The sequence below is a fragment of the Rutidosis leptorrhynchoides genome, chromosome 9, assembly GCF_046630445.1.
Source record: "Rutidosis leptorrhynchoides isolate AG116_Rl617_1_P2 chromosome 9, CSIRO_AGI_Rlap_v1, whole genome shotgun sequence".
Taxonomy (NCBI): domain Eukaryota; kingdom Viridiplantae; phylum Streptophyta; class Magnoliopsida; order Asterales; family Asteraceae; genus Rutidosis; species Rutidosis leptorrhynchoides.
The window spans coordinates 310918551-310990639 of record NC_092341.1 but is presented as its reverse complement, the minus strand read 5'-3'; the positions used below and the strand labels follow the sequence as shown (position 1 = coordinate 310990639).

The window sequence follows — 72089 nt, the reverse complement described above, 5'->3', positions numbered from 1 at the left end:
AATGTATTACAAAACCCCTGATGATTTTCTTCACACCTATGACATGGCTGTTTTTGGTTTTTGTTGCCGTTGTTGTTATTGAGGTTGTTGTTGGGATTGTTATTGTTGTTGAAACGGTTGTTGTAGTTGTTGTTGTTGTTGGGATGTTTGTTGTAGTTATTGTTAGGATTGCGGTTATTGTTGCGATTTTTGTTGCGGTTGTTGGGATAGTTGTTGCGATTGTGGTTGTACTTGTTATTGTTGTTGTACTGGTGACTCTTGTCACCATTTTCCTCTCACTTCCTCTTGAGTTGTTTCGTGTTGGCTTCTTCAGCCGCCTGCTCTTTAATTCTTCCCTCAATCTGATTTATGAGTTTATCAGCCATTCGACTTGCCTTCTGTATAGAAGCGGGCTCGTGTGAACTCACATCTTCTTGAATCCTTACTGGTAACCCTTTTACAAATGCGTCGATCTTCTCTTCTTCATGTTCGAATGCTCCCGGACACAATAGGCACAACTCTGTGAATCATCGTTCATATGTGGTAACGTCGAACCCTTGTGTTCGTAACTCTCTAAGTTCTGCCTTGAGTTTATTGACTTCGTTTCTAGGACGGTACTGCTCGTTCATCAATTGCTTGAATGCCAACCACGGTAGTGCGTAAGCAGCATTTCGTCCTACCTGTTCAAGATAGGTGTTCCACCACGTTAACGCAGTACCTGTGAAGGTATGCGTAGCGTACTTAACATTGTCTTCTTCAGTACACTTACTTATGGCAAACACCGATTCGACTTTCTCGGTCCACCATTTCAATCCAATTGGTCCTTCGGTTCCATCAAATTCCAAAGGTTTGCAGGCAGTGAATTCTTTGTAGGAGCATCCTACACGATTTCTTTGCGCCGTTAGCTGCATTGCTAGATTCAGAGTTATTGTAGGTATGTAGCGCAGCCTGTACTGCTGCTATGTTTGCAGCAAGAAAGGTACGAAATTCCTCTTCGTTCATATTCATGATGTGTCGAGTAGTCGGTGCCATTTCCTTCAAAATAGCCAACTGAATCGAGCTAATCATACAGAATATTAAGAGTAGTCAATAGTATTTCGTAGCATAATATGAACTCATTTATAAAAGCTTTTTCTTCATATTAGCGTTTTATAAGTTTAAATCCGGATACTACCTACCCTACCCGTTAAGTTCATACTTAGTAGCTAATATACAATTCAACTACTACAATTCCATCTGAAAAACTGATTATAATAATATATCACATACAAATATTCTTCAAACTTACAACTTCGCTATATTACATATAACATGAAATATAGTACACTATAATACATGACAGTTTTGAAGATAAATCTAGTTAATACGCAAGTTGTTCAGCAAAGGAAATAAAGACACGTAATTCATAAGTCTAGAAACAAGTCATGCATTCTGGTTTTACTAAGATGACTTCCCATCCTTGGTCTTGTGGAAAATAACCGTTATGACCATTGGCTAGGCAGCATGTTGTAATGTCGTCAAAAGGACGAGGGTTTCGTAATGTCCAACAGCCCCGTAATAATCTAAAAACCTTGTTTCTCTCCCCAACAACTGAATCCGTCACTTGTGGGAAGGTCTTATTTAAAAGCTGCAATCCGATGTTCTTTTTCTCACTTTGGTAAGAAGCGAACATCACTAACCCGTAAGCATAACATGCTTCTTTATGTTGCATGTTAGAAGCTCTTTCTAATTCACGAAATCCTATGTTGGGATATGTTGAGTCAAAATAGGTTCTTAACCCGTAGCGTAAAATTGCATTTGGGTTCTCTGCATTTAATGCTTTAAAGAAAACACGGCTTAACTTACGGTCTCCCCAATGTGTTATACCCCACCTATCAAAGGAAAGCCTTTTATAAACTAAGGCATTTCTGGAAAGTCTTTTAAATGTTTGATAAGTTAATTTTGCCATAACTAAATGTGCTGATGAATTCTGACCGACTCTAGACAAGATTTCCTCAATCATATCCTCTGGTAGGTCTTCTAAAATATTCGGTTGTCTACCCTTAACGTCCATTTTTGTTTTTATACTGTAAAATAGACAAGGATTAGATTCGTAAAAGATAATTAACAAACAATACAAGCAATTTTTACATAGAACATAAAAGTACAAGCACACTACAATACATATAATACACAACAAGATTACAACCCTCTAATCTGAATCACCGGTTTCTTCTTCTTCGGACTTGGTTCGTTTTCCTAATTTTCTAGGAATATATGGTGTTCCTCTAATACGAGCCGTCATTTTCCACAATGGTTTAGAAAAACCTGGTGGTTTAGAGGTTTCCGGGTCATTGTTACATTTTAGGAAATACGGATGTTGCCGATACATATAAAGTTCATCGGGGTTGGAATCGGGTTTCTCTATTTTTATACCTTTTCCCTTATTATTTTTTTTCGCTTTATTAAATTGGGTCGAGGTAATTTCTATAACATCATCGGAATCCTCATCGGGATCCGATTCATCGGAAAATTGGTAATCTTCCCAATATTTTGCTTCCTCGGCGGAAACACCATTGACCATTATTAACTTTGGTCCGTTGGTTGAGGATTTTCTTTTATTTAATCGATTTACTATAGGTATCAATATTTCTTCCTCCGGAACCTTTTCTTCTTCTGGTTCCTCCTCTTCCGATTCCTCCTCTTCTGGTTCCTCTTCTTCCGGATCCTCCTCTTTCGGTTCCTCCTCTTCCGGTTCCTCTTCGGGAATTTGTGAATCTTCCCAAAATATATTCGACTCTTCATTATTATTAGGTGAATCAATGGGATTTGTACTAGAGGTAGACATCTATCACACAATATCAAACACGTTAAGAGGTTAATATATCACAAAATATTTACATGTTAATAATATATAGTTTCTAACAAAAGTGTTAAGCAATCGTTTTTTTAAAGAAAACACGGTCGAGGTCCAGACTCACTAATGTATCCTAACAAACTCGATAAGACACACTAATGCAAATTTATGTTCTCTAAGACCAACGCTCTGATACCAACTAAAATGTCCAGTTCATATTGATTATAAACGTTCCATATTAATTGATTTCGTCGCGAGGTTTTGACCTCTATATGAGACGTTTTTCAAAGACTGCATTCATTTTTAAAACAACCATAACCTTTATTTTATCTATAAAGGTTTAAAAAGTATTACGTAGATTATCAACTAATGATAATCTAAAATATACCATTTACACACGACCATTACATAATGGTTTACAATAAGAATATATTACATCAAAAATAAGTTTCTTGAATGCAGTTTTTACATAATATCATACATGCATGGACTCCAAATCTTGTCCTTATTTTAGTATGCAATAGCGGAAGCTCTTAATAATCACCTGAGAATAAACATGCTTAAAACGTCAACAAAAATGTTGGTGAGTTATAGGTTTAACCTATATATTATCAAATCATAATAATAGACCACAAGATTTCATATTTCAATATACATCCCATACATAGAGATAAAAATCATTCATATGTTGAACACCTTATAACCGACATTAACAAGATGCATATAAGAATATCCCCTATCATTCCGGGAAATCCTTCGGACATGATAAAAATGAATTCGAGGTACTAAAGCATCTGGTACTTTGGATGGGGTTTGTTAGGCCCAATAGACCTATCTTTAGGATTCGCGTCAATTAGTAGATCGGTTTACTAATTCTTAGGTTACCAAGCAAAAGGGGCATATTCGGCTTCTATCATTCACCCATATAATGTAGTTTCAATTACTTGTGTCTATTTCGTAAAACATTTATAAAACTGCATGTATTCTCATCCCAAAATATTAGATTTTAAAAGTGAGACTATAACTCACTTTCACAGATTTTTACTTCGTCGGGAAGTAAGACTTGACCACTGGTCGATTCACGAACCTATAACAAATATGTACATATATATCAAAGTATGTTCAAAATATATTTACAACATTTTTAATACGTTTTAATGTTTTAAGTTTATTAAGTCAGTTGTCCTCGTTAGTAACCTACAACTAGTTGTTCACAATTAGATGCACAGAAATAAATCGATATATATTATCTTGAATCAATCCACGACCCAGTGTATACACGTCTCAAGCTAGATCACAACTCAAAGTATATATATTTTGTAATCAACCTCAACCCTGTATAGCTAACTCCAACATTACTGCATATAGAGTGTCTATGGTTGTTCCAAATAATATATATACATGGGTCGATATGATATGTCAAAACATTTGCATACGTGTCTATGGTAATCCAAGATTACATAATATATTAGAATACATGTATAATACAATATAAGTTAGCTAGGATATGATTTGTATAGAATTGTTACAATATTTCCCGTAGCTACAACAATCAAAAAATATTCAATCTTGTTTTACCCATAACTTCTTCGTTTTAAATCCGATTTGAGTGAACTAAATTGCTATGGTTTCATATTGAACTCTATTTTATGAATCTAAACATAAAAAGTATAGGTTTATATTCGGAAATATAAGTTACAAGTCATTTTTGTAAAGGTAGTCATTTCAGTCGAAAGAACGACGTCTAGATGACCATTTTGGAAAACATACTTCCACTTTGAGTTTAACCATGACTTTTGGATATAGTTTCATGTTCATAAGAAAAATCATTTTTCCCAGAATAACAACTTTTAAATCAAAGTTTATCATAGTTTTTAATTAACTAACCCAAAACAGCCCGCGGTGTTACTACGACGGCGTATATCCGGTTTTACGGTGTTTTTCGTGTTTTCAGGTTTTAAATCATTAAGTTAGCATATCATATAGATATAGAACATGTGTTTAGTTGATTTTAAATGTCAAGTTAGAAGGATTAACTTTTGTTTGCGAACAATTTTAGAATTAACTAAACTATGTTCTAGTGATTACGTGTTCAAATCTTCGAATAAGATAGTTTTATATGTATGAATTGAATGATGTTATGAACATCATTACTATCTCAAGTTTAGTAGGTAAACCTACTAGAAGTGACAAGAAATGATCTAGCTTCAAAGGATCTTGGATGGCTTGAAAGTTCTTGAAGTAGAATCATGACACGAAAACAAGTTCAAGTAAGATTATCACTCGAATTAAGATAATTATAGTTATAGGAATTGAATCAAAGTTTATATATGAGTATTACCTTGATTTAGAATGATATCTTACTGCAAATAACAAGGATTTCTTGAGGTTGGATAATCACTTTACAAGATTGGAAGTGAGCTAGTAAACTTGGAAGTATTCTTGATTTTATGAAACTAGAACTTGTAGAATTTATGAAGAACACTTAGAACTTGAAGATGGAACTTGAGAGAGATCAATTAGATGAAGAAAATTGAAGAATGAAAGTGTTTGTAGGTGTTTTTGGTCGTTGGTATATGGATTAGATATAAAGGATATGTAATTTTGTTTTCATGTAAATAAGTCATGAATGATTACTAATATTTTTGTAATTTTATGAGATATTTCATGCTAGTTGCCAAATGATGGTTCACACATGTGTTAGGTGACTCAAATGGGCTGCTAAGAGCTGATCATTAGAGTGTATATACCAATAGTACATACGTCTAAAAGCTGTGTATTGTACGAGTACGAATACGGGTGCATACGAGTAGAATTGTTGATGAAATTGAACGAGGATGTAATTGTAAGCATTTTTGTTAAGTAGAAGTATTTTGATAAGTGTCTTGAAGTCTTTCAAAAGTGTATGAATAAATATTAAAACACTACATGTATATACATTTTAACTGGGTCGTTAAGTCATCGTTAGTCGTTACATGTAAATGTTGTTTTGAAACCTTTAAGTTAACGATTTTGTTAAATGTTGTTAACCCAATGTTTATTATATCTAATGAGATGTTAAATTATTATATTATCATGATATTATGATATATTAATATATCTTAATATGATATATATACATTTAAATGTCGTTACAATGATAATCGTTACATATATGCCTCGTTTCGAAATTCTTAAGTTAGTAGTCTTGTTTTACATATGTAGTTCATTGTTAATATACATAATGACATGTTTACTTATTATTTATCATGATTAAACATAGTGTAACAATATCTTAATATGATTCATATGTAATTAGTAAGACGTTGTTATAACGATAATCGTTATATATATCGTTTCGAGTTTCTTAATTCAATAAACACAATTTTATGTATATAACACATTGTTAAAATACCTAATGAGATACTTACTTATCATAATATCATGTTAACTATATATATAATCATATATATGTCATCATATAGTTTTTACAAGTTTTAACGTTCGGGAATCACCGGTCAACTTGGGTGGTCAATTGTCTATATGAAACCTATTTCAATTAATCAAGTCTTAACAAGTTTGATTGCTTAACATGTTGGAAACACTTAATCATGTAATTATCAATTTCATTTAATATATATAAACATGGAAAAGTTTGGGTCACTACACGATTAACACATCATCGTAACAAACACAACAAAGTTCAAAACACGATTAACACATCATCGTAACATAAACATAACAATGATCTGGTTTAGCTATTTACATAGAGATATTCATACTAATTATTTGGTTAATATATACTCGTATATTTCTTATAACTTTGGATGTGCTGTGATTTATTTCTTATATATAGTAATTTATTATGTATCATATAATAACTTCATGTTTTTCATTAAAGTAAATATAACATCGTTCTAGAACGTGAACCAGTTATAATTAGTATGTCATACTCGCTACAATAAAAATGATACACATACATCTTGTGAGGATGAACTAAATAAAAAGCGTTTCAAAATATGAATGCAAACGAGTTTCAGAAAAAAGAATATTGATAAATCATAGTACACTACTTTACTATTTGTAACGATTGATTGTTTCTAATAGATATCTTTTTTCTTTTTTACTCTTAAAAGTTAAAAGGTTAGTCTACCTTGAAAGCTATAAGGTCCATAAGTCATACTAAACTATAAATATAAATATATTAATAATAAATGCATTTTATTTCGGATAACGGATTATCCGAATATCCGAAAAATTTGAAAAATTGATCCGATATCCGAATCCGAAAATTCGGATATCCGATTTTTGGATATCCAAAAATTGGAATATCTGAATTTCGGATAGTTTCAGATCAGATTTTCGGATAATTCGGATTGCGGATTTGGATATTATGCCCACCCCTACTACAAATAGCGACCAAAAAGAAAATGGAAGGACATGAGATTAGGAATCATCTAATAACAAACCACGACTCATACCAACTTAAATTGAAACAAGACCATATGGCCCCAACCTCGAACAACCTTATTACATCCACTAAAATGCATTCTTTCATCCCCGTGATCCGATTAAGTCTTCTTTTGCCTTTGCTTCCTAACTTTGCACGGGACTGTAGGCGGATCATTTGAATTAATCAAACTAGCCTTAATCGATTCGCCTTCCATCTTGCACATGATTTCATCAAATGCTTTGAACGCCTCAAAAATCATTGGCATCTTTCCTTTTGACTTATCAATCTCCGATGTTACATCAAACAGCGACGTTGTTTCAACGGGATCCCCTTGCCCACCCTTACTAGACGATTCCACAACCGTTGGTAACTTACTACTAGCCTTTATTAGGCATGGTGGCCATTTAAGAATTCAAGAAAACTGGTAAATGATGAGGCAAACAATGTGTAAAGATCCTAAGATCTACACCATCAGCTCTGATACCATGTTCAAAGTAATAAATTTGATTTTGTATTGATTGGAATGATAATCGATACAATAGAATTGAATTACTTTCTTTGAACATTACAAGTGTGCTTAGGCATGAGCAAATAAACCGAAATACCGAAATCGAACCGGTACCGAACCGATACCGGTACCGAAAACGGAATCGAAAAGGATTCGGTATCGGTTTCGGTTCCAGGAATCGGTTTCGGTTTCGGTACGGTACGGTACGGTTCTGGTATTTTTTTTCGGGAAATCGGTATTTGGTACCGAAATTTAACATTTCAGATTTTATTCTTTATAATAGGTCCATCTCATATAACTTATATACTTTGTAAATATCTAGTTACCAATTAAGCTTTGACCTTTAATCTAACTAGAATTATAAACAATGCGGGTGTCTTTAATCCACGCGGTAAACTCCTATATATGTTTACATGAATTTTAGCTGAATTTTTTTTTTATAAATTAAAATGTATGCATTTAATTTGATAAGAAGTATGCTAATATGGCTACATATAGTGATGTTTGTAAGTATTGACATTATTTTCTAGTTTTTTTTTTTTATAATCTTGATTTGCATTTTGCTAAACACACTATGTCAGCCTCCATATTTCGAAATCTTTTTACATAAACAAACCAAATATTCACTGTTTTCAAACTTTATAACAACTAATATATATATATATATATATATATATATATATATATATATATATATATATATATATATATATATATATATATATATATATATATATTATGCATGAATTAATTATGCAAATAAATCATCCATTCCCAATCGAATAAATCTACATTGTATGGTACCAAACACGTAAATAATCAACTTTCAGACTCATGATCGTCATCAAACTTTCAAAAGAATCACACTAATGCAATTGATATAAGTACATTAAGTGTTACATTTTCATCATTTTTACCAAACGGGTAAATAATAAACATGCAGATGAATCATACCACGTCACTAGTATTATCTACACCCTTGTCAAAAAATTGCGGTACCAAGTGGGTAAAAAACCGAAAAATACCGGTACCATACCGGTACCGAAACCGGTACCTTATTGAAATTTCGGTACGGTTTCGGTTCTCCATTTACCCAATTTTGGTACCAGTACGAACCGGTTCCGGTACGGTTCGGTACGGTTCCGGAACCGATCTCATCCCTAAGTGTGCTTATATGCACAAGGTATGTAACAGCTACTTCTAATAAGAGTAAGGCTCCAATTAACTTTTGGAACCACTTTTATTTAAAAGGAAATGTGCAGTAGCTTGTATCCATTTTGCTATCTTGACTTGGCTGATGCTTCTGGCTTTGTGGCATCCTGTGATCACCTTTAAAAGGAAATGATGAGAATGCCTCTCTTTGATCCTAAGGTCAACTTACTCAAAATGGGATGTTCCAAGTGCAGGTACTTCTTTTGGCATTATTTAACAAGATTTAACCACCACAGATGAGGGATCAGCGGGTGTTGGCATAAATACTTCCTTGGCACCCTCCATGTTATGGTCATTAAGAAAAACTCGAACATACTTGCGTTGAGATAAAGACGTATGAACAACTTCTACCACGAGAAAGTGATGAAGTTTGACGAGATCTTTGGAGATAAAAGCGATCGTAAAAAGCTCTAACAAATGTGTCAAGAACTCTCGCGTGAGTACGTGTGATAAGTATATCGTATGTGTAGACCAACAAATATAGCATACCACCATTTTTTATTATAAACAAAAAGTGAAGCATCGATTACTAAATTAGTAAAACCAAAGGAAAAAAAGACTTTGAGCTTTATGTACCAAGCACACGGTGCTTGTTTAAGACCGTAAAGTGCCATCCATATCTTACATACATGATCTGGATAATCAGGTTTGATGAAAACCTAGGGTTATGCCATATAAACATCTTCAGTGAGCGTCCCGTTTAGAAACACATTGTTGATGTCAAGTTATCGGACGGGCCAGCCACGGGAGAGAGCACGACATAAGATCACGCGTATAGTAACTTGTTTGGTAATCAGAGCAAAATGTCTAGGTATAGTCAATCCCCGGTTGTTGGTGAAGTGCTTGGACAACCAAACTAGCCTTGTATTTTGAGATGGATCCATTTAGGTTACGCTTTGGCGAAAGACCCATTTATTGCCGAAGAGATTGTGGGACATGTGGGGAACAGGATCCTAAGTTCTGTTCTTAAGCAAGGCATTAAACTCCCGGTCAGAACTTTCCAAGTCCACGGGTAAACAGTTTAGCTGCCACATAAGCAACACCGGCCTTGGAAAAGTCGGTCTGTTGACATGAAAAAATCAGCATTGAGAAGGCTGGTTATACTACTTCTGTAAATCTTTCCTATGATTTACTATTTTTGAAAATTTTATCCTAAAAAACGACTATTTCAAAAAATAAGTCTTCTTTCTTACCGTCATGTAGCTAAGAAAAACGACCAGAGAAATGCTGGTAAAAAGTGTGAATTAATTTGTAAGATTACGCTATCAAGCTTGTAAGCGTAATCTATATCTACGTCAGTCAACAAACTATTTATCAAAGAAGTAGTTATACAAAAACTGTACAAGTAGTTAGTTATGGTCTTACGGACACATTGATTATTCAATTGAAACATATTGGCAATTTATGATCAGTTCGAAATTAAGTTCATCAGGCACAAATATAAAAAATAAAAAAAAAAGAATCGTAATTATAGAAGGAACACATGTCAAGAATAAAGGCATCAATAAAAAAAAAGAAAAAGAAAAAAAAAAGAAAAAGAAAAGGCAGCAATAATAATAGCAGGGTTTTCAACTTGGACTTACATATTACCTTGTCCAAATGATCATGCCAAACAGTTTATCAAACAGATAGCTAGGACCTCAATGTCTTAGGGTGCGTTTGATAAAACTAAATGGTTAATCGTTGAATGATTCATAATATGAATAATTCAAAAGTTCTGAATAAGTATTGTTCTGAATGATAATAAGTTGTCTAATAATCATTATTAATAAGCAATGTTAATTATGCAAAATTACCTTATTAACCTTTATATGTATAATAAATAGAATATACTTGTTTAATAAGTGTTTTTGGTATAATTTAAAGAGTATATTACATAAAATTTATGTGTTTAATGGTTAAGAGACCATCTCAGCTCTGAATAGTTCAACACTGAATATCTGAACCATTTCAGCATCATCTGTCATTCAGATGTCAGAAACAAACGCAATGAATGTCGAATGATTCAGCATTCAGCGCTGAACCATTCCATTAAGAGGTAAACAAACAAACCCTTACTACAGTAACATACAGAGGCATATAAAAAATATAATATATATTATATTATTTATTGTATGAATATAGAATATAGAATACTATTAATATTAAGGGTTACAATATTAAATAAGAAACCCTGTATTTTATTAACGGCAATATCGATATCGAATGCTCTCATTTGTCACTCACACACGCGTTAGGAGGAAACCCAAGCCGTGACGATGTTGGCAGTACCATCGAAGGTTGGGAAAACCCCCTAGAGACCTTCTCAAAACGCATTGATGTTGGCAGTACCATCAAATGTTGGAAACTCCCTGCTTGGAGTGAGAGTCGAACATGAATTGTCAGTACCCGAATTTAGATCCCATCCGAAACGAAAGACCTTGTGTGTTTGATAAGAAAGCATGATTAATCACCGAATAGTTTATAATTTGAATGATTCAAATGTTATTATGAAGTTGATTTAAAATGAGAAGAACTTGTTTGATAATCATTTTTAATAAACAAAGTGTAAGTATGAATTAAAATTATTGTAACCTTTTGCATCAATAAAATAATAGTATATGGAGTAGTTGTTTAATAAATATTTTTGATATAATTCAAAGAAGATATTACATGATGCCTGAAACATCATATGTCATACAAAAGTAAACAAACAAATTTGTTGATTACTTAATAGTTAAAACATTCAAAGTTGAACTATTTAATTATAAGGTAATCAAACGCATTCATAGATACTCATAAAAGACAAAGATAGAAAATTTAAAAATAGTTTGAAGCACACCCTGGCAAATTCAAAAATAGTTTGGAGCAAACCCTTTCTAGAACATATAGATCTAAGAGATAATCATAATGTTAATCAAGTAGCTAGGATCATACAATTTTAATTAAGCTGGCTAGAAACATATTAGATGTTGATTGAGATCGAACTCTCTACATATTTATGTTTCCGAACCTTTCCAATTCCAATCCGTTAACCTCGTGAATCGCTTCGTATGAATCTTTCAACAAGTCGTAGAATATAAGCTTGTTTGGCCATTGGGACATAACAAGTTTTCCCTCATCCAATATACATACTACTTGGAACTTGTTTCTAATACTCTGAAGTTATGTTAAATGTGTTACTTTCGACTAAGATTTCACACCACCTATTTCTTTCATCACCCATAACTCGTAATCAGGTCTTTTATAGGAAACAAAACAAAGACGTCCATTTAATGTACCCAAAGGAATAGATTCGGTTAATATACAATTAGGTGGGACTCGTATCTTCGAAAATACCATCTCTTTAACATCAAGAGCGAGTAACAAAAGCCTACTGCTGTTCTTGTCACATATAATCCAATACAAAAACCCTTTTACGAATATACCTCTATTACATTCAAAACGAAATGTATGGTGTCTGATAGACGGTATTATTGTGGTCCATGACCCGTGTTTAAGACTGAAGACTTCACAACAACGTGTGTTATAGTCCACAACTCTTAATCTAACAATCTCTAAATCATCTAGAGTTGTGCCATAACGGAAACCATATACATCATAGACACTGGATCTGATGGAGCTAGAAGCTGGGTAATGATCAGGAACGGTCTTTAACACTCGGGTGTATGGATTGTATATTAATATCATGTTATCACATGCGCGTAATCCTTTTAGGAGTAAAATCCCAGATATTGTGGCAAGAACGCTGAACGATCTACCGTTTTCAAATAATAATTCATTAGGAGGAGAATGAAGCTTGACCATCATGTTGTTTTGACCTAGTAAAGCGGTGTTTATGGCGTAAAAGGGATAGACATGGAGAAAGATCAATCGGCGCATGAATTTGGGATTTGATATCAAAAGGTTCCATTTTCTCGATACGCATTTTAATCGTAACAACGATTTCATAGGTATTCGAATAAGTATGTTGTGAAAAATGTCTTCAGGTAGTTCATTCATGTCTGCCCTGGAACAGAGCTTCTTCTTTGCCATCGAACTTACAAAGAAGTGATTGAAGAGACAGTGAAGTTGATTAATGAAGGCTTAAACGTGATAATGAGTTTAATAAAATCTCATTCTAATATGTCTTCTGTATAAGCAATAATAATTATAATTAAACATATGATTTAATGGATTTTGCTAAGTTTATTAAATATACATCCGGTATATATCTAAAAGTTTAATTTATACGCTTCAAACATTAGAAAGATGAGATTTGATAACAAACATGACAAAATCTAAGACCTAATTTTACATATATTAATTATTTATACTAAAATTGAAACTCATTGTGCTAAAAAAGAGGTACAAGTCTATCTTTTCTATATTTACTTTATCTTTTATGTGATCATTTATTTTTTTATTTATATAACAATGTAAAAGCCCTGATCTTATTTGTGAGTAGGGTTGTGTCAGTTTCTACTAGGGTAGAGCCGTTATAAAAATAAAAAAAAAAAAAAAAAAAAAAAAAAAAAAAAAAAAAAACTACTAGGGTAGAATTGAAAATACACCTGAGAGGCAACCCGACCTGAACAAGTAATCACTTTGAAATTATTTACATTAACTATAAATCCCTCCAGCCAGCTCATATTAATGAATAAGCTCTAAGTACACACCAAATGTTTTGACCAAATAATCCCTCCAGCCAGCTCATATTAATGAATAAGCTCCAAGTACACACCAAATGTTTTGACCAAATAATCCCTTCAGTCAATTAAGTTCATTAAGTCACAAGTAAACATGCCATTTAGTGTACCTTGTTTTGAACAAGCTAAGGTTGATTGATAGTCAACTTTTAGATCGTGCAATGAATGCATCTATCAACATTATATGTACAATGAACAAGTATGTGTCAACCACCCCAAATGAACTGAAAAATGTTTCTACTAGCGACTCCGCTGATCTCGTTGTTACTCTCTTTCTTAAGGAGTTCCTCTTGCGCACATGTGTCGCCATCCTTAAAACCAAATTGGTCAAACTTTAGTCAAATTCACAACAAAGTAGACAATTGTGATCCATTTACTTAGAAATGATATCTTAAAGGCTACATGCTATATCTAACCAATCGTCGGATGAATCAAATAAAAAAAGACAAAATGAAAAGCTTAGGCCCATATGGTTGAAAGAAGGTTTTTGAAAGGAATGGAATGTGTCAAGGAATTGGACATAATAAATTCCTTAGAATGTGAAAAAAAATGTGTTTTTTTATTGACATGGGAGGAAATTGAATTGAATTTTATAAAATAACTAAAAAGTTATACAAAAAATTTTAGAGTTTCCAATTTTCGTTTTCATTTTCAAACTCGCGTTTCCAATTGAAGTTTTCAGATGCACGAATCAAAAACGCGCGTCAAATGACGCGCAGCGAAGACGCGCGGTAAAAACTCGCTTCAAAATGCGCTGACTGAGAAAACGCACGTCGAAACTCGCATTAAAAACACGAGTCGAAATGTACGTAAAAAATTAAATGTAAATATTTGAGGATGTTTTGATTTTTCATAAATTCAATGTTGCAAGGAATTCAAATCCATCAACATCTTGAAAATTTCAACCAAACGGAGCGGTCTAAGGAACTCAATTCCAATTCCATCGAATTCCCTTAGAATTCCGTGAACCAAACGGGGCCTTAGAAGGACATTGGTCTAAAGCCCTCCCTGCGTATCTTAAGGATGAATAAAACCACCAAAATTATGTTTTACGAACAGAAACTATGACTTTTACTATTGCAATTCTGTTTTTTTACGGACTATTCATATAGACTTAGTTATGAACAATAATGTTTCTGGCCGAACCAATCGGGTCCGTTGGATTCAAACCAAAAGAAACCCATTTTTTATTACTACAAAATATAGAAGTTGATAATTTATTAATAAAAGTAGGAAGCAAACTGAAGCCAAAATATTAACAAAAGTAAAGAAAACTTACAAGATGAGAGTAGGCACGAGCAAGTAATAAAACAGTTGGGTATAAATCCAATACAGCAATCGCAACATCCTCAGTCACCTGTGGAACCTGCATCATGAATTTATTTAAATGAGACAAGATATAAACCAACTACTCACATATTAAGGAAAAAAAAAAAAAAACGCTATGTAGATATAATTAATGTCTCGTACCTGTAAGAGTTGGGTAGCAAATACATCACTAACTGTCATCTTATCTAACTCTTGGCACCTCTCGATAAAATGATCAAACGGAGGGCAAACCGATAAATCTTGACGTTCGGCCTCGTTGCAAAGTGATGTATAGTATTTTGTTATGGATTGAGTAAGATGACCATATCTTCGTAGTGTATCGCCTAACCCGCTTGTTCTCTGCACATCGAACCCTTCTAGAATCTCTGTTGTCATACAACTACACATGCACATAGATAGATGTATTTATTTGTAAATTATTAGTAGCTTTTAAAGAGAGAAATAGTTACCACACAAAAAAAAAATCATCGGAAAATATGGATTCATACTTACGCTGTTTTAATACTTTCAGCACTATCGCAAGCATTAGGATCACCTTCCACTACGTATATCAACCTTTTAAGGCCAGACCTCTTGATAAGAAGAAGAAAAAAAACAAGATGATGTTTATGAGTAAATCGATATATATTCACATATCTATGAGAAGGGTAAAAAGGTAATTAAGAAACCTCACCAGGATCCGCACTTTCTGCTCCCTGTAACGATTATCCCTAATGGAAGATCGCAAATCATCAACATTTTTCCTCTCTACTATAAAATCAAGAACATATTCGCTACCCAGATGCTTATGTCGAGCTATCCAAATGGCATCTCCAACAGGTAACCGTCGCACCTACAAAGATTTTTAAAATATTGATTTTGATGTCTTATCTTGATCTTAATAAATAAGGTTAAAAAGGAAGAGAAAGACAGTTGCAATTAGAGACGGCAATTCTAATCCATTTGCCTATGAAAGAGTCATATCAGGTACGGCCGTACGGGTCATGATTATATCCTAAAAGAAAAAACCACACTGGCCAAATATGACAATCACAAGCAAAAATAGGTCAAATGGGTCGAGGATGTTCTTAGTCGACCAAAGTTCGTTTTCATATGAAACTTACTAAAAAAATTATTCAAAAAGTGCAAATATGGGAAAACAGATATGGAGTAAATGTGAAGCAACAGATGGGACATTATATAGCAGAAAAAACATGGACAAAAAGTGTTTTGTTTTGACCTGTTACCCAACCCGCCTATTTTGCCACCTCGAGTCACAACAGATGAGTGTGTCTGTAGACTTGGTCAGTGTCCATCTGCTTGAAGATATCTGATTTCTAGATTTTGGTTCATCAATTTACATTAAAGTAGAACTTGCGGGCATAGCCCAACGGTTCTCTCCCCATGTACTTTGTGTCATGGGATAGGGAGAGGTCATGGGTTCGATCCTTAGGGATGACATGATTTTCTTTAAACCAATTGAACACCAATAATGGTGGTATATATTGATCCTATAGGGAGGTTTTACCGGATTCGTTCACGGACCCCTACCCGGAACCACTGCCCGAATGGATGTGTTCCCGGGTACCGTCGATCGGGTTCGGGTTTCCGCCCGAACGTGTGTGTTACGTGCAAATGATGAGGGTCGTTGAAAGAAATGATCTACTGATGCCAAAAAAATCGCCGTTCAAAAAAAAAAAAATTTTACATTAAAGTATAAGTTCACCTCTATTGGTATTTTAAAATGGAGTTGAACGTGCTCAAGAAGTTTTCTAGACTTGGACCTGCAAATCAAAAAGCGTATAATACTAGATCAGTTATGATTCAACACTATTGTGCACGATTATTCATGAATTGCATTAATGACAAAAAAATAAATAAATAAATAAAAAACTCGTGTTAGTTGGATTTCAACCCTAAAGTTTTTTTTAGCAGAAACTCCGAAAATACTTACGCCTTGGTAAATCTCTCCCGATCATCCAATACTAGAACAACTTCATACGTATCCTCGAATTGGTCTCCAAGTGTCAAAGGTGGCATTGAACAAACATTCGATTTACCTTCTATATCATTCCTACCTCGCTTACGTTTATTGTGATCCTACAACACCATGCACGAGTATAAAAACAAAAATGAAGACTGGATTATTTTTTTACATACAATGAATGGCAAATAAATTGAAGTGATCAATGCATAAAATAGGAACAAGCTAATCAAACTTCCAAAAACAATGCTGTACATCCCTTTCTCCCTTATATAGAATTTACTCATAATAGCAGTAACTTTATAAATTGAACATTTGAACTTGACAATGTGGCACCAGTAACCCGTATTTATGTTACGTTACCATCCACGTGCAGGATAATAACCAAAAGAAAATATTCTGCATTAGATTTTATAGCAATAAACAAAGGAACCCATGTATATAAAATACCTTAAGTTTTATATAATAGCACACATGGCATATAATTCAGATTATCTGGTTAAATATTGCTAATTGAGGAAGAGCATATAAAACTATATTGTTATAAAAAGGAAAAGAAGAAAGTAATTGTTCTTTTAAGTGTAAATAATAGTATGTTTGGTCTGAAAACTCACACTCGATGAACAAGCTCTCAGTGATGAACTTGGAATTTCGGATACCCGTTCGGAAGCTAAAGTCGTCATTTCATGTCTAAAAGAAACTTCTGCTGCATATTAAAGGAGTACCAACAAGTTAAGGAGTCATGGTTTTAAAAGGTATACGTTTATAATTTCCATACATGTATATTATTACCATCGTTTTTAAGTGTAAAAGAACTTGATGCATGATGTTTGACTTCGGGAACATTCTGAGACTTCAAAGGCGAATTGTAAACCACAACTTCCCTAAGACGACATAAAACAGAGAGCCAAAGTGAAGAAACTTCCTCATCCGGTGACGTTTCTTTAACCTCAGCAAAAGCCCGAATAACTTGTTCTTTGGCATAACCCATGCGCACAAGCTGCAAAAAATAAAGTGCAGGCCAATATATTTTGTAAATGTTAAACTACAATAGAACCAGAATGAGCAATCAAAGAGAAGGGGTTACAACATTCAGGGTTGCATAGAAAGAGGAACCTTAATAGTAGACGATCAAGGTTGCAAAATGAGTGTGTTGGGTAAATGGTCAAAACGGTGGTTCACTTGACCCAAAACTCTACTTCAGTTCAGATATTACTTCATTTTTTTAAAAGATAACTAATTTTTATAATAGGATAAAATAGAATAGGATGTTTTGTGAATTACAAAACACTTTAGGCGACTATTAACCCATTCGACTGATGTCCTTTAAAACTTTTTCAATAGTAAAAATAAATGCATAACCCGTATCGAACCCTTTATAGACAAATGGTGGATATTATCAGCTACACTATATAGTATACCTTATCAAGAGTCTCAGGAGGAATATCAACTGATTTTTTCTGTCGTTTTGACGGAACATGCTTAGGTGGCACATCTTTAATCACCATAGCATGAGTGTTCACTGAATCTTTAATGTTGTTCTGGTTTATATCCACGGTTGTGGTAATAGTACCAACACCCTCTGTAGAATAAGGCAAACCAGATCTTGATAGACAAACACGAGCAGCTTCTTTTCCTTGCTCCGTCAGCATGTACCTGATATGAAAACAATTCAAAACTAATACTACTAGTAACTAGTGCCGATAAATAAACTTGATATTGAAAAAAATTCAATATCTGTATTAAATTTGATATGATAAAAAAATCCAAGGCAAACATGCTCTCTCCGTGTGAAAATAAAACAAAGGGGGACGGAGTGATGTCAAAACAGACACCATAGTACTTGTGTAAACATGATATTTTGGGTGAATTGAACCACTTACACCCAAATTTTCAAATTTATTAAAATACAGTGTGATGACTAAGGTAGTAAGGTTACACACTTAGTATTATTTCGATACTAAACTACTGCATCAAAGAATAAATTTAAAAGTTTCATGCCTTTAGTACACTTCCAACCAATTAAAGATAACACACATTCCGATTCAACCCATTTATAACTAAAAAGGTCAAAACTTTCCACTATAGAAAACATAAAGCATAAGAGAAAATGCAATTACTTTGCAGGGCAGCTAGATTTTACAGCCAGCCCTTTGTCTATCAATGTTTTCATGCAACTCCATCCGCTATACCAATCCCTAGCCGAGTTAACTCCAAACTGACCTGCTTTCCCTTTTCCTAATTCAGGCCTGAAAGCAAACAAACAAGATCAGGAAAGTAATAAATACACCACTATTTACTTCAGGTAAACCAAGTCTAAAAGGATCAACACATACATTATAGGTGAGCGAGACAGCCCACTTGCTTCAGCAGCATCAATTAGCTCTTGTTTACGCATAAACTCAGTTTCATTGGCAGTTCCTCTAACATACAACAATATTCCCATATACATTGAAGTTCTGAATAAACCAAGGTTACACAAAAAAATAAAAAAAATGTCATGTTTACCTGTAGAGGGTGATCAATAAAGCATACGCTACAGAGTTCTTTTGAGGCATATACGGCTTGCTTCTCTTATTTTTCTCACCTAAAATGTTATAAACAAATACAGATTGAAAATACTGAAAGAAATGGATAACTATTGTGCAAGATAACTAAACATATAATAAAATCCACAGAGGAATTACCCATTTGTATCATCTCTTCATTTTCAGCAGCTGCATCAATAAAGAAATCTTTCATGAATTTCAAAGTCCATTTTCCAACACCCCTGATAGATGTAAAAAATGTTACTAACTCGCAGTTAATCAGTTACACTATTTTAATGATCATGCAACCAGGCCATTATATGTACATATTATAAACCAACACAAACACTTAACAAATGGATTTTCTTGTTCTTGTTCTTGTTTTTGTTCGTTCTTTAAGAAGATAAGCTTGTTTGTTCAGTCATTCATTAGTGTAAACAAAACAGCTGGAGTGAGTCTAGGATCAAAACTCAAAGGAGTCCCGTAATATAAAACGGTGGAGAATCTTAATGGCCCATACTATAGAACCATAGATCCTAAAAACATACAGGGTCCTATAATAATATTTAGTGACGTTCTATACAAATTAGGGGTACTTTGTAAAAAATTATGATAAAGGTATAAATTTTGTGCAACATCACTTTCCATGGATAGCTGAACAAGTAATGGAACAGGAAGTTTCTTTGCAATCACCGGACATGAAGAAGAGCATAGAGATTTTCTGTAGGCTTAAAACGCAACTAAATAACTCAGGTTGCAACAAAAGGCTCAGGTTGTATATATATTTTTATATTCTTATTCATTTATTTATTTTTTAGTTTTATATATTTGTCGTATGCCTTTTTGCCTACTTGCTTTCTTGTTTCATATATGCTTTTTTTTTTTTTTACTTATACTTATTGTAGCATATCCCAACATGTTGTATGCATTACACTATACTTATTTACATGCTTTATTGCATTATACCGTTATATGTTTGTATTATAATATATCGCATTAAATTACACGTATTTACATGCTACATGTTTTTATGCTTACATAGTATACTTATTTGTTTTATATTGCATATTATACCTACATGCTTCATACCTACATGTTAACATATACATATTATACTTGCATGGTTTGTTATACTTGCATATTTGACACTTACTTATTTTACTTATATGTTCTATTACTTTACTTTGTTACATGCTATATTTATGTATACATTTCCCATGGTAAGGTTTCTATATTATCTTTTCTACCTGCATTTAGCTCCTTCACTTAACGGAATTTATGGTTCTTTCTGGCCGGAGGTCCTTAGGAAGCAGCCTCTCTGCCCTCTAGTATAGGGAGGGACGACTTCTTCTACCCGCGGACCGATAGGTATCCTTGGGTGGAGGAATGACTTCCCTTTTACTCTAGGGTAGAGGAAAGGCTGTCTACATCTAACCTCCCCATACTCCACTTTGGTGGAATTGGGTATTGTTGTTGTTGTTGTTTGTAAAAAATTACATAATTAGTGGTGTCACGGACTGCTTACTACATAGAATCACCACTGAAACAGCATAACATTCAAAATATCCACTACTTTATTCGTGTTCATTTCATTTAAATATAAGTATATTATCAACACCACCTTGATGAACAGATCACTGAACGTTCAGAACGTAAATTTGTGCTCATGTTTATCTGTTTACCCAAAAAAAACACACAAGTGATATTCCAGCCAGACGGATTGCTGAATGTTTGAGTGCCTTATATCCATCGAAATAAGCATTATATCGTATCGTATTATATTATACAAATAAATATAAATAACACAATTGCCATAGGATTAAGCATTTAGTTAACGATAGTTAAATTGTTAGTATTTGTAGCAAATCTAACACCTTCGTTGCAGTCAATCAATCAAGCTAGTCAACATAGAACTAATTACAAACGGAACTTCATACAGTAAAAGTACTTCAAAATATATAAATTAAATTAAATTTAAAATTTAAAATACATTATATAAGGTGGTTGAAAAGAATGGTTACTTGACATTGGAGAAATCTTTGAGGGTTTTAATAGGAGATTTAGAGCGACAGACATTCAAGCACGCTTTCGAAATCATCTTAGCGTTGTATTCCGTCATATCCGTCTGTTTACTCAACATGAACGCCACAAGGTCTGCATTTTCAGGACACACGACTTTATCCATTGTTGATCAATTTAGGGTTTTGAAATTAGGGGTTTCGAAATGATGATCTGCGGTGAAATGTGAGACGCGTAGAACGTGATTTGGATGTTTTGCGGAGAGGCAAAATCGAGGGTTTTTGATTGCGGATTATGATTGATGGGGGAGACAAAGGATTAAACTACTCCCGCGTGTGACTCTATCACTTGTTTTAAAAATAAAAATGGTACTTATATTTGAAAAAGTGAAACACAGATTAAGATGTGAAATTACATTTAATCATAACTAACTATTCTTTTTTTTTTTAAATAAACTTTAAATAGAAATTCATAAAAAAATAAAACCTCTAAAAACGAAAAACTAAACAAAACGATCAATTCAATGAAAGATCACCACTATACAACATGACAAAATAAACTACAGAAAATGATCAAAGGTAGAAGGTAATCAAAGCGAAAAATTAGAAACCATCTAAAACAATACAACAAATATTGAAAATAACCTTTTGAACCTGGACCGGTTTATCATTTATTGCTTTTTAGCTTTAATCCGAATCACTTGAAGTAATTAATCTTATTTAAAATGAGAGTGATCCTCACACACTACTTTTTGATTCCTTACACACACATCTAATTAGCTATTATACTCTTACTTATGTTTATAATAATAATAGAAGCTCAACTCTCTAGATAAATGTAGTGATATAAGTGTAAGTTTATGGTATAGTAGTGTGTATGGATCAAAAAGTGGTCTGTGAGAATCACCTATTTTCTATTTAAGAATTATTAAATATTATTATAACATTGATAATTATAATTATATTATATTACTATTTTATTATTTTATTATTTATTATAATTATATTATTGTTAGTTTGTTATAATACTTCTTTTTCTTTTCTTTTCTTTTCGCGATAACATAAACGAATTCGAAGATCAATCGGTACAATCGATAGTGTAGTGATACAAAGAGAATTCAAACTGACGCCGGAGAGACGCCTGCGAGTACCGCCTTGATACGCCGACGGCATGCGTTTCTTCACCTCCACCTCTGCAAGACACGCCGTTTCTGATGTCCTATACAAATGGTCTTAGCAAGAAAACTATGCCTAGCATATCAAGAAACCTGTATATCGACTATGCTAAACAAAGAAAATTATTTTTATACTTTGAAGTTTATTTATTTGGCACAGTTAATCTAAATGTAAATTATCTTTACTTTGAAATTTATTTATTGATTATTGATTGATTGATAAAAATTGTATGCCATATGAGTAAATATTTTTTAATTCTCTTTATTTCATTTTTCTTTTTTGGCTGAAAATGGTGCAGAAGAGTGCAGACAAGTTATTCCAGGAGCAGATAAGCTAAGGAAGGATACACACCCTACCTACTTTTACCGCCACACAAACACAATTCACCGTCGTTCTCCACCGGAACCACCGCTACACATAGGTAATTTCTCCGTCATTCACCGTCATATACACACTATCTCTCCCTAATCCTATTCAAATACTTATTTATATTTAACTAATTTCGCACAACCATTTTATTACACTTCACTATTATTTCTGTTCCATCCCAATACTTCATGTTATTAGGGTTAGTATTTGCCTTCTTTCATTTTAATCGAATTATTATTATTTTTTCTAATAATTATAATTATAATTTTAATTATAATTATAATTATAATAATGTAACGAGATGTTTGGCTAAGCTTAATTTCATAGCTCATTAGATAATTTAAAATTGAACCGGCCAATAACCTCAATTGTAAGTTGTAACAACTTATGATAGCTTGAAGCTTATGGCTTATACAACGGTACATATAATTAATCTTCTATCTCTTTCTGTTTTTATCATGACATAGTTTTTTACTTTGATTAGTTATACTTGATGTGAATCTTGAGCTTAGGGGCAAAGCTGTATAAATATCGACCAACCAATTCGATATAATCTCCATTACTGGAGACTATGGATAACTTTTCATTTGCATCCACCACCACTCATTATTACTCTACTTTTTCCGGCAAGCCATACTCAGTTTCCACCACCACACTACCGTTATACCCCATCACTGCTTGCTCACATGATTCTGAGAACCCCACCGCCACCTCATCATCCATTCGCCGTCCCACTAATAGCAAACCCTTTAAACCAATCACCAACTCACCTGTTAATCCCCAACCTCCAAAACCTAAATCTCACAAAACTAATCCCCTTAAAACACTACCCAATCCCACGCTTAAAAGAAACCATATTGATAATACCTCACGAACGCTAACGGATAAACTTTGGTTAACCAGCAAACTCGCTCCGCCCCCACCGCCTCCGCCGCCGCCTCCGCCGCCACCTCAACGATCGCCCGATACAGATGAATTGGAAAAGGATAATAGTTGTTTGGATAGCTCTGGTGATTTGGGAGCCAGGCGAATTGAGTATCAAGAAAAAGGGAAAATCTTTGTGGGTAACCTTCCGTTGTGGATAAAGAAGAACGAGCTAACCGAATTCTTTAGGCAGTTTGGTCCCATAAAGAATGTGATATTGATAAAGGGTTACAATGAAACGGAAAGAAACATGGGGTTCGGGTTTGTAATATACAGCGGTAAATTGGCTGAAAAGTCGGCAATGAAGGCGGTGGAGTTCGATGGTATGGAGTTTCATGGCAGGGTTTTAACGATTAAACTTGATGACGGGAGGAGAATGAAGGAGAAGTGCGTCGATAGAGCTCGGTGGATCGAAGGGGATGATAGTGTAGATTACAAGTCAAAATGGCAAGAAGAAAGGGAGGGTTCAAGAACCGAACTTAAGAAGGTTCTGGAAACTCAACCGGAGAATTGGCAGGCCGTTATCACAGCTTTTCAAAGGATTAAGAAGGTAATTACATACAAACGCACAATATGTATATTACTCCTGTTAACATAATTCATGATATACTGTATAAAGTCAATGTTTTTCTAAGTGTCAACAGTTGTAGCCTTCCAGGAAAGAGTTTGGGTTGATGGTCAACTATTATGCAAGGCGAGGGGACGTGCATCGAGCCAGAGAAACTTTCGAGAGCATGCGGGCCAGGGGAATTGAGCCAAGCACACACGTATTTACCAAGTAAGGAACTAAGGAACCTTGTTCTATTACTCCTGTTAACATAATATATGTGTGTATGTATGTGTGTATATTGATGTATGTATATATGTGTGTGTATTGAACTTCTTGAAACTTGATGTTGGATTAAAAGTACGCTCCTTTGTGCACCAAAAAAGAAGCTTTTACTATAATCTGTTATAAGTTTTGTATTCTTTATTTTCTTTTGGGTCCATTTTCCAGCATTAAAATAACTTATTTTATGCAGCCTAATTCACGCTTATGCAGTTGGTAGAGATATGGATGAGGCACTTTCATGTGCAAGGAAAATGAAAGAAGAGGGGATAGAAATGAGTTTAGTGACATATAGTATTCTTGTGGGAGGATTTGCTAAAGTTGGTGATACAGAGTAAGTAGAATACTCTATTACATATACATATACATTTGTATATATCTATACATTGTGTTTCATGCGGTTATCCATTCTCATCGTTGTCGGCTGCATTTAAGTTTATTATTTCAATTGTTTATTCTTGAAGTGCTGCAGATAAGTGGTTCAAGGAGGCCAAAGAGACACAGACAACCTTGAATGCCATTATATACGGAAACATAATCTATGCTCATTGGTGAGTATATCTTTTTTTTTTTTTTTAGTACCTGTTAAGAGTTAAAAAAAAATTATGTGCTTGTAAGTGCACGATACTGTGAAATTATGGGGCCTGCAAAGCCTAGCTAAAAGCCTAAAATGAAAACAACAAAAGATTGAATGAGACCCGCAAAGCTTGCTATATCAAACATGATTATGTTATTTTTTAAAGTTGTTGACTTATCGGCCCAACATTAGTCGACCCGTTTTGACTTACTATACAACCCAACCGGACTGCCCATTTTGCCACATCTTCTCCCAATAGGTACATGGTCTTTATATAATGGCAAGTTGATCGCCTAATAAGAAATGCCTCGCTTTTTAAATTTTAGTAACCCGATACTAAGTCTTACGACACATATGATATATGTTGATTTATTATCGTAACAATTTGAAAATTACAGTCAAGCCTTAAACATGGAGCGTGCAGAAGCCTTGGTCAGGGAGATGGAGGAAGAGGGTATAGATGCTACGATGGATATATACCACACAATGATGGATGGTTATACGATGATTAAAAATGGAGATAAATGTCTTGTGGTATTTAAGAGGCTTAAGGTAAAAAAAATGTTCTTCATTTGACTAGATAGCCAGGTAACCAGTTGAAACAGGTAATTTGTTATTGTGGGTCTACCCTTGGTGAATGCAGTAAAATTACATTATCGGCGACTTTTGACCTAATTAACCTATTTGAGACGTTTGTGATAATACATACGATTTATTAATCCGTTAACAATCAAATGGGTTGAAATTGTCACTTTTAAGCTCAATGTTTTGGGGTTCTTTCTAATTAAACTTGCTTGAATATTCGCTACTTTGTGATTGTGATTAAATATTATATCAGCTGTTTAATGTCTTGAAGTGAAAACATTTAGTCTATTCAACTACACTAACATTCAGTTTCTTTTGTAGGAATGTGGCTTCACACCATCAGTAATCACATATGGATGTCTTATTAATCTTTACACCAAGGTAACTTCAAATGTTTGACCCGTTCAACCCATTAGACCTTTCTCTATATAAGTGGGTCGAAATTGTCACATGAACTCTCCTAATATGCATCTTATGATTCACTTCTCCAGATGGGAAAAGTTTCCAAAGCGTTGGAGATCAGTGAAACAATGAAATTTAATGGAATAAAGCATAACATGAAGACATATTCAATGTTAATTAACGGATTTATAAAGCTAAAAGACTGGGCTAATGCATTTGCAGTATTTGAAGATGTGATCAAAGATGGTTTAAAGCCCGATGTAGTTCTGTATAATAACATCATTAACGCTTTTTGTGGCATGGGAAACATGGATCGTGCAATTCGTACTGTTGAGGAAATGCAAAAAGTGAGACATAAACCTACATCTCGAACATTTATGCCTATAATTCATGCTTATGCAAGGGCTGGGGAAGCTAAAAAAGCTCTCGAAGTGTTTAATATGATGAGAATGAGTGGATGCATCCCGACTGTGCATCCTTATAACGCTCTTATTCTTGGTCTTGTTGAGAAACGTCAGGTAAGTACTTTATGCTTGAAAACTTGTACTTTGAAATGATTCTGAATTGATATAGTTTATGGTTTTGTTTAGATGGAAAGGGCGGTGAAAATATTGGATGAAATGTTACTGGCTGGGGTTAGCCCAAACGAGCATACATACACCACTATCATGCATGGTTATGCATCATTAGGTGATACTGGAAAAGCATTCGAGTATTTTGCTAAAGTTAAGAACGAGGGATTGGATCTTGATGTTTTTACGTATGAGGCGTTACTTAAAGCGTGTTGTAAAGCTGGAAGGATGCAAAGTGCTCTAGCCGTGACCAAAGAAATGCATGCCCGGAAAATTCCAAGAAATACTTTTGTTTACAACATACTTATTGACGGGTAAGAATTGTTTCTTAAATTTCAAAAATATTTATGTAGTATCATATGGGTTAATATTATACAATGATATACTAAATAAATTGGTGATGAGAGAATGTGGTGAGTAATGGTAATTTGTAACTAATACTAATACTAATATTAGTAAATTGAAAAAAAAATAGATTATTATTATTTCTAATTGTTTGCTTGGTTAGATTGTTATTTGCTTGTCAAGTACATACTTGCTACTTGGACTTCGCTAATGACGGCCCTAAGGGTTGCCGTTGACGCGTTTTAAACAATTGTACATTCATGTAACCGCCACCACTAAATTAATAAGTAACAGCTATGTACGACTCTTTACAGCGCGTTAACGACATCCCTAAGGGTTGTCATTAACAAATCATATGTCCTTATTTTTAACCATTGTAAAATTAATTAGAAGTATGATTATTTTTTTGCCAAACGATATTACATCATCAAATCCTTAATTTCTCGTAAGTAATGTTTTTTTTTTCAATGTAGATGGGCTCGAAGGGGTGATGTTTGGGAAGCTGCTGACCTAATGCAACAAATGAAACAAGAAGGGGTCCAACCCGACATCCGAACTTATACATCTTTAGTTAACGCTTGTTGCAAAGCCGGAGATATGCTCGTATGTCATCTTCTCGTTTTCATATACCAATTATTGAATTTTAGGTGCATTTGTTTATTAGACGCTAAACTAATTATTTTAAATGCAGCGAGCAGAAAAAACGATAAAAGAAATGGAGGCTGCAGGATTAAAACCAAATCTTAAAACTTTCACCACATTAATCCATGGCTGGGCACGTGCTTCACTTCCCGAAAAAGCTTTGAGATGCTTTGAAGATATGAAACGGGTCGGGTTAAAACCCGACCGAGCTGTGTACCACTGCTTGATGACATCATTGTTGTCACGAGCTTCTATAGCTGAAGACTATATGTACTCGGGCATTGAACAAATATGTGCTGAAATGATTGACTTGGGTTTGACTGTTGACATGGGAACCGCAGTTCATTGGGCCCGTTGTTTACGTAAGATTGAAAGAGGTGGCGGAGATATTACCGAAGCACTTCAGAAGACGTTCCCTCCTGATTGGAACTCGCAGGACACGCTTGATGAAATTGCTTGGGTGGAGGGGAATGAAGACGATAATGATGATTCTCATCGCGATTTTGATGAGTTATAATACATGATTTTAGTACTAGTGGATGTATATTTGGTAAGTTTATGCAGTCATGCTCTAGTAACTTGTATACAGTGCAATGGAATTTGTACATGTCCTTGATTTGTTTGAGTAGCGATAAAGTGATGTGATTTGGCAGCTTGGTAGTACTAGCTCATTATTCGGATTGTACAAGTACAAGCATAAATCTGGAAAATATTCAGAACCTTTTGAAAGGACCCGTTCATATACATTATAAACGATTCACAATAGTTGATTACATCGCGAGGTATTTGACCTCTATATGATACATTTTACAAACATTGCATTCGTTTTTAAAAGACAAACTTTCTTTACATCTAAAGTTGACGGCATGCATACCATTTCATAATACATCCAACTATAATTGACTTAATAATAATCTTGAAAAACTCAATGACTCGAATGCAACGTCTTTCGAAATATGCCATGAATGACTCCAAGTAATATCTTTAAAATGAGCTAATGCACAGCGGAAGATTTCTTTAATACCTGAGAATAAACATGCTTTAAAGTGTCAACCAAAAGGTTGGTGAGTTCATTAGTTTATCATAATCCATCAATTTCATAATTTTAATAGACCACAAGATTTCATTTTTCATAAACAACCTTACACTCGCAAGTGTATAAAAATCATTCGTATGATGAACACCTGGTAACCGACATTAACATAATGTATATAGAATATCCCCCCGCATACTCGCAAGTATGCCATAATATTGGCAATCGCAATCATCATTTAAATCGAAGTACTAAAGCATTCCAAATTCCAGAATGAGGTTTGTTAGGCCCATAGATCTATCTTTAGGATTCGCGTCAATTAGGGGCCATTTCCCTAATTCTTAGGTTACCAGACTTGAAGGGGCGATATTCGGTTTAATAATCCAACCATACAATGTAGTTTCAATTACTTGTGTCTATTTCGTAAAACAGTTATAAAAGCAGCGCATGTATTCTCAGTCCCAAAAATATATATTGCAAAAGCATTTAAAAAGGGAGCAAATGAAACTCACCATACTGTATTTCGTAGTAAAAATACATATAACATCATTGAACAAGTGCAAGGTTGGCCTCAGATTCACGAACCTAAATTAAGTATATATATTTATATGTTGGTCAATATTTGTCTTAACAAATTAGGTCAAATCATAGTGTACCACAATCCTAATGCTCGAGACTAATATGCAAAAGTCAACAAAAGTCAATTTGACTCAAAATGATTTCCAAAATTTATACATGATTATTATATAGTTTAAATATCGTCGTTTTATATTTTTAAATATTTTTAAAAGATCTATTAGGGTAAATAATATAATTCATTTATTAATAAATAAAATTTTATATAAAATATACTTTTATATATCTTAAATAATAAAATTTATATAGTTCATTTATCATCATAAAAATAATATGATAGGTAGTATTAATGTAATTATGTTACACGTAGTAAAACATCTTTGTATTACATATTTATTTGATAAAATAATATCGATAATAATAATAGTAAGTAAAAGTTATATTATTTTGTAATAATAATTATTATTATTCTATTAATAAAAATAAAAATATTTATATTTGCTAAAATGATATTATGATAAAATGGTAATTCATATTAATAAAAATAATGAAATTTTATATTAACAATGATATTCCTATTAAAATAATAATTTTGTAAAAATGATAGTTTTAATATTAATAATAATTTTAATAATAATAGTGATAAAAATAATGAAAAACGATAATTTTATCTAAATCAATATCTTACAATAATTTAAATTTCATCATGATATTCATACTCTTTATTTCCTAATCGGTTTGTTTAATAGCTTTTTATCGTCTTTTATATCGCGTTCGTGTTAATGATAATAATAGTAATCATAATAATTAGGTGTTACTAATATTAATTTTTAATTATAATAATACTAATGATAATACATATTATGATAATATTAATGATAATACTGATTATAACTTTAACGATAATAACTATAGTAATAATAACAATTTTTAATGATAATACTTTTTATTGATAATGAAAATAATAATAATAATAATAATAATAATAATAATGATAATGATAATAATAATAATAATAATAATAATAATAATAATAATAATAATAATAATTAGATAAAAACTATAACGACGATAATAACGACGATAATAATAATCATTTTTAATAATAATACCAAATTTCAATTGACTATAACTTCAAATCCGTTCATCGAAACCATTTAATATCTAAATGAAAAGTTCTTAATTTTTCGCTAGCTTTCCAACGGCATGCATATCTTATACCTTATCTCAACCGCATGTATAACTAATTCAGGATTCAACATAACCTAACTAAAGGCAATATCAAAATTACAAACATGCATAATCCTATATACTCGAGCACTAGTCAGGGATACACTATTAGTATGTAAAAGTTAAATTATGAGTACTCACATATCAATATTGAGATTCAATATTGCATGAAAGGTACGTAGACGCAACGGAGATGATAAACACTAGATTGACTTCACGAGCATACCTATGAACCATACCCATCACCTCCATAGCTATAACCCATAATTTCCTTAGTCTTATCCCACTCATAAAACTCATTTTTAAATTAATCAATAAACACTCCATCGTAGTATTTTATGTATAAATACTAATAACGATTTCTAATAATACTAATACCAATAATAATAAGATTAATAATAATAATCTTAATATTAATAATAATAATAAATATAATTTATAAATATATAGAGAGATTCGAGAGAGAATAGATGGAAGAGTGAACCAGAAGCTCGTTCGTTTTATAGATGTATCCAGCCACCGACACTTATAGATCGCATGCCTTCTTTTCCATTACCTCACGTTTATAATCACAATCTTGACACTTAATTTATATTATTTAATATATAATATATTTAATCTTTAGAATTAATTAAATATTATATTATATTTACGTGCGTAGTAAAAATGTAATTTTTGTTCAAATGACTCGTACGTTGTCACTCGACTCATGTACCACTTTCGGTTTTTCGAACGCACTTTCGTACGTTTAGAAAACTAGCCTTTTTACGTTACGCGACATGTACCTTTATTAATAATTTGATTTACTCAACAATAAATTACCTTATAATAAATGTAACTTATAAAATTGAACGTTGTGGTCATTTGCTTCTATAAATCAGTGACTCGTTGTTTATCAAAATATATTATTTTAAATCAGGGCGTTTTATGACTAAGTTAAAATATATATATATATATTTTTATTTAGAATTGTAACTTTGTACAATATATATAAGTTTGAAATATTTATCTAATGATATAGTATTTAGTCTTTCAAAACTAATTACATTTCAAAGTTCGTTTTATATAATTTAACTCGTTTTACTTAATATTAGTTATTTTATCAAATAATGTTTTTTAATATGAAAACTAACTAGTTGATTTATCAAGGGACACGAGTTAATCATAGTAAAGTATACTTTTGAAATTTAAACGGAAATGATTACTAACTTTTGACTAACTCTCGTTAATGACACTTTTGTAAATCACTTTTACCAAATATTCCGGATACCGTTAAAAAGGAAAGGTTTTCTAAATCAAAGTGAACCTCTCAATAGAGACACACAAATCATATCACAATTAATCTTGATAATCCACCCATTTGATGTTATCTTAATGTCTCGTCGATAACTATATTAAACTTATATCGAAACAATCCTATAAGACCCAAATATTTGTTGTGTACATAAGTTTAAATAAGATACTTGAGGTGGGGTTTTCGTTGTACATTTTAAAAGTAGAAGGATTCTGCCCAGACTATCTGCGCACCGCGCAGGTTTATGGCGCGCCGCGCCAAATGCTGACAGTTCACTTCTTCTTTTTTAAATTAGATATTTTGAGGGATTTTTAGTAATTACACATGGGGGCCCGAATTAAAGGCCCTAGATCAGTCTTGGAGCTTCATTTACTCCATCTTCAACAACCCTTATCACCTCCATTTAATTTCTAGAGAGAGAGTGATTTCTAGTGAGGGAAACTCATTTTGGAGAAGAAGAAGAAGGAATCTTGCTTAAGCTCAAGTTCTAAAGTTGTTCATCTACTTCCTAGCTATGTTTTGAGTGCGGTGGTACGTTTTAACTTTGTTTCCCTAATTTAATTTTGTGTATGGGTTAGAGTTAGGGTTAATGGTGAACTTAAAACCCTTTTGTTAGTGAATTGGGTGTTTTTGGGTGAAATTGGGTCATGTAGACTCAAAGATGACTAACTAGGATTTTCAAAGTGTTAGATTGATGTTTATGAACTTAAGTTAGTTAGTAAATTGCTAGCACACCTATATATATGTAAGTGGGCGTTGCGAGGGTTAGTGGATGACCCGAAATGGGTGTGTTGACCTTAAATTGGTCAAACGGGTCAAAATGAACCTAGGTTAGTTAATGTTTGTGATTAATGCATAAACCTTGTGTTGAAATGTGTTTTAAACCTATCTTGGCTAATGTTAGGGTTTTGGTGCGAGTTGACCCAATTTTAGGGTTAAGTGTCCAAATGGGTCAAAATGACCTAGTAATGGTGAGGGTTGTGAGTTTGACCAACTTGAATGAATGATTGATTATATGTACATTGTAATAGGTGCGTTACCTTGAAGTTTCAAGCTTGGTTTATTGATTCACTGAAGGCGTAAGGTGAGTGGAATAATTATATGCGTAGATATATAATGTATTTATTTGTGTAGCGTGAGATGTGAAGTGTCGATGTGCTAAGACACCACGTTCACGTAACGAGTGAAGTGTCGATGTGTTAAGACACCACTCGGGAGTGAAGCATCGATGTGTTAAGATGCCACTTCGTGAGATGTAACGAGTGAAGTGTCGACGTGCTAAGACACCACTCGGGGTGAAGTGTCGAAGTGTTAAGGCACCACCCGGGGTGAAGTATCGAAGTGTTAAGATGCCACCCGTGGGGTTAGTGTACGAAGTGTTAAGTGCAATAATGGTTGTTGTGAACTCCGACGGTCTTTAAACACCGTTCCCTCGTTCGATTGGTTAACCATGGTTATTGCGTTGTAGTGTAAGCATATTATATTTGTTCAAGTTAAATATGCTATTATTATGCTAGCTTGGTATTTGGAGGTTATAGCTTGTATTTATGGCGATAAGCTAATTGTGTTTGCTAGCATGTATACGGTATGCGTGTAAGTGTTTGCAAGTAGATATATTATATATGTATGTGTATAATTATTGCATTCACTAAGCTTTGCTTACCCTCTCGTTGTTTACCTTTTTATAGGCTCAGGTATGGACAAAGGTAAGGGCGTTTGTTTGGAGTAGAGATCTCGTTGTGTTAGAGGACGCTTTTGGAGATATTAGCTTTTGGAGTTTGACCGAGATTTGGGTAGTTTAACCCCAAACACCATGCTCGTAGGGTCGTTTGGTATTTAAACTTTTTGTGGTCGAAACTCTCGTTTTGTATTAAACTCGTAATTCGGGTCGATGTGGGCCCCGCTTTGTAAAACTTATTTTATGTTTGGATCGTGTTAGTTTTACATATTTGAATATGTTGTTAAAAGCGTTTTGTCTAATTATGTCGGGAAGTTGCCAATCTTTTTCGTGCTTTTCACTTTTGGGGACAACGGGCTGTCCAGGTCATTCTGCGCGCCGCGCGAATGCCTGGCGCGCCGCGCAACAGGCTGATCAATGATTTTTTTTTTTTGATATTTTAAGCGGGTTCGATTGCGATTTGGTTTGGGTTGTTACAAGTGGTATCAGAGCATGGTCTAAGGGATTTAGGCGACTTGAGATAGGTGCCTAGACTTAGACTTTATTATGTGTGCGCTTTATGCGGGACTTCTAGGACTTTGGGTCGGAACGGGAATTGCTAGTGCTAGTGTTTATGTGAATTAACCTTGCGCTAATTGTTTTGTGTTGTGTTTAGCAATCATCAAGCGAGATAGACGTTGTACTAGCAAGTTAATGTGACGTGCTCGCGTGACAATGATTAGCTACCATTGTTACGGGTTCAAATCGTGTCAAACAAGCGATGTACGACGATTGTTGAGCAATATGAGGTAGTGTGATGTATATGTATATATATATGTGTTACGTCCTTTCGTTTCGTTGTTTAACCTTTTCCATTTTATATAATGAAGATGAGAAATGGACACGACACCAATGATGGAAGTACGAGTGAGGACGTTGAGTTCACGGCCAAAGTTGAGGCCATCTTTAAACGTCAAAAGGCGGAGTTCCTCGAGGATGTTAAGATAATGTTTCTAGATACGATTGACGAACAACTAGTCAATGTAGTAAAAGAACAAGTTAAGGCCGTTCTTCACGAGGATAATGTGGGAAGACTGGGCTTTTTTTTTAAAAATTTCAAGGATGCACAACCTCCTACCTTTGAAGGTGAACGAGACCCTCTTAAAAGTGCCCGATGGATCTCCGATATGGAGGGGGCTTTCCGTACTTGTGAGTGCCCTCTCGATAAGAAGACAAGGTACGGGTCTAGCATGTTAAGGGGCGATGCTAAGTTATGGTGTGACGCGAAAATCCGAATTTATGGCGAAGAACAATATATGGAATTCACGTGGGATGAATTCAAAGTGGAGTTTTTCAATGAATACCGAACTTCGACCGATCTTACACGGCTTAAGGACGAGTTGCGTTCCTTGAGGTAAGGGTCAATGGATTTGAACACCCTCAAATCCGTGTTTTTGTCTAAGACCCAATTTTTCCCGGAGTATGTCGGGAATGATAAGATGTTGAAGGAAGACTTTTACTGAACGTTGAATGATTGTTATCAAGATAACATTAGTGTAACGGTAGTGAAAACTTTTGATGAGTTATTTGATATGGTTAAGGGTTTTGAGGCGCTCGTGTTGAGGAAGAGCGGCTTTACTTTTGGCAAGAGAAAGATTGAAGGTTCGAACCATTCGAACTTTTTGAACAAAAAGAATAAAAAGGGTTCCGGTAATGCTAGTGGTGGGAAGAAGGGTGCTTCCGGGGATTTTTCTTATTCGTGCTATAATTGTGGACAAAAGGGCCACATGGCTCGTGAATGTCCGAGTCTATCCTCCGCAAACAAAATCACTTGTTTTAATTGTGGTAAAGAGGGGCACAAAAGGCCGGAATGTCCCAACTTGCGTAATGATAATGTTAAGAAGTTAGAGAAGGCGGCGGGTACGGCAAGGGGTCGAAATTATTTGATGACCAATGATGAAGCCAAGCAATCAAACGAAGTTGTCTCAGGTACTTTTATGGTTAACTCAAATCCGGCAGGGATTCTATTTGATAGCGGTGCAAATTTGTCATTTGTATCTCCAAAATTTGTGCCTAGACTTAATAGACCGTTAGCTAAGTTAAGTCGTCCGGTAGAAGTCGAAATAGCGGACGGAAAAACGGTGCTAGTTGTAGTGACCCGAACTTTTCCATGTTTATATATATTAATTGAGATTAATATTTACATGATTAAATGTTTCCAACATGTTAAGCAATCAAACTTGTTAAGACTTGATTAATTGAAATATGTTTCATATAGACAATTGACCACCCAAGTTGACCGGTGATTCACGAACGTTAAAACTTGTAAAAACTATACGATGACATATATATGGTTATATATATAGTTAACATGTTTTTATTATAAGTATGTATCTCATTAGGTATTTTAACAATGAGTTATATACATAAAAATGAGACTATTAATTTAAGAAACTCGAAAACGATATATATAACGATTATCGTTATAACAACGTCTTACTAGGTACATATGAATCATATTAAGATATTGATACACTTGGTTAATTATGTTAAATGATAAGTAAATATATTATTAAGTGTATTAACAATGAAATACATATGTAAAAATAAGACTACTAACTTAATGATTTCGAAACGAGACATATATGTAACGATTATCGTTGTAACGACATTTAACTGTATATACATCATACTGAGATATATTATATATCAAAATATCATGATAATATAACAATTTAACATCTCATTTGTTATAATAAACAATGGGTTAACAACATTCAACAAGATCGTTAACCTAAAGGTTTCAAAACAACATTTACATGTAACGACTAACGATGACTTAACGACTCAGTTAAAATGTATATACATGTAGTGTTTTAATATGTATTCATACACTTTTGAAAGACTTCAAGACACTTATCAAAATACTTCTACTTAACAAAAATGCTTACAATTACATCCTCGTTCAGTTTCATCAACAATTCTACTCGTATGCACCCGTATTCGTACTCGTACAATACACAACTTTTAGATGTATGTACTATTGGTATATACACTCCAATTATCAGCTCTTAGCAGCCCATGTGAGTCACCTAACACATGTGGGAACCATAATTTGGCAACTAGCATGAAATATCTCATAAAATTACAAAAATATGAGTAATCATTCATGACTTATTTACATGAAAACAAAATTACATATCCTTTATATCTAATCCATACACCAACGACTAAAAACACCTACAAACACTTTCATTCTTCAATTTTCTTCATCTAATTGATCTCTCTCAAGTTCTATCTTCAAGTTCTAAGTGTTCTTCATATATTTTACAAGTTCTAGTTACATAAAATCAAGAATACTTTCAAGTTTGCTAGCTCACTTTCAATCTTGTAAGGTGATCATCCAACCTCAAGAAATCTTTGTTTCTTACAGTAGGTTATCATTCTAATACAAGGTAATAATCATATTCAAACTTTGGTTCAATTTATATAACTATAACAATCTTATTTCAAGTGATGATCTTACTTGAACTTGTTTTCGTGTCATGATTCTGCTTCAAGAACTTCGAGACATCCAAGGATCCGTTGAAGCTAGATCCATTTTTTTCTTTTCCAGTAGGTTTATCCAAGGAACTTAAGGTAGTAATGATGTTCATAACATCATTCGATTCATACATATAAAGCTATCTTATTCGAAGGTTTAAACTTGTAATCACTAGAACATAGTTTAGTTAATTCTAAACTTGTTCGCAAACAAAAGTTAATCCTTCTAACTTGAATTTTAAAATCAACTAAACACATGTTCTATATCTATATGATATGCTAACTTAATGATTTAAAACCTGGAAACACGAAAAACACCGTAAAACCGGATTTACGCCGTCGTAGTAACACCGCGGGCTGTTTTGGGTTAGTTAATTAAAAACTATGATAAACTTTGATTTAAAAGTTGTTATTCTGAGAAAATGATTTTTATTATGAACATGAAACTATATCTAAAAATTATGGTTAAACTCAAAGTGGAAGTATGTTTTCTAAAATGGTCATCTAGACGTCGTTCTTTCGACTGAAATGACTACCTTTACAAAAACGACTTGTAACTTATTTTTCCGACTATAAACCTATAATTTTTCTGTTTAGATTCATAAAATAGAGTTCAATATGAAACCATAGCAATTTGATTCACTCAAAACGGATTTAAAATGAAGAAGTTATGGGTAAAACAAGATTGGATAATTTTTCTCATTTTAGCTACGTGAAAATTGGTAACAAATCTATTCCAACCATAACTTAATCAACTTGTATTGTATATTATGTAATCTTAAGATACCATAGACACGTATACAATGTTTCGACCTATCATGTCGACACATCTATATATATTTCGGAACAACCATAGACACTCTATATGTGAATGTTGGAGTTAGCTATACAGGGTTGAGGTTGATTCCAAAATATGTATAGTTTGAGTTGTGATCAATACTGAGATACGTATACACTGGGTCGTGGATTGATTCAAGATAATATTTATCAATTTATTTCTGTACATCTAACTGTGGACAACTAGTTATAGGTTACTAACGAGGACAGCTGACTTAATAAACTTAAAACATCAAAATATATTAAATTAAAAGTGTTGTAAATATATTTTGAACATACTTTGATATATATGTATATATTGTTATAGGTTCGTGAATCAACCAGTGGCTAAGTCTTACTTCCCGACGAAGTAAAAATCTGTGAAAGTGAGTTATAGTCCCACTTTTAAAATCTAATATTTTTGGGATGAGAATACATGCAGGTTTTATAAATGATTTACAAAATAGACACAAGTACGTGAAACTACATTCTATGGTTGAATTATTGAAATCGAATATGCCCCTTTTTATTAAGTCTGGTAATCTAAGAATTAGGGAACAAACACCCTAATTGACGCGAATCCTAAAGATAGATCTATTGGGCCTAACAAACCCCATCCAAAGTACCGGATGCTTTAGTACTTCGAAATTTATATCATATCCGAAGGGTGTCCCGGAATGATGGGGATATTCTTATATATGCATCTTGTTAATGTCGGTTACCAGGTGTCCACCATATGAATGATTTTTATCTCTATGTATGGGATGTGTATTGAAATATGAAATCTTGTGGTCTATTATTATGATTTGATATATATAGGTTAAACCTATAACTCACCAACATTTTTGTTGACGTTTTAAGCATGTTTATTCTCAGGTGATTATTAAGAGCTTCCGCTGTAGCATACTTAAATAAGGACAAGATTTGGAGTCCATGCTTGTATGATATTGTGTAAAAACTGCATTCAAGAAACTTATTTTGTTGTAACATATTTGTATTGTAAACCATTATGTAATGGTCGTGTGTAAACAGGATATTTTAGATTATCATTATTTGATAATCTACGTAAAGCTTTTTAAAACCTTTATCTATGAAATAAAGGTTATGGTTTGTTTTAAAAATGAATGCAGTCTTTGAAAAACATCTCATATAGAGGTCAAAACCTCGCAACGAAATCAATTAATATGGAACGTTTTTAATCAATAAGAACGGGACATTTCAGTTGGTATCCGAGCGTTGGTCTTAGAGAACCAGAATTTTGCATTAGTGTGTCTTATCGAGTTTGTTAGGATGCATTAGTGAGTCTGGACTTCGACCGTGTTTACTTGAAAAATGATTGCATAACAAATTTTGTTGGAAACTATATATTTTTAACATGTGAATATTGTGTGATATATTAATCTCTTAACGCGTTTGATATTATGTGATAGATGTCTACCTCTAGAACAAGTCCCATTGACTCACCTAATAATAATGAAGAGTCAAATGTAAATTGGAATGATTCGTGGACTGATTCACAAGTTCCCGAAGAGGAACCGGAAGAAGAGTCGGAACCGAAAGAAGAATCGGAACCGGAAGAAGAATCGGAACCAGATGAAGAAATAGAACCGGTGGGGGAAATAATAAAACGGTTAAGTAAAAAAAAATCCTCAACCAACCGACCAAGGTTAATTATGGTCAATGGTGTTTCCGCCAAGGAAGCAAAATATTGGGAGGATTACCAATTCTCCGATGAATCGGATTCCGACGAGAATTCCGATGATGTTATAGAAATTACCCCAACTGAATTTAAAAAGGCAAAAGAAAATAATAAGGGAAAGGGCATAAAAATAGAGAAATCTAATTCCAACCCCGATGAACTTTATATGTATCGTCAACCCCCGAAATCCTTAAGTTGTAACAATGACCCGGGAACCTCTAAACCACCAGGTTTTTCTAAACCGTTGTGGAAAACGACAGTTAGTATTAGGGGAACATCATATATCCCTAGAAACTTGTCAAAACGAACCAAAACCGAAGAAGAAGAAACGAGCGAGTCGGAATAAGATAGTTGTATTCGTGTGGTGTAATATATGTAATATAGTGTTCTTATGCTTTATGATATATGTAAAAATTGCTTGTATTAATAAGTATTTTTTTATGAATCTAACTCTTGTCTATTTTACAGTTTAAAAACACAAAATGGATAGACAACCCAATATTTTAAGAGACCTACCCGGAGACATGATTGATGAAATCTTGTCTAGAGTCGGCCAGAATTCCTCGGCACAACTATTTAAGGCGAGATCAGTTTGTAAGACATTCGAAGAACGTTCCAAGAATGTCTTGGTTTATAAGAGACTTTCGTTTGAAAGATGGGGGATATCACATTGGGAAACCCATAAGTTACGATGTGTTTACTTTGACGCATATATTGCGGGGAACCCAAATGCTATTTTATGCAACGGGTTAAGAAATTATTTTGACTCAATATATCCGAATATTGGACTTCGTGATTTAGAAAAAGCGGCTAACATGCAACATAAAGAAGCATGTTATGCTTACGGATTAGTAATGTTCACTTCTCACCAAAGTGAGAACAAGAACATCGGGCTACAACTATTAAACAAAACGTTTCCACAAGTGACGGAGTCGGTAATTGGGGTAAGAAATGAGGTTTTTAGATTATTACGGGACTGTTGGACATTATGTAACCCTCGTCCCTTTGACGACGTTACAACACGCTGTCTTATCAACGGCCATAACGGTTATGTTCCACAAGACCAAGGATGGGAAGTAGTCCTAGTAAAACCAGAATGCATGACTTGTTTCTGGACGTATGAATTACGTGTCTTTATTGCCTTTGCTGAACGACTTGTGTACTAGCTAGAATTATCTTCACAACTATCTTGTATCAAAGTTATTGTGTGCTATATTTCATGCTTTATGTAAAATAAGCGGTATTGTAAGTTTGTAAAATATTGTATAAAAGTTTGAACGCGAAATATTATTATAATCAGTTTTTCATATAGAATTGTAGTAGTTGAATTGTATATTAGCTACTAAGTATGAACTTAACGGGTAGGTACTACCCGAATTTAAACTTATAAAATGCTAATATGAAGAAAAAGCTTTTATAAATGAGTTCATATTATGCTACGAAATACTATTAACTACTCTTAATATTCTGTATGATTAACTTGTTCCATTTGACTATTTTGAAGGAAATGGCACCAACTACTCGACACACCGTGAATATGAATGAAGAGGAATTCCGTACTTTTCTAGCTTCAAACATAGCCGCAGTATAGGCTGCGCTACATACCAACAATAACCTTGGATCTAGCAGTACAGGAAATCGTGTAGGATGCACCTACAAAGAATTCACTGCCTGCAAACCTTTGGAATTTGATGGAACCGAAGGACCAATCGGATTGAAACGGTGGACCGAGAAGGTCGAATCGGTGTTTGCCATAAGTAAGTGTACTGAAGAGGACAAAGTGAAGTACGCTACGCATACCTTCACAGGTTCTGCGTTAACATGGTGGAATACCTATCTAGAGCAAGTGGGACAAGACGATGCGTACGCACTACCGTGGTCAGCATTCAAGCACTTGATGAACGAGAAGTACCGTCCCAGAACCGAGGTCAATAAGCTCAAGACAGAACTTAGAGGGTTACGAACCCAAGGATTTGATATTACCACGTATGAAAGACGATTCACAGAATTGTGCCTATTGTGTCCGGGAGCATTCGAAGATGAGGAAGAGAAGATCGACGCATTTGTGAAAGGATTACCGGAAAGAATCCAAGAAGATATAAGTTCACACGAGCCCGCCTCTATACAACAGGCATGTAGAATGGCTCACAAACTAGTGAACCAGATTGAAGAAAGAATTAAAGAACAGACTGCTGAAGAGGCCAATGTGAAGCAAGTCAAAAGAAAGTGGGAGGAAAACGGTGATAAGAATCACCAATACAACAACAACAGTAATTACAACAATAATCGCAACAATTATCCCAACAATCTCAACATCAATCGCAACTACAACAAACGGCCCAACAACAACAACAACAACAACAACAGCAACAGCAACAGCAACTACAACAATCATCCCAACAACAATAATAACCGCAACAACAACAACAATCAGAAGCAGCTATGCCAAAGGTGTGAAAAGTATCACTCGGGGTTCTGCACCAAATTTTGCAACAAGTGTAAAAGAAATGGTCATAGCGCGGCGAAGTGTGAGGTCTACGGACCAGGGGTTAATAGAACGAAAGGAACAAATGGTGTCGGAATGAGTAATGGCGGAGCAAGTAGTTTCGGAGCAAGTTATGCCAATGTAGTTTGTTATAAATGTGGAAAACCGGGCCACATTATTAGAAATTGCCCAAACCAGGAGAACACGAATGGACAAGGCCGCGGAAGAGTTTTCAATATTAATGCGGCAGAGGCACAGGAAGACCCGGAGCTTGTTACGGGTACGTTTCTTATTGACAATAAATCTGCTTACGTTTTATTTGATTCGGGTGCGGATAGAAGCTATATGAGTAGAGATTTTTGTGCTAAATTAAGTTGTCCATTGACGCCTTTGGATAGTAAATTTTTACTCGAATTAGCAAATGGTAAATTAATTTCAGCAGATAATATAAGTCGGAATCGAGAAATTAAACTGGTTAGCGAAACATTTAAGATTGATTTGATACCAGTAGAGTTAGGGAGTTTTGATGTGATAATCGGTATGGACTGGTTGAAAGAAGTGAAAGCAGAGATCGTCTGTTACAAAAATGCAATTCGCATTATACGAGAAAAAGGAAAACCCTTAATGGTGTACGGAGAAAAGGGCAACACGAAGCTACATCTTATTAGTAATTTGAAGGCACAAAAACTAATAAGAAAAGGTTGCTATGCTGTTCTAGCACACGTCGAGAAAGTACAAACTGAAGAAAAGAGCATCAATGATGTTCCCATTGCAAAAGAATTTCCCGATGTATTTCCGAAAGAATTACCGGGATTACCCCCACATCGATCCGTTGAATTTCAAATAGATCTTGTACCAGGAGCTGCACCAATAGCTCGTGCTCCTTACAGACTCGCACCCAGCGAGATGAAAGAACTGCAAAGCCAATTACAAGAACTTTTAGAGCGTGGTTTCATTCGACCAAGCACATCACCGTGGGGAGCTCCTGTTTTGTTTGTCAAGAAGAAAGATGGTACATTCAGGTTGTGTATCGACTACCGAGAGTTGAACAAACTTACCATCAAGAACCGCTACCCACTACCGAGAATCGACGACTTATTTGATCAACTACAAGGCTCATCTGTTTATTCAAAGATTGACTTACGTTCCGGGTATCATCAAATGCGGGTGAAAGAAGATGATATTCCAAAGACTGCTTTCAGAACACGTTACGGTCATTACAAGTTTATGGTCATGCCGTTTGGTTTAACTAATGCACCAGCTGTGTTCATGGACCTTATGAACCGAGTGTGTGGACCATACCTTGACAAGTATGTCATTGTTTTCATTGATGACATACTTATTTACTCAAAGAATGACCAAGAACACGGTGAACATTTGAGAAAGGTGTTAGAAGTATTGAGGAAGGAAGAATTGTACGCTAAGTTTTCAAAGTGTGCATTTTGGTTGGAAGAAGTTCAATTCCTCGGTCACATAGTGAACAAAGAAGGTATTAAGGTGGATCCGGCAAAGATAGAAACTGTTGAAAAGTGGGAAACCCCGAAAACTCCGAAACACATACGCCAGGTTTTAGGACTAGCTGGTTACTACAGAAGGTTCATCCAAGACTTTTCCAGAATAGCAAAACCCTTGACTGCATTAACGCATAAAGGGAAGAAATTTGAATGGAAGGATGAACAAGAGAAAGCGTTTCAGTTATTGAAGAAAAAGCTAACTACGGCACCTATATTGTCATTGCCTGAAGGGAATGATGATTTTGTGATTTATTGTGACGCATCAAAGCAAGGTCTCGGTTGTGTATTAATGCAACGAATGAAGGTGATTGCTTATGCCTCTAGACAATTGAAGATTCACGAGCAAAATTATACGACGCATGATTTGGAATTAGGCGCGGTTGTTTTTGCATTAAAGACTTGGAGGCACTACTTATATGGGGTCAAAAGTATTATATATACCGACCACAAAAGTCTTCAACACATATTTAATCAGAAACAACTGAATATGAGGCAGCGTAGGTGGATTGAATTGTTGAATGATTACGACTTTGAGATTCGTTACCACCCGGGGAAGGCAAATGTAGTAGCCGATGCCTTGAGCAGGAAGGACAGAGAACCCATTCGAGTAAAATCTATGAATATAATGATTCATAATAACCTTACTACTCAAATAAAGGAGGCGCAACAAGGAGTTTTAAAAGAGGGAAATTTAAAGGATGAAATACCCAAAGGATCGGAGAAGCATCTTAATATTTGGGAAGACGGAACCCGGTATAGGGCTGAAAGGATTTGGGTACCAAAATTTGGAGATATGAGAGAAATGGTACTTAGAGAAGCTCATAAAACCAGATACTCAATACATCCTGGAACGGGGAAGATGTACAAGGATCTCAAGAAACATTTTTGGTGGCTTGGTATGAAAGCCGATGTTGCTAAATACGTAGGAGAATGTTTGACGTGTTCTAAGGTCAAAGCTGAGCATCAGAAACCATCAGGTCTACTTCAACAACTCGAAATCCCAGAATGGAAATGGGAAAACATTACCATGGATTTCATCACTAAATTGCCAAGGACTGCAAGTGGTTTTGATACTATTTGGGTAATAGTTGATCGTCTCACCAAATCAGCACACTTCCTGCCAATAAGAGAAGATGACAAGATGGAGAAATTAGCACGACTGTATTTGAAGGAAGTCGTCTCCAGACATGGAATACCAATCTCTATTATCTCTGATAGGGATGGCAGATTTATTTCAAGATTCTGGCAGACATTACAGCAAGCATTAGGAACTCGTCTAGACATGAGTACTGCCTATCATCCACAAACTGATGGGTAGAGCGAAAGGACGATACAAACGCTTGAAGACATGCTACGAGCATGTGTTATTGATTTAGGAAACAGTTGGGATCGACATCTACCGTTAGCAGAATTTTCCTACAACAACAGCTACCATTCAAGCATTGAGATGGCGCCGTTTGAAGCACTTTATGGTAGAAAGTGCAGGTCTCCGATTTTTTGGAGTGAAGTGGGGGATAGACAGATTACGGGTCCGGAGATTATACAAGAAACTACCGAGAAGATCATCCAAATTCAACAACGGTTGAAAACCGCCCAAAGTCGACAAAAGAGCTACGCTGACATTAAAAGAAAAGATATAGAATTTGAAATTGGAGAGATGGTCATGCTTAAAGTTGCACCTTGGAAAGGCGTTGTTCGATTTGGTAAACGAGGGAAATTAAATCCAAGGTATATTGGACCATTCAAGATTATTGATCGTGTCGGACCAGTAGCTTACCGACTGGAGTTACCTCAACAACTCGCGGCTGTACATAACACTTTCCACGTCTCGAATTTGAAGAAATGTTTTGCTAAAGAAGATCTCACTATTCCATTAGATGAAATCCAAATCAACGAAAAACTTCAATTCATCGAAGAACCCGTCGAAATAATGGATCGTGAGGTTAAAAGACTTAAGCAAAACAAGATACCAATTGTTAAGGTTCGATGGAATGCTCGTAGAGGACCCGAGTTCACCTGGGAGCGTGAAGATCAGATGAAGAAGAAATACCCGCATCTATTTCCAGAAGATTCGTCAACACCTTCAACAGCTTAAAATTTCGGGACGAAATTTATTTAACGGGTAGGTACTGTAGTGACCCAAACTTTTCCATGTTTATATATATTAATTGAGATTAATATTTACATGATTAAATGTTTCCAACATGTTAAGCAATCAAACTTGTTAAGACTTGATTAATTGAAATATGTTTCATATAGACAATTGACCACCCAAGTTGACCGGTGATTCACGAACGTTAAAACTTGTAAAAACTATACGATGACATATATATGGTTATATATATAGTTAACATGTTTTTATTATAAGTATGTATCTCATTAGGTATTTTAACAATGAGTTATATACATAAAAATGAGACTATTAATTTAAGAAACTCGAAAACGATATATATAACGATTATCGTTATAACAACGTCTTACTAGGTACATATGAATCATATTAAGATATTGATACACTTGGTTAATTATGTTAAATGATAAGTAAATATTTTATTAAGTGTATTAACAATGAAATACATATGTAAAAATAAGACTACTAACTTAATGATTTCGAAAGTAGACATATATGTAACGATTATCGTTGTAACGACATTTAACTGTATATACATCATACTGAGATATATTATATATCATAATATCATGATAATATAACAATTTAACATCTCATTTGTTATAATAAACAATGGGTTAACAACATTCAACAAGATCGTTAACCTAAAGGTTTCAAAACAACATTTACATGTAACGACTAACGATGACTTAACGACTCAGTTAAAATTGTATATACATGTAGTGTTTTAATATGTATTCATACACTTTTGAAAGACTTCAAGACACTTATCAAAATACTTCTACTTAACAAAAATGCTTACAATTACATCCTCGTTCAGTTTCATCAACAATTCTACTCGTATGCACCCGTATTCGTACTCGTACAATACACAGCTTTTAGATGTATGTACTATTGGTATATACACTCCAATGATCAGCTCTTAGCAGCCCATGTGAGTCACCTAACACATGTGGGAACCATCATTTGGCAACTAGCATGAAATATCTCATAAAATTACAAAAATATGAGTAATCATTCATGACTTATTTACATGAAAACAAAATTACATATCCTTTATATCTAATCCATACACCAACGACTAAAAACACCTAAAAACACTTTCATTCTTCAATTTTCTTCATCTAATTGATCTCTCTCAAGTTCTATCTTCAAGTTCTAAGTGTTCTTCATATATTTTACAAGTTCTAGTTACATAAAATCAAGAATACTTTCAAGTTTGCTAGCTCACTTTCAATCTTGTAAGGTGATCATCCAACCTCAAGAAATCTTTGTTTCTTACAGTAGGTTATCATTATAATACAAGGTAATAATCATATTCAAACTTTGGTTCAATTTCTATAACTATAACAATCTTATTTCAAGTGATGATCTTACTTGAACTTGTTTTCGTGTCATGATTCTGCTTCAAGAACTTCGAGCCATCCAAGGATCCGTTGAAGCTAGATCCATTTTTCTCTTTTCCAGTAGGTTTATCCAAGGAACTTAAGGTAGTAATGATGTTCATAACATCATTCGATTCATACATATAAAGCTATCTTATTCGAAGGTTTAAACTTGTAATCACTAGAACATAGTTTAGTTAATTCTAAACTTGTTCGCAAACAAAAGTTAATCCTTCTAACTTGAATTTTAAAATCAACTAAACACATGTTCTATATCTATATGATATGCTAACTTAATGATTTAAAACCTGGAAACACGAAAAACACCGTAAAACCGGATTTACGCCGTCGTAGTAACACCGCGGGCTGTTTTGGGTTAGTTAATTAAAAACTATGATAAACTTTGATTTAAAAGTTGTTATTCTGAGAAAATGATTTTTATTATGAACATGAAACTATATCCAAAAATTATGGTTAAACTCAAAGTGGAAGTATGTTTTCTAAAATGGTCATCTAGACGTCGTTCTTTCGACTGAAATGACTACCTTTACAAAAACGACTTGTAACTTATTTTTCTGACTATAAACCTATACTTTTTCTGTTTAGATTCATAAAATAGAGTTCAATATGAAACCATAGCAATTTGATTCACTCAAAACGGATTTAAAATGAAGAAGTTATGGGTAAAACAAGATTGGATAATTTTTCTCATTTTAGCTACGTGAAAATTGGTTACAAATCTATTCCAACCATAACTTAATCAACTTGTATTGTATATTATGTAATCTTGAGATACCATAGACACGTATACAATGTTTCGACCTATCATGTCGACACATCTATATATATTTCGGAACAACCATATACACTCTATATGTGAATGTTGGAGTTAGCTATACAGGGTTGAGGTTGATTCCAAAATATATATAGTTTGAGTTGTGATCAATACTGAGATATGTATACACTGGGTCGTGGATTGATTCAAGATAATATTTATCAATTTATTTCTGTACATCTAACTGTGGACAACTAGTTATATGTTACTAACGAGGACAGCTGACTTAATAAACTTAAAACATCAAAATATATTAAAAGTGTTGTAAATATATTTTGAACATACTTTGATATATATGTATATATTGTTATAGGTTCGTGAATCAACCAGTGGCTAAGTCTTACTTCCCGACGAAGTAAAAATCTGTGAAAGTGAGTTATAGTCCCACTTTTAAAATCTAATATTTTTGGGATGAGAATACATGCAGGTTTTATAAATGATTTACAAAATAGACACAAGTACGTGAAACTACATTCTATGGTTGAATTATCGAAATCGAATATGCCCCTTTTTATTAAGTCTGGTAATCTAAGAATTAGGGAACAGACACCCTAATTGACGCGAATCCTAAAGATAGATCTATTGGGCCTAACAAACCCCATCCAAAGTACCGGATGCTTTAGTACTTCGAAATTTATATCATATCCGAAGGGTGTCCCGGAATGATGGGGATATTCTTATATATGCATCTTGTTAATGTCGGTTACCAGGTGTCCACCATATGAATGATTTTTATCTCTATGTATGGGATGTGTATTGAAATATGAAATCTTGTGGTCTATTATTATGATTTGATATATATAGGTTAAACCTATAACTCACCAACATTTTTGTTGACGTTTTAAGCATGTTTATTCTCAGGTGATTATTAAGAGCTTCCGCTGTAGCATACTTAAATAAGGACAAGATTTGGAGTCCATGCTTGTATGATATTGTGTAAAAACTGCATTCAAGAAACTTATTTTGTTGTAACATATTTGTATTGTAAACCATTATGTAATGGTCGTGTGTAAACAGGATATTTTAGATTATCATTATTTGATAATCTACGTAAAGCTTTTTAAAACCTTTATCTATGAAATAAAGGTTATGGTTTGTTTTAAAAATGAATGCAGTCTTTGAAAAACATCTCATATAGAGGTCAAAACCTCGCAACGAAATCAATTAATATGGAACGTTTTTAATCAATAAGAACGGGACATTTCACTAGTGGTTGATGTGTGTAAAAATTGTGATGTCGTTTTTGGTGTCGAAAACTTTAAGATTGATTTTATCCCAATGACTTTGGGTGATTTCGATATCGTTGTTGGTATGGATTGGATCGATCGTAATAGAGTCGATATTGCATGCCATGAAAAATTTATTCGTGTGAAAGCCCCAAGTGGGGGAGAGTTAATTATTCACGGTGATAAGCGTAGAAGACTTGTACCGATATGCACTTTTGCACGGGCATGTCGTTTCCTTGATAGTGGTGGCATGGCTTTTCTTGCCCATGTTGTTGATACTCGTGATGAGCCACCACCCATTCGTGAAATTCCGGTGGTTAGTGAATTCGTAGACGTTTTTCCGGACGAGTTACCGGGTGTTCCGGCGGAAAGACAAGTTGAATTTCGCATTGAGTTGGTTCCGGGGGCTACCCCCATTGCTAAAACTCCTTATCGTTTTAAATCAAACCCAAAAGTTTCTTGAGAAGGGTTTTATTCGACCGAGTGCTTCGCCATGGGGCGCTCCGGTTTTATTCGTGAAAAAGAAGGATGGTAGTATGCGGATGTGCATCGATTATCGGGAGTTGAATAAAGTGACGATCAAGAATCGTTATCCATTGCCTAGGATTGACGATTTGTTTGACCAACTCCAAGGTGCAAAGTATTTCTCTAAAATCGACCTACGGTCCGGCTATCACCAAATGCGGGTCCGTGAGGAAGATATTGAGAAAACGGCTTTTCGAACGCGTTATGGGCATTTTGAATTCGTAGTTATGCCTTTTGGTCTTACGAATGCACCGGCGGCATTCATGGATCTTATGAACTGAGTGTGCCAACCTATGTTGGACAAGTCGGTGATTGTGTTCATTGACGACATATTAGTCTACTCAAAAAGTATGAACGAACATGAACGTCATTTGCGTGAAGTATTGAAGACGTTACGAAAGGAGAAGTTGTATGCTAAGTTCTCCAAATGTGAATTTTGGCTAAGGGAGGTTCAATTCCTTCGCCACATTGTGAACAAAGACGGTATTCAAGTAGATCCGGGGAAGATAGAGACGGTGAAGAGTCGGAGACAACCGACTACGCCTACGGAGGTCCGAAGTTTTCTCGGATTGGCCGGTTATTATCGTTGGTTTATCCAAGACTTTTCTAAGATCGCTTCTTCATTGACGAAATTGACGAGGAAGAACGCGAGATTTAATTGGGAGAACGAACAAGAAATTGCTTTTCAATTGTTAAAAGAGAAGTTGTGTCAAGCTCCGGTGTTAGTGTTGCCGGAAGGAGTGGAAGACATGACGGTTTATTGTGATGCTTCGTTAAATGGGCTCGGGTGTGTTCTAATGCAAAGAGGTAAAGTCATTGCTTACGCCTCTCGACAATTAAAGGAACACGAAACGAGATATCTGACTCATGATCTTGAGTTAGCGGCGGTGGTACATGCGTTAAAAATTTGGCGCCACTACTTGTATGGTGTCAAGAGTACGATTTATTCGGATCATAAGAGTTTGAAACATCTCTTTAACCAATGAGATTTGAATTATCGTCAACGTAGGTGGATGGATGTGGTAAAAGACTATGATTGTGAAATACTTTATCATTCGGGCAAGGCGAATGTGGTCGCGGATGCGTTAAGTCGAAAGAGCCATCACCCGGTGTTACGATTGGGATTGTTACGTATGATTAATACTAACGATTTTCTTGAAAAAGTTGGTGTGACTCAAATAGAGGCTTACGTTCACAACAAGCATGCAGAATGAATTGTGGGGCAATCGGAATTCATTACTATGGGTTCGCGTGGTTTGTTGTCTTTTCAAGGAAGGGTGTGGGTGCCTAAGATGGGTGATTACCGGCGGGTGCTACTTGATGAAGCACATAAGTCAAAGTATTCCATTCATCCGGGCGCGACGAAAATGTATCATGATTTGAGGAAGGATTATTGGTGGCCGGGCATGAAACGGGATGTTGTGAAGTACGTTGAGCAATGCGTCACGTGTTTGCAAGTAAAAGCTAAACACCAAAAGCCGTATGGTAAGTTACAACCGTTAGAAATTCCGAAGTGGAAATGGGAGCACATTACCATGGATTTCGTTACAAAGTTGCCTAAAACGGCGAGAACCCAATTTGATTCGATTTGGGTGATAGTTGACCGATTGACGAAAAGTGCTTTGTTTCTTCCCATTAAGGAAGCAATATCATCAGAGGCCTTGGCTAAGTTGCTTGTCAAGGAAGTAGTATCGAGACACGGGGCTCCTATATCTATTGTTTCGGATCGAGATACTCGTTTTACATCTCGGTTTTGGGAAAAGTTTCATGAAGATATGGGTACGCAATTAAAATTGAACACGGCGTATCATCCTCAAACGGACGGTCAAACCGAACATTCGAATCAAACTTTGAAAGATATGTTACGGGCATGCATTATTGATTTCGGTGGTAGTTGGGATGAACACTTTCCTTTGGTGGAATTCTCGTACAATAATAGTTATCATACTAGTATCGGGATGCCACCTTATGAGATGCTATATGGGCGAAGATGTCGAACTCCAATTTGTTGGGGTGAAGTAGGTCAAAGAGAAATCGGGAGTACCGATTTGGTTTTGGAGACGAATAACAAGATTGATATGATTCGGGATCATTTGAAAAAGGCTCAAGATAGACAAAAGTCGTATGCCGACAAACGTAGGCGAATGATCGAATTTCAAGAAGGTGACATGGTGATGCTTAAGGTTTCGCCATGGAAAGGCATTATTCGGTTTAGAAAACGGGGAAAGTTAGCTCCTCGGTTTATTGGGCCATTTAAGGTTTTAGCTCGTTTGGAATTACCCGAAGAGCTTGCGGGGATCCATAATACATTCCATGTTTCCCATCTCCGCAAGTGTCTTGCGGATGATTCATCTTGGGTACCATTAGACGAAATTGAGCTAAACAACAAGTTAGAATATATTGAGGAGCCGATTGCCATACTCGATGAGAAGGTCAAAAGGTTGAGAAATAAAGAAGTGAGGACTTTTAAATTCAATGGCGTCGGAGTAAAGGTTCCGAGTTTACGTGGGAGCCCGAAGAATTCGTGTTAGTTTATCTTCCTTCTTGTCATACGGCTTGGATCGCGAGGACGCGCTCTGATTCAAGTGGGGGAGAGCTGTAAGACCCAAATATTTGGTGTGTACATAAGTTTAAATAAGATACTTGAGGTGGGGTTTTCGTTGTACATTTTAAAAGAAGAAGGATTCTGCCCAGACTATCTGCGCACCGCGCAGGTTTATGGCGCGCCGCGCCAAATGCTGACAGTTCACTTCTTCCTTTTTAAATTAGATATTTTGAGGGCTTTTTAGTAATTACACATAGGGGCCCGAATTAAAGGCCCTAGATCAGTCTTGGAGCTTCATTTACTCCATCTTCAACAACCCTTATCACCTCCATTTAATTTCTAGAGAGAGTGATTTCTAGTGAGGGAAAACTCATTTTGGAGAAGAAGAAGAAGGAATCTTGCTTAAGCTCAAGTTCTAAAGTTGTTCATCTACTTCCTAGCTACGTTTTGAGTGCGGTGGTACATTTTAACTTTGTTTCCCTAATTTAATTTTGTGTATGGGTTAGAGTTAGGGTTAATGGTGAACTTAAAACCCTTTTGTTAGTGAATTGGGTGTTTTTGGGTGAAATTGGGTCATGTAGACTCAAAGATGACTAACTAAGGTTTTCAAAGTGTTAGATTGATGTTAATGAACTTAAGTTAGTTAGTAAATTGCTAGTACACCTATATACATGTAAGTGGGCATTGTGAGGGTTAGTGAATGACCCGAAATGGGTGTGTTGACCTTAAATTGGTCAAACGGGTCAAAATGAACCTAGGTTAGTTAATGTTTGTGATTAATGCATAAACCTTGTGTTGAAATGTGTTTTAAACCTATCTTGGCTAATGTTAGGGTTTTGTGCGAGTTGACCCAATTTTAGGGTTAAGTGTCCAAATGGGTCAAAATGACCTAGTAATGGTGAGGGTTGTGAGTTTGACCAACTTGAATGAATGATTGATTATATGTACATTGTAATAGGTGCGTTACCTTGAAGTTTCAAGCTTGGTTTATTAATTCACCGAAGGCGTAAGGTGAGTGGAATAATTATATGCGTAGATATATAATGTATTTATTGTGTAGCGTGAGATGTGAAGTGTCGATGTGCTAAGACACCACGTTCACGTAACGAGTGAAGTGTCGATGTGTTAAGACACCACTCGGGAGTGAAGCATCGATGTGTTAAGATGCCACTTCGTGAGATGTAACGAGTGAAGTGTCGACGTGCTAAGACACCACTCGGGGTGAAGTATCGAAGTGTTAAGGCACCACCCGGGGTGAAGTATCGAAGTGTTAAGATGCCACCCGTGGGGTTAGTGTACGAAGTGTTAAGTGCAATAATGGTTGTTGTGAACTCCGACGGTCTTTAAACACCGTTCCCTCGTTCGATTGGTTAACCATGGTTATTGCGTTGTAGTGTAAGCATATTATATTTGTTCAAGTTAAATATGCTATTGTTATGCTAACTTGGTATTTGGAGGTTATAGCTTGTATTTATGGCGATAAGCTAATTGTGTTTGCTAGCATGTATACGGTATGCGTGTAAGTGTTTGCAAGTAGATATATTATATATGTATGTGTATAATTATTGCATTCACTAAGCTTTGCTTACCCTCTCGTTGTTTACCTTTTTATAGGCTCAGGTATGGACAAAGGTAAGGGCGTTTGTTTGGAGTAGAGATCCCGTTGTGTTAGGGGACGCTTTTGGAGATATTAGCTTTTGGAGTTTGACCGAGATTTGGGTAGTTTAACCCCAAACACCATGCTCGTAGGGTCGTTTGGTATTTAAACTTTTTGTGGTCGAAACTCTCGTTTTGTATTAAACTCGTAATTCGGGTCGATGTGGGCCCCGCTTTGTAAAACTTATTTTATGTTTGGATCGTGTTAGTTTTACATATTTGAATATGTTGTTAAAAGCGTTTTGTCTAATTATGTCGGGAAGTTGCCAATCTTTTTCGTGCTTTTGACTTTTGGGGACAGCGGGCTGTCCAGGTCATTCTGCGCGCCGCGCGAATGCCTGGCGAGCCGCGCAACAGGCTTATCAATGAATTTTTTTTTTTTGATATTTTAAGCGGGTTCGATTGCGATTTGGTTTGGGTTGTTACAAGTGGTATCAGAGCATGGTCTAAGGGATTTAGGGGACTTGAGATAGGTGCCTAGACTTAGACTTTATTATGTGTGCGCTTTATGTAGTGACCCGAACTTTTCCATGTTTATATATATTAATTGAGATTGATATTTACATGATTAAATGTTTCCAACATGTTAAGCAATCAAACTTGTTAAGACTTGATTAATTGAAATAGGTTTCATATAGACAATTGACCACCCAAGTTGACCGGTGATTCACGAACGTTAAAACTTGTAAAAACTATATGATGACATATATATGATTATATATATAGTTAACATGATATTATGATATGTAAACATATCATTAAGTATATTAACAATGAACTACATATGTAAAAACAAGACTACTAACTTAATGATTTTGAAACGAGACATATATGTAACGATTATCGTTGTAACGACATTTAATGTATATATATCATATTAAGAGATATTCGTACATCATAATATCATGATAATATAATAATTTAAAATCTCTTTTGATATTATAAACATTGGGTTAACAACATTTAACAAGATCGTTAACCTAAAGGTTTCAAAACAACATTTACATGTAACGACTAACGATGACTTAACGACTCAGTTAAAATGTATATACATGTAGTGTTTTAATATGTATTCATACACTTTTGAAAGACTTCAATACACTTATCAAAATACTTCTACTTAACAAAAATGCTTACAATTACATCCTCGTTCAGTTTCATCAACAATTCTACTCGTATGCACCCGTATTCGTACTCGTACAATACACAGCTTTTAGATGTATGTACTATTGGTATATACACTCCAATGATCAGCTCTTAGCAGCCCATGTGAGTCACCTAACACATGTGGGAACCATCATTTGGCAACTAGCATGAAATATCTCATAAAATTACAAAAATATGAGTAATCATTCATGACTTATTTACATGAAAACAAAATTACATATCCTTTATATCTAATCCATACACCAACGACCAAAAACACCTACAAACACTTACATTCTTCAATTTTCTTCATCTAATTGATCTCTCTCAAGTTCTATCTTCAAGTTCTAAGTGTTCTTCATAAATTCCAAAAGTTCTAGTTTCATAAAATCAAGAATACTTTCAAGTTTGCTAGCTCACTTCCAATCTTGTAAGGTGATCATCCAACCTCAAGAAATCTTTGTTTCTTACAGTAGGTTATCATTCTAATACAAGGTAATAATCATATTCAAACTTTGGTTCAATTTCTATAACTATAACAATCTTATTTCAAGTGATGATCTTACTTGAACTTGTTTTCGTGTCATGATTCTGCTTCAAGAACTTCGAGCCATCCAAGGATCCGTTGAAGCTAGATCCATTTTTCACTTTTCCAGTAGGTTTATCCAAGGAACTTAAGGTAGTAATGATGTTCATAACATCATTCGATTCATACATATAAAGCTATCTTATTCGAAGGTTTAAACTTGTAATCACTAGAACATAGTTTAGTTAATTCTAAACTTGTTCGCAAACAAAAGTTAATCCTTCTAACTTGACTTTTAAAATCAACTAAACACATGTTCTATATCTATATGATATGCTAACTTAATGATTTAAAACCTGGAAACACGAAAAACACCGTAAAACCGGATTTACGCCGTCGTAGTAACACCGCGGGCTGTTTTGGGTTAGTTAATTAAAAACTATGATAAACTTTGATTTAAAAGTTGTTATTCTGAGAAAATGATTTTTATTATGAACATGAAACTATATCCAAAAATTATGGTTAAACTCAAAGTGGAAGTATGTTTTCTAAAATGGTCATCTAGACGTCGTTCTTTCGACTGAAATGACTACCTTTACAAAAACGACTTGTAACTTATTTTTCCGACTATAAACCTATACTTTTTCTGTTTAGATTCATAAAATAGAGTTCAATATGAAACCATAGCAATTTGATTCACTCAAAACGGATTTAAAATGAAGAAGTTATGGGTAAAACAAGATTGGATAATTTTTCTCATTTTAGCTACGTGAAAATTGGTAACAAATCTATTCCAACCATAACTTAATCAACTTGTATTGTATATTATGTAATCTTGAGATACCATAGACACGTATACAATGTTTCGACCTATCATGTCGACACATCTATATATATTTCGGAACAACCATAGACACTCTATATGTGAATGTTGGAGTTAGCTATACAGGGTTGAGGTTGATTCCAAAATATATATAGTTTGAGTTGTGATCAATACTGAGATACGTATACACTGGGTCGTGGATTGATTCAAGATAATATTTATCGATTTATTTCTGTACATCTAACTGTGGACAACTAGTTGTAGGTTACTAACGAGGACAGCTGACTTAATAAACTTAAAACATCAAAATATATTAAAAGTGTTGTAAATATATTTTAAACATACTTTGATATATATGTATATATTGTTATAGGTTCGTGAATCAACCAGTGGCCAAGTCTTACTTCCCGACGAAGTAAAAATCTGTGAAAGTGAGTTATAGTCCCACTTTTAAAATCTAATATTTTTGGGATGAGAATACATGCAGGTTTTATAAATGATTTACAAAATAGACACAAGTACGTGAAACTACATTCTATGGTTGAATTATCGAAATCGAATATGCCCTTTTTTATTAAGTCTGGTAATCTAAGAATTAGGGAACAGACACCCTAATTGACGCGAATCCTAAAGATAGATCTATTGGGCCTAACAAACCCCATCCAAAGTACCGGATGCTTTAGTACTTCGAAATTTATATCATATCCGAAGGGTGTCCCGGAATGATGGGGATATTCTTATATATGCATCTTGTTAATGTCGGTTACCAGGTGTTCACCATATGAATGATTTTTATCTCTATGTATGGGATGTGTATTGAAATATGAAATCTTGTGGTCTATTGTTACGATTTGATATATATAGGTTAAACCTATAACTCACCAACATTTTTGTTGACGTTTTAAGCATGTTTATTCTCAGGTGATTATTAAGAGCTTCCGCTGTCGCATACTTAAATAAGGACGAGATTTGGAGTCCATGCTTGTATGATATTGTGTAAAAACTGCATTCAAGAAACTTATTTTGTTGTAACATATTTGTATTGTAAACCATTATGTAATGGTCGTGTGTAAACAGGATATTTTAGATTATCATTATTTGATAATCTACGTAAAGCTTTTTAAACCTTTATTGATGAAATAAAGGTTATGGTTTGTTTTAAAATGAATGCAGTCTTTGAAAAACGTCTCATATAGAGGTCAAAACCTCGCAACGAAATCAATTAATATGGAACGTTTTTAATCAATAAGAACGGGACATTTCAGTTGGTATCCGAGCGTTGGTCTTAGAGAACCAGAAAATTTGCATTAGTGTGTCTTATCGAGTTTGTTAGGATGCATTAGTGATTCTGGACTTCAACCGTGTTTTCTTTAAAAATGATTGCTTAACATTTTTGTTGGAAACTATATATTTTTAACATATGAATATTATGTGATATATTAATCTCTTAACGTGTTTGATATTATGTGATAGATGTCTACCTCTAGAACAAGTCCCATTGACTCACCTAATAATAATGAAGAGTCAAATGTAAATTGGAATTATTCGTGGACTGATTCACAAGTTCCCGAAGAGGAACCGGAAGAAGAGTCGGAACCGGAAGAAGAATCGGAACCGGACGAAGAATCGGAACCGGAAGAAGAATCGGAACCGGTGGGGGAAATAATAAAACGGTTAAGTAAAAGAGAATCCTCAACCAACCGACCAAGGTTAATTATGGTCAATGGTGTTTCCGCCAAGGAAGCAAAATATTGGGAGGATTACCAATTCTCCGATGAATCGGATTCCGACGAGAATTCCATTGATGTTATAGAAATTACCCCAACTGAATTTAAAAAGGCAAAAGAAAATAATAAGGGAAAGGGCATAAAAATAGAGAAATCTAATTCCAACCCCGATGAACTTTATATGTATCGTCAACCCCCGAAGTCCTTAAGTTGTAACAATGACCCGGGAACCTCTAAACCACCAGGTTTTTCTAAACCAATGTGGATAACGACGGCTCGTATTAGGGGAACATCATATATCCCTAGAAACTTGGCAAAACGAACCAAAACCGAAGAAGAAGAAACAAGCGAGTCGGAATAAGATAGTTGTATTCGTGTGGTGTAATATATGTAATATAGTGTGCTTATGCTTTATGATATATGTAAAAATTGCTTGTATTAATAAGTATTTTTTTTATGAATCTAACTCTTGTCTATTTTACAGTATAAAAACACAAAATGGATAGACAACCCAATATTTTAAGAGACCTACCCGGAGACATGATTGATGAAATCTTGTCTAGAGTCGGCCAGAATTCCTCGGCACAACTATTTAAGGCGAGATCAGTTTGTAAGACATTCGAAGAACGTTCCAAGAATGTCTTGGTTTATAAGAGACTTTCGTTTGAAAGATGGGGGATATCACATTGGGAAACCCATAAGTTACGATGTGTTTACTTTGACGCATATATTGCGGGGAACCCAAATGCTATTTTACGCAACGGGTTAAGAAATTATTTTGACTCAATATATCCGAATATTGGACTTCGTGATTTAGAAAAAGCTGCTAACATGCAACATAAAGAAGCATGTTATGCTTACGGATTAGTAATGTTCGCTTCTCACCAAAGTGAGAACAAGAACATCGGGCTACAACTATTAAACAAAACGTTTCCACAAGTGACGGAGTCGGTAATTGGGGTAAGAAATGAGGTTTTTAGATTATTACGGGACTGTTGGACATTACGTAACCCTCGTCCCTTTGACGACGTTACAACACGCTGTCTTATCAACGGCCATAACGGTTATGTTGCACAAGACCAAGGATGGGAAGTAGTCCTAGTAAAACCAGAATGCATGACTTGTTTCTGGACGTATGAATTACGTGTCTTTATTGCCTTTGCTGAACGACTTGTGTACTAGCTAGAATTATCTTCACAACTATCTTGTATCAAAGTTATTGTGTGCTATATTTCATGCTTTATGTAAAATAAGCGGTATTGTAAGTTTGTAAAATATTGTATAAAAGTTTGAACGCGAAATATTATTATAATCAGTTTTTCATATAGAATTGTAGTAGTTGAATTGTATATTAGCTACTAAGTATGAACTTAACGGGTAGGTACTACCCGAATTTAAACTTATAAAACGCTAATATGAAGAAAAAGCTTTTATAAATGAGTTCATATTATGCTACGAAATACTATTAACTACTCTTAATATTCTGTATGATTAACTTGTTCCATTTGACTATTTTGAAGGAAATGGCACCGACTACTCGACACACCGTGAATATGAATGAAGAGGAATTCCGTACTTTTCTAGCTTCAAACATAGCCGCAGTACAGGCTGCGCTACATACCAACAATAACCTTGGATCTAGCAGTACAGGAAATCGTGTAGGATGCACCTACAAAGAATTCACTGCCTGCAAACCTTTGGAATTTGATGGAACCGAAGGACCGATCGGATTGAAACGGTGGACCGAGAAGGTCGAATCGGTGTTTGCCATAAGTAAGTGTACTGAAGAGGACAAAGTGAAGTATGCTACGCATACCTTCACAGGTTCTGCGTTAACATGGTGGAATACCTATCTAGAGCAGGTGGGACAAGACGATGCGTACGCACTACCGTGGTCAGCATTCAAGCACTTGATGAACGAGAAGTACCGTCCCAGAACCGAGGTCAATAAGCTCAAGACAGAACTTAGAGGGTTACAAACCCAAGGATTTGATATTACCACGTATGAAAGACGATTCACAGAATTGTGCCTATTGTGTCCGGGAGCGTTCGAAGATGAGGAAGAGAAGATCGATGCGTTTGTGAAAGGATTACCGGAAAGAATCCAAGAAGATATAAGTTCACACGAGCCAGCCTCCATACAACAGGCATGTAGAATGGCTCACAAACTAGTGAACCAGATTGAAGAAAGAATTAAAGAACAGACTGCTGAAGAGGCCAATGTGAAGCAAGTCAAAAGAAAGTAGGAGGAAAACGGTGATAAGAATCACCAATACAACAACAACAGCAATTACAACAATAATCGCAACAATTATCCCAACAATCGCAACATCAATCGCAACTACAACAAACGGCCCAACAACAACAACAACAACAACAACAACAACAACAGCAACAACAGCAACTACAACAATCATCCCAACAACAATAATAACCACAACAACAACAACAATCAGAAGCAGCTATGCCAAAGGTGTGAAAAGAATCACTCGGGGTTCTGCACCAAATTTTGCAACAAGTGTAAAAGAATTGGTCATAGCGCGGCGAAGTGTGAGGTCTACGGACCAGGGGTTAATAGAACGAAAGGAACAAATGGTGTCGGAACGAGTAATGGCGGAGCAAGTAGTGTCGGAGCAAGTTATGCCAATGTAGTTTGTTATAAATGTGGAAAACCGGGCCACATTATTAGAAATTGCCCGAACCAGGAGAACACGAATGGACAAGGCCGCGGAAGAGTTTTCAATATTAATGCGGCAGAGGCACAAGAAGACCCGGAACTTGTTACGGGTACGTTTCTTATTGACAATAAATCTGCTTACGTTTTATTTGATTCGGGTGCGGATAGAAGCTATATGAGTAGAGATTTTTGTGCTAAATTAAGTTGTCCATTAACGCCTTTGGATAGTAAATTTTTACTCGAATTAGCAAATGGTAAATTAATTTCAGCAGATAATATATGTCGGAATCGAGAAATTAAACTGGTTAGCGAAACATTTAAGATTGATTTGATACCAGTAGAGTTAGGGAGTTTTGATGTGATAATCGGTATGGACTGGTTGAAAGAAGTGAAAGCAGAGATCGTTTGTTACAAAAATGCAATTCGCATTATACGAGAAAAAGGAAAACCCTTAATGGTGTACGGAGAAAAGGGCAACACGAAGCTACATCTTATTAGTAATTTGAAGGCACAAAAACTAATAAGAAAAGGTTGCTATGCTGTTCTAGCACACGTCGAGAAAGTACAAACTGAAGAAAAGAGCATCAATGATGTTCCCATTGCAAAAGAATTTCCCGATGTATTTCCGAAAGAATTACCGGGATTACCCCCACATCGATCCGTTGAATTTCAAATAGATCTTGTACCAGGAGCTGCACCAATAGCTCGTGCTCCTTACAGACTCGCACCCAGCGAGATGAAAGAACTGCAAAGCCAATTACAAGAACTTTTAGAGCGTGGTTTCATTCGACCAAGCACATCACCGTGGGGAGCTCCTGTTTTGTTTGTCAAGAAGAAAGATGGTACATTCAGGTTGTGTATCGACTACCGAGAGTTGAACAAACTTACCATCAAGAACCGCTACCCACTACCGAGAATCGACGACTTATTTGATCAACTACAAGGCTTGTCTGTTTATTCAAAGATTGACTTACGTTCCGGGTACCATCAAATGCGGGTGAAAGAAGATGATATTCCAAAGACTGCTTTCAGAACACGTTACGGTCATTACGAGTTTATGGTCATGCCATTTGGTTTAACTAATGCACCAGCTGTGTTCATGGACCTTATGAACCGAGTGTGTGGACCATACCTTGACAAGTTTGTCATTGTTTTCATTGATGACATACTTATTTACTCAAAGAATGACCAAGAACACGGTGAACATTTGAGAAAGGTGTTAGAAGTATTGAGGAAAGAAGAATTGTACGCTAAGTTTTCAAAGTGTGCATTTTGGTTGGAAGAAGTTCAATTCCTCGGTCACATAGTGAACAAAGAAGGTATTAAGGTGGATCCGGCAAAGATAGAAACTGTTGAAAAGTGGGAAACCCCGAAAACTCCGAAACACATACGCCAGTTTTTAGGACTAGCTGGTTACTACAGAAGGTTCATCCAAGACTTTTCCAGAATAGCAAAACCCTTGACTGCATTAACGCATAAAGGGAAGAAATTTGAATGGAATGATGAACAAGAGAAAGCGTTTCAGTTATTGAAGAAAAAGCTAACTACGGCACCTATATTGTCATTGCCTGAAGGGAATGATGATTTTGTGATTTATTGTGATGCATCAAAGCAAGGTCTCGGTTGTGTATTAATGCAACGAACGAAGGTGATTGCTTATGCGTCTAGACAATTGAAGATTCACGAACAAAATTATACGACGCATGATTTGGAATTAGGCGCGGTTATTTTTGCATTAAAGACTTGGAGGCACTACTTATATGGGGTCAAAAGTATTATATATACCGACCACAAAAGTCTTCAACACATATTTAATCAGAAACAACTGAATATGAGGCAGCGTAGGTGGATTGAATTGTTGAATGATTACGACTTTGAGATTCGTTACCACCCGGGGAAGGCAAATGTAGTAGCCGATGCCTTGAGCAGGAAGGACAGAGAACCCATTCGAGTAAAATCTATGAATATAATGATTCATAATAACCTTACTACTCAAATAAAGGAGGCGCAACAAGGAGTTTTAAAAGAGGGAAATTTAAAGGATGAAATACCCAAAGGATCGGAGAAGCATCTTAATATTCGGGAAGACGGAACCCGGTATAGGGCTGAAAGGATTTGGGTACCAAAATTTGGAGATATGAGAGAAATGGTACTTAGAGAAGCTCATAAAACCAGATACTCAATACATCCTGGAACGGGGAAGATGTACAAGGATCTCAAGAAACATTTTTGGTGGCCGGGTATGAAAGCCGATGTTGCTAAATACGTAGGAGAATGTTTGACGTGTTCTAAGGTCAAAGCTGAGCATCAGAAACCATCAGGTCTACTTCAACAACCTGAAATCCCGGAATGGAAATGGGAAAACATTACCATGGATTTCATCACTAAATTGCCAAGGACTGCAAGTGGTTTTGATACTATTTGGGTAATAGTTGATCGTCTCACCAAATCAGCACACTTCTTGCCAATAAGAGAAGATGACAAGATGGAGAAGTTAGCACGACTGTATTTGAAGGAAGTCATCTCCAGACATGGAATACCAATCTCTATTATCTCTGATAGGGATGGCAGATTTATTTCAAGATTCTGGCAGACATTACAGCAAGCATTAGGAACTCGTCTAGACATGAGTACTGCCTATCATCCACAAACTGATGGGCAGAGCGAAAGGACGATACAAACGCTTGAAGACATGCTACGAGCATGTGTTATTGATTTCGGAAACAGTTGGGATCGACATCTACCATTAGCAGAATTTTCCTACAACAACAGCTACCATTCAAGCATTGAGATGGCGCCGTTTGAAGCACTTTATGGTAGAAAGTGCAGGTCTCTGATTTGTTGGAGTGAAGTGGGGGATAGACAGATTACGGGTCCGGAGATTATACAAGAAACTACCGAGAAGATCATCCAAATTCAACAACGGTTGAAAACCGCCCAAAGTCGACAAAAGAGCTACACTGACATTAAAAGAAAAGATATAGAATTTGAAATTGGAGAGATGGTCATGCTTAAAGTTGCACCTTGGAAAGGCGTTGTTCGATTTGGTAAACGAGGGAAATTAAATCCAAGGTATATTGGACCATTCAAGATTATTGATCGTGTAAGACCAGTAGCTTACCGACTTGAGTTACCTCAACAACTCGCGGCTGTACATAACACTTTCCAAGTCTCGAATTTGAAGAAATGTTTTGCTAAAGAAGATCTCACTATTCCGTTAGATGAAATCCAAATCAACGAAAAACTTCAATTCATCGAAGAACCCGTCGAAATAATGGATCGTGAGGTTAAAAGACTTAAGCAAAACAAGATACCAATTGTTAAGGTTCGATGGAATGCTTGTAGAGGACCCGAGTTCACCTGGGAGCGTGAAGATCAGATGAAGAAGAAATACCCGCATCTATTTCCAGAAGATTCGTCAACACCTTCAACAGCTTAAAATTTCGGGACGAAATTTATTTAACGGGTAGGTACTGTAGTGACCCGAACTTTTCCATGCTTATATATATTAATTGAGATTGATATTTACATGATTAAATGTTTCCAACATGTTAAGCAATCAAACTTGTTAAGACTTGATTAATTGAAATAGGTTTCATATAGACAATTGACCACCCAAGTTGACCGGTGATTCACGAACGTTAAAACTTGTAAAAACTATATGATGACATATATATGATTATATATATAGTTAACATGATATTATGATATGTAAACATATCATTAAGTATATTAACAATGAACTACATATGTAAAAACAAGACTACTAACTTAATGATTTTGAAACGAGACATATATGTAACGATTATCGTTGTAACTACATTTAATGTATATATATCATATTAAGAGATATTCGTACATCATAATATCATGATAATATAATAATTTAAAATCTCTTTTGATATTATAAACATTGGGTTAACAACATTTAACAAGATCGTTAACCTAAAGGTTTCAAAACAACATTTACATGTAACGACTAACGATGACTTAACGACTCAGTTAAAATGTATATACATGTAGTGTTTTAATATGTATTCATACACTTTTGAAAGACTTCAATACACTTATCAAAATACTTCTACTTAACAAAAATGCTTACAATTACATCCTCGTTCAGTTTCATCAACAATTCTACTCGTATGCACCCGTATTCGTACTCGTACAATACACAGCTTTTAGATGTATGTACTATTGGTATATACACTCCAATGATCAGCTCTTAGCAGCCCATGTGAGTCACCTAACACATGTGGGAACCATCATTTGGCAACTAGCATGAAATATCTCATAAAATTACAAAAATATGAGTAATCATTCATGACTTATTTACATGAAAACAAAATTACATATCCTTTATATCTAATCCATACACCAACGACCAAAAACACCTACAAACACTTTCATTCTTCAATTTTCTTCATCTAATTGATCTCTCTCAAGTTCTATCTTCAAGTTCTAAGTGTTCTTCATAAATTCCAAAAGTTCTAGTTTCATAAAATCAAGAATACTTTCAAGTTTGCTAGCTCACTTCCAATCTTGTAAGGTGATCATCCAACCTCAAGAAATCTTTGTTTCTTACAGTAGGTTATCATTCTAATACAAGGTAATAATCATATTCAAACTTTGGTTCAATTTCTATAACTATAACAATCTTATTTCAAGTGATGATCTTACTTGAACTTGTTTTCGTGTCATGATTCTGCTTCAAGAACTTCGAGCCATCCAAGGATCCGTTGAAGCTAGATCCATTTTTCACTTTTCCAGTAGGTTTATCCAAGGAACTTAAGGTAGTAATGATGTTCATAACATCATTCGATTCATACATATAAAGCTATCTTATTCGAAGGTTTAAACTTGTAATCACTAGAACATAGTTTAGTTAATTCTAAACTTGTTCGCAAACAAAAGTTAATCCTTCTAACTTGACTTTTAAAATCAACTAAACACATGTTCTATATCTATATGATATGCTAACTTAATGATTTAAAACCTGGAAACACGAAAAACACCGTAAAACCGGATTTACGCCGTCGTAGTAACACCGCGGGCTGTTTTGGGTTAGTTAATTAAAAACTATGATAAACTTTGATTTAAAAGTTGTTATTCTGAGAAAATGATTTTTATTATGAACATGAAACTATATCCAAAAATTATGGTTAAACTCAAAGTGGAAGTATGTTTTCTAAAATGGTCATCTAGACGTCGTTCTTTCGACTGAAATGACTACCTTTACAAAAACGACTTGTAACTTATTTTTCCGACTATAAACCTATACTTTTTCTGTTTAGATTCATAAAATAGAGTTCAATATGAAACCATAGCAATTTGATTCACTCAAAACGGATTTAAAATGAAGAAGTTATGGGTAAAACAAGATTGGATAATTTTTCTCATTTTAGCTACGTGAAAATTGGTAACAAATCTATTCCAACCATAACTTAATCAACTTGTATTGTATATTATGTAATCTTGAGATACCATAGACACGTATACAATGTTTCGACCTATCATGTCGACACATCTATATATATTTCGGAACAACCATAGACACTCTATATGTGAATGTTGGAGTTAGCTATACAGGGTTGAGGTTGATTCCAAAATATATATAGTTTGAGTTGTGATCAATACTGAGATACGTATACACTGGGTCGTGGATTGATTCAAGATAATATTTATCGATTTATTTCTGTACATCTAACTGTGGACAACTAGTTGTAGGTTACTAACGAGGACAGCTGACTTAATAAACTTAAAACATCAAAATATATTAAAAGTGTTGTAAATATATTTTAAACATACTTTGATATATATGTATATATTGTTATAGGTTCGTGAATCAACCAGTGGCCAAGTCTTACTTCCCGACGAAGTAAAAATCTGTGAAAGTGAGTTATAGTCCCACTTTTAAAATCTAATATTTTTGGGATGAGAATACATGCAGGTTTTATAAATGATTTACAAAATAGACACAAGTACGTGAAACTACATTCTATGGTTGAATTATCGAAATCGAATATGCCCTTTTTTATTAAGTATGGTAATCTAAGAATTAGGAAACAGACACCCTAATTGACGCGAATCCTAAAGATAGATCTATTGGGCCTAACAAACCCCATCTAAAGTACCGGATGCTTTAGTACTTCGAAATTTATATCATATCCGAAGGGTGTCCCGGAATGATGGGGATATTCTTATATATGCATCTTGTTAATGTCGGTTACCAGGTGTTCACCATATGAATGATTTTTATCTCTATGTATGGGATGTGTATTGAAATATGAAATCTTGTGGTCTATTGTTACGATTTTATATATATAGGTTAAACCTATAACTCACCAACATTTTCGTTGACGTTTTAAGCATGTTTATTCTCAGGTGATTATTAAGAGCTTCCGCTGTCGCATACTTAAATAAGGACGAGATTTGGAGTCCATGCTTGTATGATATTGTGTAAAAACTGCATTCAAGAAACTTATTTTGTTGTAACATATTTGTATTGTAAACCATTATGTAATGGTCGTGTGTAAACAGGATATTTTAGATTATCATTATTTGATAATCTACGTAAAGCTTTTTAAACCTTTATTGATGAAATAAAGGTTATGGTTTGTTTTAAAATGAATGCAGTCTTTGAAAAACGTCTCATATAGAGGTCAAAACCTCGCAACGAAATCAATTAATATGGAACGTTTTTAATCAATAAGAACGGGACATTTCACTTTATGCGGGACTTGTAGGACTTTGGGTCGGAACGGGAATTGCTAGTGCTAGTGTTTATGTGAATTAACCTTGCGCTAATTGTTTTGTGTTGTGTTTAGCAATCATCAAGTGAGATAGACGTTGTACTAGCAAGTTAATGCGACGTGCTCGCGTGACAATGATTAGCTACCATTGTTACGGGTTCAAATCGTGTCAAACAAGCGATGTACGACGATTGTTGAGCAAGATGGGGTAGTGTGATGTGATGACCCGGGAATTTCTGACAAAATTTAAACTTAAATCTTATATAGTTTCGACACGATAAGCAAAGTCTATTAAACCGAGTCTCAAAATGTTAGAACTATTTATCATAAATACATTTGACCTTGACTATTCCCGACGATTCACGAACCATTGTTTGTAAATAAAAATATTTATATATATGAAAATAAATGTAAATGTATAAAGAATAATTGAGAAAAATAAAATATAATAAGATCAAATATGTGAATTAAGATACAAATAATTAAGTGTAGTTTAAAGTAAATTTTTATATAAATATATATGATTTCATAATCAGTTCATGTATATTATAGTTTATAAGTAATACTAAATCAATAAAAGTTATGATATAATATCATATGATTATTAAATATTACAAGTATAAATATAGTTGTTATAATAAAATAGTTATTACCTTCAATATTAACATCAATACTAGTGTTATTAATATTATGTACGATTTAGATATATATACATAAGTTGATATAGTATTATTATTATTATTACTAATATTATTATTATCATTATCATTAATAATATTAGTATCATTATAATTAGTATTATTATTATTATTATCATTAATAACATTATTGTTATAAGTTTTATAGTTATTATTACCATTATCAATAATAATAATATTATTATTATTATTACTAATATATTATTAAAAACTTTTATATTTATTATTTACAATATTAAGAGTATTATTATTATTATATGTATTAATTAATGGATTAACTATATTGTATAAATACAGAAATTTAAATATATAAATGCAGGCATATATATAAATATAAATACAGATAAGTCATATAGATTCAGATAACATCAGATATATATGAACGCGTAAGGATTTCTTTCCACCTTTATCAGTTATTATTTATTTATGTATTTATTTATTTTATTTTTTTGCTTCTGTTTTCCTTGTGGGTTTATGTCGACCAAAGTCAGAATACAACCAAGACAATCAATTCTTATTACTGCTCCTAAAGCAACTAATCAGCTACTTACTCCCACCATTGTGAAAATCATAGTGTAATAACTGAAACATTTTTTTTTTTTAAAAAAAACCCCGTCGGTTTCCCCTGTAATCTACTTTTTGGCCAACAATTAAAATCGAACCGATTGGCGAAATACAATAATGCAGAAGTGTTAATAATCGTTCATGTAAGCGTTATCTAAAATCTCAACTTTCAATTCTTTGTATCGAACTCAAATTTTTGAGTCAAACCTTCAAAAGAAAAGTCAACAGAATTTGTTCTTCGTAAAATTCATAATTATTTTGATGTTTCCAGTTAATTTGGCGATTTATAAAGTTTATAGGAGTGATTTGGAACATAATTCGTGTTGTAATTTTTGTCCAAAACTCGTTCGAAATTGAAATCAAATTTTTTTTTTCTTCTTTCTATTCAGTGACGGCCAGGGACTGTTTTTTTTATTTTTATTTTTAAAACTAATTAAACATATATAAGTGTTTAAATGATAACATTAAATCTTAAACGGTTATATAATTCTCGGGCTTGATTTGGGATAAGTTTAAATTGAGTTCATTGATTGAATTGTGAAGAAGATGAACTAGAACAGAAAATGAATTCGGGTTATTTATATTACGGTTCTATAATATTTCGGATAATGGGCGTAGCCCAGCTAGTTTAAGTGTGTGTCAGGGAAGCGTGAGGTCTCGGGTTCGAACCCGGTATGGGACATTTTCTTTTTTGACAAACTCTTGAGGTAGTCTTTATATATTTATCTATCATTATTTATTAATATTAATTATTATTATTGTTCTTACTAACATGAATATTATTGTTATAATTATTATTATTAATACCATGGTTATAAGAATTATATATATTATTGATAGTATTATTAATACTAGTATAATTTGTAGTAATGTAATTAATAAGATTATTATATTTATTAATATCATTAATGCTATTGTTATCCTTTAAAAACTATTAGTATTATCATGACTAACATTATCCTTATTAGTATTACTATTGTTATTGTTAGTAGCAGAATTATGAACAAATTAATATCATTTAAATTATAAAAAAATTATAATAAAAGTTGATAGGGCACAAATTATGAATTTGGTATATCATTAATTATAGGAACCATAGATATAGGTTTAGAAGCTAAACATGAGGTTTATGATAAACCTGATTAGTATTATCAACATTGCTAATATTATTATTATTACTATCCTTATATTATTTAGAGAATTTATTACTTTCATTAAAAATATTGTTATTACTAAGACTAACATATTTATTAAAGTTAATATCTCTAATAAGATTATCATTATTAAAATTAATATTATTATTATTAATAATATTACTATCAATATTATGACTATCACTCTTAACATTTTTAGTATTATTACAAATAAATATTTTCATATAAAGATACACTACAATAATATTAGTATTACATATCACCATATGTTTATTATTAAAATGAAATTAACTAAATTATATATATATATATATATATATATATATATATAATGTACCAATTAATACATAAATATATGTTGATATCTTATATAAACCCTAATATAAACTTTTATTAACATATTAAAGAATGATAAATAATAGTTATATATAAGATATATAAATTACATATAACATAACAAGTATATTATTAATCATAATATATATATAATCTTGCTCGATACGATTACATGTATTAATAAATATACAATTGATATAGGTTCGTGAATCCGAGGCCAACCCTGCATTGTTCGCTTGTTCAATGTCATTCTATGTATTTTTACTACAAAATACATTAGGTGAGTTTCATTTGATCCCTTTTACTCATTACATTTTTGAGCTGAGAATACATGCAATGTTTTAATAACTGTTTTACAATATTTATATGCGTGAGTTTCATTTGCTCCCTTTTACTCATTATATTTTTGGACTGATAATACATGCAATGTTTTAATAACTGTTTTACAATATTTATATGCGTGAGTTTCATTTGATCCCTTTTACTCATTACATTTTTGGGCTGAGAATACATGCAATGTTTTAATAACTGTTTTACAATATTTATATGCGTGAGTTTCATTTGCTCCCTTTTACTCATTACATTTTTGGACTGATAATACATGCAATGTTTTAATAACTGTTTTACAATATTTATATGCGTGAGTTTCATTTGCTCCCTTTTTAAATGCTTTTGCAATATATATTTTGGGACTGAGAATACATGCGCTGTTTTATAAATGTTTTACGAAATAGACACAAGTAATCGAAACTACATTATATGGTTGAATTATCGAAGTCGAATATGCCCATTTTTATTAAGTCTGGTAATCTAAGAATTAGGGAACAGACACCCTAATTGACGCGAACTCTAAAGATAGATCTATCGGGCCCAACAAGCCCCATCCAAAGTACCGGATGCTTTAGTACTTCGAAATTTATATCATGTCCGAAGGAGGATCCCGGAATGATGGGGATATTCTTATACGTATATTGTGAATGTCGATTACCAGGTGTTCAAACCATATGAATGATATTTTTGTCACTATGCATGGGACGTATGTTTATGAGAAATGGAAATATGAAATCTTGTGGTCTATTAAACTTATGAAATGATAATTTATGTTAAACTAATGAACTCACCAACCTTTTGGTTGACACTTGAAAGCATGTTTATTCTCAGGTACGAAAGAAATCTTCCGCTGTGCATTTGCTCATTTTAGAGATATTACTTGGAGTCATTCATGACATGTTTCAAAAGACGTTGCATTCGAGTCATTGAGTTCATCAAGATTATTATTAAATCAATTATAGTTAGATTTATTATAAAATGGCATGCACGCCGTCAACTTTCGATGAAATGAAAGATTGTCTTTTCAAAATCGAATGCAATGTTTGTAAAATGTATCATATAGAGGTCAAGTACCTCACAATGTAATCAACTGTTGTGAATCGTTTATAATCAATATGGACTTCGTCCGGATGGATTAGGACGGGTCCTTTCAGTTGGTATCAGAGCCACTCATGTGCTGTTGGGGGGGGTGGGGCAAACCTCATCGAGGACGATGAGTCCCTGAGGGGGGGTGAATGTAACACCTAGGCAAATCTCACATTGCCCACGAACATGAGTGATCTTGGGATTATAAGGTAATACTCACGCTTAAATGA

At 34.2% G+C, this 72089-nt stretch overlaps 3 protein-coding genes across 4 annotated transcripts; 1 reads left to right on the top strand and 2 right to left on the bottom strand.

Annotated features, from left to right (window-relative positions):
- Positions 1-12135: 12135 nt before the first annotated feature.
- LOC139868975 (F-box/kelch-repeat protein At3g06240-like) lies at positions 12136-12753 on the bottom strand. The gene has a single exon (XM_071857310.1). The coding sequence runs from the start codon at positions 12751-12753 to the stop codon at positions 12136-12138; it is 618 nt and encodes a 205-aa protein (XP_071713411.1).
- A 784-nt stretch (positions 12754-13537) lies between these two features.
- On the bottom strand, positions 13538-21911 carry LOC139866412 (crossover junction endonuclease MUS81). Of its 2 annotated transcripts, none has more exons than XM_071854646.1 (15): positions 21476-21911; positions 19614-19696; positions 19435-19513; positions 19263-19349; positions 19047-19175; positions 18348-18582; positions 17719-17926; positions 17541-17632; positions 16897-17042; positions 16669-16726; positions 15637-15795; positions 15456-15535; positions 15105-15342; positions 14914-15000; positions 13538-13945 (listed from the first exon to the last, which is right to left on the bottom strand). In XM_071854646.1, the coding sequence occupies exons 1-15, from the start codon at positions 21637-21639 to the stop codon at positions 13841-13843; spliced, it is 1950 nt and encodes a 649-aa protein (XP_071710747.1). In that variant the 5' UTR covers positions 21640-21911; the 3' UTR covers positions 13538-13840. The 2 variants fall into 2 exon arrangements, with proteins under 2 accessions (XP_071710747.1, XP_071710748.1); XM_071854647.1 differs by having other exon boundaries at positions 17541-17629.
- Positions 21912-23485: 1574 nt separating this feature from the next.
- Positions 23486-28650, top strand: LOC139869429 (uncharacterized). Its single transcript, XM_071857748.1, has 10 exons — positions 23486-24491; positions 24592-24719; positions 24964-25104; positions 25235-25321; positions 25746-25899; positions 26254-26313; positions 26424-26852; positions 26925-27220; positions 27725-27854; positions 27943-28650. The coding sequence occupies exons 1-10, from the start codon at positions 23589-23591 to the stop codon at positions 28408-28410; spliced, it is 2796 nt and encodes a 931-aa protein (XP_071713849.1). The 5' UTR covers positions 23486-23588; the 3' UTR covers positions 28411-28650.
- The last annotated feature ends 43439 nt before the right edge of the window (positions 28651-72089 follow it).

Excerpts from the sequence above, each read along its gene's own strand:
- LOC139868975 (XM_071857310.1), bottom strand. The coding sequence starts at position 12,753 with ATGGTCAAGCTTCATTCTCCTCCTAATGAATTATTATTTGAAAACGGT.
- LOC139866412 (XM_071854646.1), bottom strand. The coding sequence starts at position 21,639 with ATGGATAAAGTCGTGTGTCCTGAAAATGCAGACCTTGTGGCGTTCATG. Across the intron at positions 19,176-19,262 it reads CTGTCTCGCTCACCTATAAT|GCCTGAATTAGGAAAAGGGA; the intron begins GTATGTGTTGAT and ends GTTTGCTTTCAG. Across the intron at positions 17,927-18,347 it reads CTCCTGAGACTCTTGATAAG|CTTGTGCGCATGGGTTATGC; the intron begins GTATACTATATA and ends TATTTTTTGCAG.
- LOC139869429 (XM_071857748.1), top strand. The coding sequence starts at position 23,589 with ATGGATAACTTTTCATTTGCATCCACCACCACTCATTATTACTCTACT. Across the intron at positions 25,322-25,745 it reads AACATAATCTATGCTCATTG|TCAAGCCTTAAACATGGAGC; the intron begins GTGAGTATATCT and ends TGAAAATTACAG. Across the intron at positions 25,900-26,253 it reads TGGTATTTAAGAGGCTTAAG|GAATGTGGCTTCACACCATC; the intron begins GTAAAAAAAATG and ends TTTCTTTTGTAG.